The sequence below is a fragment of the Falco cherrug genome, chromosome 5 (assembly GCF_023634085.1).
Source record: "Falco cherrug isolate bFalChe1 chromosome 5, bFalChe1.pri, whole genome shotgun sequence".
Taxonomy (NCBI): Eukaryota; Metazoa; Chordata; class Aves; order Falconiformes; family Falconidae; genus Falco; species Falco cherrug.
The window spans coordinates 85,835,379-85,907,467 of NC_073701.1; the positions used below are offsets into that span (position 1 = coordinate 85,835,379).

The 72,089-nt window shown below is 39.4% G+C and overlaps 1 protein-coding gene across 3 annotated transcripts; it reads left to right on the forward strand.

Moving 5' to 3' along the window:
• Positions 1 to 1,164: 1,164 nt before the first annotated feature.
• IL17REL (interleukin 17 receptor E like) lies at positions 1,165 to 49,983 on the forward strand. Of its 3 annotated transcripts, none has more exons than XM_027804573.2 (17): positions 1,165 to 2,001; positions 20,962 to 20,989; positions 26,738 to 26,887; positions 27,673 to 27,782; positions 29,228 to 29,342; positions 30,963 to 31,007; positions 31,837 to 31,976; positions 32,141 to 32,212; positions 34,418 to 34,472; positions 37,409 to 37,572; positions 39,873 to 39,920; positions 40,571 to 40,628; positions 40,971 to 41,116; positions 44,433 to 44,492; positions 45,557 to 45,614; positions 48,029 to 48,083; positions 49,028 to 49,983. In XM_027804573.2, the coding sequence occupies exons 1-17, from the start codon at positions 1,900 to 1,902 to the stop codon at positions 49,053 to 49,055; spliced, it is 1,434 nt and encodes a 477-aa protein (XP_027660374.1). In that variant the 5' UTR covers positions 1,165 to 1,899; the 3' UTR covers positions 49,056 to 49,983. The 3 variants fall into 3 exon arrangements, with proteins under 3 accessions (XP_027660374.1, XP_055568660.1, XP_055568661.1); XM_055712685.1 differs by having other exon boundaries at positions 1,166 to 2,001; positions 39,876 to 39,920; XM_055712686.1 differs by lacking the exon at positions 20,962 to 20,989 and having other exon boundaries at positions 1,851 to 2,001.
• The last annotated feature ends 22,106 nt before the right edge of the window (positions 49,984 to 72,089 follow it).

Below are 72,089 nucleotides of genomic sequence, written 5' to 3' on the forward strand. Positions count from 1 at the left end.
GCAAAACTACTAACTGGTGTGTGCTGAACTGGCTTGCTTGCAGTAGGCATACTGGTAAATGATACACTGACTGAGAGTCAAAATGGCTTTTTGGTAGAGGGACATCATGCTTCTGATTCTGTCAACATCGCTACGCTATTACGTAAAAGATCCGTGATCTGCTCACTCCTGAATATTGTGTGCAGGACCACCTATCTTAGAAAAGGTATGGTAAAAATGAAAACGCATATTCTTAATCTTAGAAAAAATAGGGGAGGTATGTTAGAAATCAATGAAATTGTGACTGTTTTGACAAAGGTAAGATGAGAATGGATATTCTCTGCTTTTTCTAAAGCAAGAACAAGGGGGAACCCAACTGAAGTATTTGGAAGCAGTTTTAAATTCAAAACAATGCAAATAAACATAGTTTAATTGTGTAACTCATTGCCACAGGAAGTTTTGAAAACCAAAAGGATGAATAGATGCAGAGTTGTTGTATAAATGCATGTAAGAAAGGCCCAGAAACAGCTGTTGAAAACAGTGAAGTGCGCATGGCTTTCAGTTCAGGAAATCCATAGGATCCAGGTCATTTGAATTCAGCAGCATATAGGTTAAAATCATCCATGGAAACATATTTAACTTCATTCTTATTTTTCTTAAGTGTCTGCTACAGATCCTGTTAGGCACAGGAGAGTGGACTCGACAGGTCTTTAATCTGGTCTATTTTTATGCATAGATGAAAAACTTTAATTGTTATTTTTTAACCAAAATATTAAATAACAATTTGTTTAGTACTGTGATTGACACTGCTCTTTATCTTCAGAAAATAAAGTCTTACTGTAAAACTGAAAAACTGGACTGCAATGAAAGTACCTAAAATGTCAGTATAGTAGATACATTGGTAGAATAGGCACTGCCTTTTACCTGTTCATTAAAAAAAAATGTTGGTAAAGCCAGATCCCAGCAGATGGTGTTAATTGTGTATTCCCTACTTTAACAGATGTAAAAGGTTTTGCAAGAGCCTGGCACTGTTGTACTGAAAGATATCTCTCTTCATTGGGAGCAAGCCCGCTCTATGCAAAAATAACTCCCACCTATGGGCATAACACACCACATATCGCCTCCATATGAACCAAAGAGTGTGTTTTTTGGAATACTTGTTCCTTGTGATGGGTAGTGGGACTGTGTAAGGTAGCACCCAAGAAGGCGTTCCTGGGCATTTTGTTGTGCTAACAGGTACCAGGGTATTGTGACTCACTGGCACAGTGCTTTCAGAGCTGGTGGGGGTGAGCTTTTGTGGCAAAGCATGCATACTTCCTGAGTGAGCTGAAAATCCAAAGGCTGGAGATAGGCTATAGAACAAGAGGCTTCTGTTGGTACAATTAAATAAGAGAAATAAGTTCAAGGCACATATTTCTAGGGTAAAAGAATCTGTTTTTCTTGCTGATGAAAACAAGAAATCAGTCTTACAAGACTACCCACCTCAGCAAAGCTGTTATTCTTTTTATTCAATGCATTAGAAAACCAGGAAAATAAGTAGACATGCATCTGGATTCCAGTGAACCTGCCTGGTACATCACTCTAGAAATAAAATTCCCATTTATACATAGAATTTACAGGACAGAAATTTGCTAAAACTGATCTAAAGCTGACATGATGAAATCCAGAAGGAAAAGGTTTTACTGTGATTGACAGAAGTTAATGTTGCCTATTTTTTCACTATGGAACATAAGAAATGAGTTGAACATGTTTTATATTTCCCAGAACTAGCAATTTTCTGTCCTTGGAAAGTTTTAGAGGGAGGAGCTCAGAGGTGCTGTGGGAGGGACTAAAATTCATATTAAAGTTTTGGCATGAGAGGGAGAATTGTCAGAGTGGAAGGTTTCTTCTGAGGTTTTGCTTTTTTAGTTCCAATTTAGGATGATAAGTATTCATGTTCAGATTCTTCTAGTAATTCTTCTTTGGAATTCTGATTGTCAGATTATTCCCAGGATTGAAGAATGTGGACTTTCATGTTCTCAGGTAATCTCTTACTTGTTCCTATTTACTATCTATTAATATAGTAGTTGTATGCTGCCAAAATAATTGTAAGAAAAGCAAGAAAGCAAAAATGGAAGAATATTTAAGCTGTCCTGAACATTCACTTTAAATTCTTGTCATTCTAAGTATCCAATGTAGGAAAGATGACTGTTAGGAAGGGAGTAAGAAAATGCATCTTATGCTATTTCCAATTGCTGTTGTTAGTATCTTTTTTAATACGTCTTTTGTATTTGAAAAAAATATTTAATTCATATGAATTAATTTGGAGCGTCAGTTTTTACAACAACAATGGTGCCAAAGAGATGAGGGATGCAGGAATGGGAGGTTTCAGAAATTGCTGATTATGTTAGGTATATCCAAAACACTGAATTTCCTGTGAAGAAATGAATTAAGCTTGAGAAAGAGCAAACCCTGTTTTTCATTTTTTGGGATGAATGTAACTGCAGTATTAAATTTAATGGCTTATGTATGTGAATAAAAGTGTAGTATGCACCATACTGTCTCTTAAATAGCTTTGAATTTTGTGTGTTTCCAAATATTCCCACAAAGGGGCAGTATGGAGATATTCTGCTTCTGTTGGCATTCTGAAACTGCAAGAATAGAGTAAATACAAAGATTTAAAAAAAAGGATAGAATAATAGGGAATCTGACTTTCAGTTTTAGTGGAGGATGATAACTATGTACTTTCAACAGAGAAGTGGAATTGATGGCATGAAAGAGTATGGCTGTACAGACTTCTGCTTGAAGATGTCAGTGTTTAGGACAGGCAATGGGACATACTAAATATTGTCTAAATGTGGTGGTACTACTCAAATACTAAGTTAGTACATGTTACAGCAATTTATTCTATGTTTTAGATGTGTATCCTAGAAAATGTCAGGCAAACGTGCTTATCAAATACTAGACTGAGGGAAACCTCCTTCTCTATATTTAAAGTTGTTTAATATTCCCCCATTCAAATTCTGTAGTCTTTATTCATGTAAGTGTTTTAGAATAATAAACAATAGTCATAAGAGATTAATCTCTAGATGTACCTCAGCACTTGTCAAGAATTTTTATGTACTTAAGTATATGAATGCAAACACACACGTGTGTTAAATATTTTAAGCTCCTTGGTTTGCCGCAATGAGAGTTTAAAATAGAAATAATTTACTATTCTAATTTATCCCTCCAAAGAGTGTATATGAGTATCGGACTCAGCATGTAAAAAACAATAGCAACCTTTTTTTGGTGGGATTCAGTCTAGGGGATAGGACTTACCTGTGGGACCTTTAAAGGGCATCTTTCTCTGTCATATCTTAGGTATGTATGTTAAGAAGACTGATTCACTAGATGCCTAAGGTACAGACACAACCCTGAGGTCTAGTAGAGTGGATCCCTTTCTTTGCCTTCAGGAGTTTTTTGTACAATTTTTCCAATATTGAATGTTGGATAAGTGAGAAGGCTGTGTTTTTTTTAATTTATAGGGGAAATACATTGTTTCCAGTATAATGGAATCGATCAACCATTTGCGATGTTAAAGATAGGGTTCGGTTCATGTTCTCTATGCTATGTTTCTGCTAGTTGTATTCAGTAGAATCTTGAATGCATTAATGAGTTTTTCAGACAAAAATGTTTTCTCACTGGGAACAATAATGATCTCAACAGGACAAATTACTGCCAGCATAGCATTTTCAGTCTAGTGCAAAGCATTTTAGCTACATGAACTTTAAAGTATCATGACTAGCTTGTTAGAGAAAAATCCTTCTTCCTTTTCCTTTGGAAGTAACTTCAATTTCCCCACATAACCGACCACAATTTGTTTTGAGTTACTTTAAAAGGCAGCAGTTTATCTTCTCCATAGTTTATAACTCAATGGTCTTTACAGGGGCCCTAACCAGGGGTTATAATTTGTCTCTGTGTATGTGAAATATATGTGTGCTGCCTTCTGCTATAGCACATCAGATCACAAAGAAGAGAATCAATGGCATTTTTTATAGCAATTTGCTTAATGTGATGATGAGATAGTTTTAAAATTACATTATCAGAAGTTTTCTGTAGCTGCTATTGCTACAAGTGAGTATTCTAGATAATTGGTTTTTTCTTTATGAAGTTTTCCCATAGGTTTGTGTAGTGGTTTTCTCTTCTGCAGTGTCAGCTCTGAGGTTGTGTGGTTCTTCATAAAGCATTAGGGGAATGAAAAGCAATTGATTTGCATTTTTCTGCATTTTTCAAACTGTGGATATTGTCAGAAAGTTGTGAGCAGGTTTAATAACTGAAACTGTTGAGTTTGACCAACAGACTAGATTATAGGGTAGCTATCTCCCTTGAATATTTGTAAGCAGTTTTGATTTCCTTGGGTACTCCTAATCAGAATAAAGCATTGGTTATACTTAAGAGGGAAATAGTGTCATAACTGTTTTGACATATATGACTTAAAACCCCTTCACTATGAATTTTTTAGATTTTGAATCCTATTGCAACTTCATGAATCATTATTAATTTGCTACGAATATTCAGCAAGATATCCTTGCATTGGCTTGTATAAGGCAATATCCAGGTTTCATTACTATACCACAAACTGTACGTCTTTTCAGTACAGGAAAGGAAAAACCAAAAGAACATCAGATGTTTATGCAAGTATTACATGAAAATTTAAACAGCATGAAAATATGCAACTGTGGGTTGATTGGTGGCAAAGGAACAGCAAAGCTTTTATTATGTGTTATGATTTATTTTTCCTTCCTTGTTTTAGTGGCTTGGCTTTAGAGCCCAAATGATATTCTGATATGCAAAGGTTAAACACAATGGGCTTGGTCTCCATGCCTCACCCAGTAGCAAACACAGTTATCAACCAAGTTTCCTTGTAAAAGCATAGGGGAATCCCAGCCTGCAATTGAAATTGGGTTTGTGCCCTACTCACTTTACAATCCACATTGTTTGCAGGCTGTACACAAAGAAAGGCTTAGGCCAAATTTGACTCAGCAGCTAGTAAAGATTGAGAGCACTATATTTTTTTTTAAAAAAAAGATCTCCAGAAAACTATGAAATAGTTATTTGCATTGTCTGCCATTAAATGTAGTAACATTTCCAAAGTCCACGGATAGAGAAGGAAACCCTAAACTGAATCTGGGATTTCTTTGCAGTTATAAAGATTATAGGCAGCAAATTCTTGATATAGCTGCTGCCTGTTCCTGCTATTTATACGTGGTGTTTCTTTACTGGATATTTACGCCATGGATCAGTCCGTTCTTGCTGAATACTACAAACTGCAAAACCAGTGATTATAATACAGGCCTTAGGCCACTAACAGCTGAAATAAATTGGCATTCTTCGTTCATTACTAAGGTAAGCAATTAATGTTTTAAAAGTAATCCCAAGCCTCTAAAAACCAAACATGATAATCTAGGTGACATAATTAAGTTGTTCTCTAAAATCTGTTTGAAAAACTGATTTTAGACATGGAATGTCTAAAGTGTCTACAGAGCCTGATCAGAGAGACCTGGCTTCCTCAGAGTGAGTGAGAGAGGTACATACAGTGTGAAGTCCCAGTCTAGGAAGATGATTCACCCCAGACTTTTTTGCCTATGCGTTGATGTACCTGATTGGAGGAGATGCATAAAAATATAGAACATGTCCTCTGCTAGTATTTGCTGAGATGCAGCACAATCCACCAGAGCATGCCCTAGATAGAAAGCCCGAGTTTTTCATCCCTGCCTGTCACTGACTCATTTATGTGGCCCTATTCAAGTGATTTCCTTTCTCCAGTGTTCACAAGTACAAAACAGTGCTGACCTTCCTGTGTGATGTGTCTTAATTATGTGTTTTAATTAAGTGCTTTCAATACTATAATTAAATGTTAAGTACTTGTTAGTCAAAGCAGTCATACTTAAGAGGCTCATTCATATTGAGTCACTGTATCAGAGTGATATTAACCCATTTGCTTAGATATCCCTGCTTGCCTTCTGTGCTGGTAGCCAGGAGAGCTGCAGTTTAGCAAGTTTAGGTGACTTATCTCTTGGACTGTGTTTAACATTTGCTCTTAAGGTTATAAATAGCTTGGCAATGACACTTAGTTTCTATGTTTCCTGCTGTATCCTATGCAACTGGTTGGGTACCATCCCATTTCCTGACCTCCTGAGAAGAAAAAAGCCAGTGACAGATACAAGTGGGGACTTCCAAAACTTTATAGCGTACGTCATTATTAGAGCATCTACCAGCACTTACTTCAGGAGAGGTGGAGATGGAGAAAGCTCTGTAATTCAGAACTTGAAAAAAAATGCAACAGTAGCTTTTGGGTTTTTTTCTTTCTCGCTTCTTCCTCAAGAGCTCTGGAAAAAAGGTTACAAGGTCTGGAAAGAGATAAGCCACTGGAGCGGCAAGAATGGAGGCACTACAGATAATCATGAAAGTTGGGGGCAGAAGATTAACAGATATTGGTACAGGACATGACAAGGTGTCCTGAAACTGAAACACAAGGCAGTACTAGAAGCTTCACCACTGTGAGATATCAACATAAGTATGTGCAATCAGTACCTATAGCAGGAGGAAGATATTAAAAAAGTCAAGGGGTATATAAGTAAGCTCAGCAGGAGATGGAAGCAGCTGACCTTTGGCAGTGAACTTCAGCTCACAAATCTCTAGGGAGGGAATATATCCTTCCTCCATTTGGACCCAAAACTCAATGTTGAATACTGAGCTTTGGGAACAGGTGCTTTCTACAGCTGTAGAATATTGCTGGCTGACTGATGGATTTGCAATTGGAAAGCTACTTGTAATTTGATCAAATCTAGGCAGTAAGGTCTAGGATTAGCTTAATTTGTACATTTGCTGGAGCTGGCAATGCTGTACTTGTTGCTTTGCCATGTTTGTTTATACTGTCCCGTTTTCCCTCTCTTGCCAGAATGCCTGTGCAGGGGAGAGAACCAGGGACAATCAAAAATGAGAAGGACCAATAAGAGGTTTTAGAAGACTTCTTTCTAAGCATAGCTTTGGGTGCTCTCCTGGCTTTTTGGCTCAGCATTGAGAAGCTAGGCTTCACTCCTAGATAGGCAGGTAATTTGGACCTAAGAATGGAATTTCTTCTTATATCTGACCAAAAATCATTTGATTTCTGGGAGCCATGAATGTCCATGTTCTGTGCTGTGGCTACCAGACTGTTCAAACCAGGAATCCACATTTGAAGTGCTACACCTTGCTTTACCATCATCCATCTGGCACAGATGTTTTCATAGCAGTTTTCATATTTTCAGGAAAATATTTTTTCTTGTAATTTTTTTTGTTGTTAACATTTATTGTCTGCTTTTTGAAAACCAGGAAATAATTTGCCATCTTAAAAACACAAAACAGAAAATATGCTCTGAAGAGCAGCGTGTTGCTAAGGAAGTTCCAGACCAGCTCTGAACTACTTGGCTAGGAATGACTGCAGAACCGGTAAATTCACATATACTCAGATATGATACAGATGCATCACAGCCCTGACCCTGCCTTCACAACTGCCAGAATTTTCTGAGGTCAAGAATAAACTGGAAAGTCACAGTAACTAATGATGCTGAGCACTGGAATAGGTTGCCAGCGGAGCTTATAGAGATCTCCATACATGCTAAGAAAATATCTCATACATGTCTCAGATAAAGGTTATTCTTCCTAAGGCAGAAATGTAGAGTAGATGGCATCTTGAGTTCTTTTCTAACCCTATCATCTCTGTTTACATTCATCATTTTCTTTTTTGTTGGAACTAAAGGTGGTCTTTCAAGTCTTATTTAACTTATTCCTTTGGAACAGTCAACAGAGCCAAAGACCTGTCTTGCTGTATTGTATATCCTGCCCTTTCAGCATGCAAAATATGGGACTCACTGTGAAAACTGTATGGGACATACCATCCAATTCAGAAAGTGTCTATATAGAAATGAAGAAAATGTTTTACTTTGAAAATTATCTGTGGCTCTTTCTCTTGCAAGAAAATATTTCAACTTAGTTGCTTTGAATATGTGTGGTAAATTTCAATCATTTCTGGAAAACTGGCTGTCCTGGAGTTGCCCCTACTTGCCTGCATATTTTCAGAAAGATGAATCACATAAACAACATTGTACAGTACTAGATGTGTGTTCATTGTCTTTTCTTGGAAAAACTTTGAGGAAATAGAATTTATTGCAGTTAATACATTTCACTGTCTCCAGTTTTGTTTTTCCCTTTCACCCCTACATATGCAAACTTCCTTGATCTTTTTCCCACTTCCTCATCTCCCTGACCTGCTGGTCCTTCTTCCATTACTGCAATGACAGTTTTCTCCATTACTTTTCGAAGTTTGATTATTTTGTATTATAATGTTTCCCCATTTGTGGTTTGTGGGGTTTTAAATTAATTTTTGCAATTTTCGTTATAGTATCATGCTTCATGCTTAGTTTTGGCCAGTGGTATGTGTTCTTGTATTCCCTCCCCTCCCCCCCCCCCCCCCCCCCCATTATATTTTATTTATATATGATAGAATAATTTTTGGAGCATGGTCATATCTGTGTTACCTTACATTCTGCCTTTGTAGCTTATTTTCTCTTCCACTTAGGGGTAAAAATACACATACACTTTTTAGGTGAATGTGTGGCATAGGTGGTTTTCAGTGAGTAAGGGCTATCATTAAAAATGAGACATAGGGTGAAGCAACATATGAAAGTACTGAACACTTGATGGGTTTATTAAGCTGAGGCCATGCCCAGGAATTATTGCTGCCTCTAGGGACAACAGCATGATCAGGAGAGTCAGGTGAAACAATGCTGCTGTTGTAACGTTGGTAGAATCCTGTTTCTTTGGAAGCCTTACTTTTGGACGTCTGCCTCCTTTAATTGGACTGTGCTAACTTTAGCAACTACAGTATGTGGAAGTTACCCAAGATAAAGTCAAACTATATGATCATTCCATAGTTTTTCTCCCCCCTCAACCCCTCCCAAAATTATGAGCGAATAGTAAAAAGAGAAATAGACTATGTAATGACTTTTTTGAGTAATTATTTTTGACTTTGCATTTTATATGATCTATTCTTCCTTAGCATTTGCAAATCTATTCATAACAAGCTTCTATTATCAATTATCTCAAAATGCAAATGTTTCAGCTGGAATACACAGAATAGATGCTTTCAGTAGGTCTTTTCTACATGGCAGATTTTGAATGTTTTTTGATTTTTCACACTGCTAGTTCTTTCAGAGAAAGGTGTTTTTGGCTTTTGTTGCTCTTGATAGGAGTAGAAAGGCGTGTATGCAGGGATTCTCTCTTGATAGGAGAGGAAAAGCATGTATGCATGGATTATGGTTTAAGATTTCTGATGTAGGATTAAGACTTTTGGATGCCATAATAATACAAATATGAATAGTTAGGAAATAATCCTCTCTGTCAAAAAATTTCAACTATACAGCTGTGAAAAAAAGTTTTTAATGTACATGTACTAAGAAGATTTTCCTCATTTTGCTGTGGCTAGAGTGTTTCTGTAAGTCAAGCAAGCATAATTAGAGATAGCCAGGCATCTTTAAGGCTTAACATCATTCCATCTTTAATGGAAGCAGTTTCTTAACTGATACTGTGGCACCAGGAAGGATGCAGTGGCCTCTCAGGACTGCCATCCAAGACTACCACTGCTTCTAGCATGGCCTGAGGGATCATTTGTATGGCCTTACATTCTTACACAACAACATAACAAGCTTAGGCTAGAATAAAACCAAATTCAACATTTAAGAATATTTCTCAGCAGGAAGAGCTATAATCAGGGGTAATTCCAAGTTTGTTTAGGTTTGAAATTTTTCTCTGTCTAAGAAGAGGGAGAAACACCATTTTTATGGGAGCTACAAAAACCAGAAGCATGTGCTCCTGCATTTCTCTCCATGGCTTTGAAGGGTGTCTCAGCCCTGACACGTAGCCTCCAAAGTCTTGGAACTGTTAGAAGAAATTATTGTCAAGTGCATTTTGCTGTTCTAAATTTTATTATGACTTTGTGATCCATGCTGGCAGGGTTGGGATTAGCAAATTCATTTTTCTTTTGAAGCCCCTCCACCCCCAACATTTCAGGATAGTTTCTGTGCAACATTCACCTATTCTATGACCCTGCTCCTTTCCTATGATTCCAGGTTATTAAATACAGATTAAATGGAGATCATGAGAAAGCATTAGCAACTTGTCAGGGCAGTGTGAGAAACCTGCATATTCAGCATTGTGCTGCCTCAAGTTAGGCAAGGGAAAAAGTTAAGCATCAGGTTAGTCTGATCTCCACTCTCTAGAGCCCAGGCACCTGAGTTATGAGCCAGTTTGATGTTCTTTATTAGAGTAGCTGTGGAGAGCCACTCTTCCAAAGTTTCAGTTTCTGAGTTTCTGGTGTTTTGGTTTTTTTTTTTTTTTTTTTTTTTTTTTCTGATAACTGCTTAAAATAAAATCTAAGTAGCCTTTGAAGTAGGAAACAGATCTCCCATTTGAATGTCGAAAGCACTTAGCTTTAAAAACTACACTGCATCTTGCCTGTCCTTCTCTCAGACCACTGTACTTTCATTTCCTCTCTATACAGTATCACTGCTTTGACAGTAGGCCTGGGAAACCCTCTCATTTACTGGGCAGCATGGTGAACAGACAATTTAGGGTTAGAACTGCTTCAGATTAAGGAAGATGTTGAAGCTGGTGGTCCCTTGAGCTAAGGTCTTGAAAAATGGCATATAAAAGCTGGAATATGCCCATATTCTGCTTTCATCTTCTAATATTTCCAGTCTGAAAGAAGCTAAGCTTGAGTTTTTTTCATTTAACCTCTGTTACTATTAAATATCCTCCAGCTACCTGCTATGCTGGGCGATGTGCATGTTTTACAAGAGCATGTATGCTATCCCAAAGACCTTTGGCATGAGCTGGATGTCATTTACAGTTTCATTCTGGTCATGAACTAAACAGCAAACTACATGCATCCAGGAAGCTTTCAAATCAGAAAGGAAGGTGCCTGATAAGCTTACGTGCCCCTGTTAGGTGGCAATTATTAGGGTGTCATGGATCATGTTGTTTGGCTGAGATTACTACAGTTTGCTTAAATCATGTTTCAGGTACCTAAATCCTCTTTTAGATTTGGCTGACGCAATCTTACTTTGCAAATGACTGCAAATTTTGGCTTCATTTTAATACCAGAAGTAATGCAGAATCCATACAGAGAAAGTGCCTTACTTGGAAATTATGTGACCCTTTTCTCATGGGCAAAGCTGAAGTTTGTGTAGGTGTATTGGGTTTGTGTGGTAAGGTTGTGGTGGTTGGGGGCTTCTGTGAGAAGCTGCTAAAAGTTTCCCCTATGTCTGATGGAGTCAATGTGAGCTAGCTCCAAGACAGATCCACCATTGGCCATGGCCCATCGATGATGGTGGTAGCACCTCAGTGATAACGTATTTAAGAAGGGGAAAAAGTTGCGATGCAACAGCAACTGCAACCAGAAGAGGGGAGTGTGAATACGTAAGAGAAACAACTCTGCAGACCCAAGGTCATTGAAGGAGGAGGGGGAGGAGGTGCTCCAGGTACTGGAGCAGAGATTCCCTTGTAGCCCATGGTGAAGACCACGATGAGGCAGGCTGTGCCTGCAGCCCATGGAGGTTGACAGTGGAGCAGACATCTGCCTGCAGCCTGTTGAGGACCCCATGCTGGACTGGGGGATGACGGAAGGAGGCTGTGACCCTGTGGGAAGCCCGTGCTAGAGCAGGCTGCTGTCAGGACCTGTGGAGAGAGGAACCCACACTGGAACAATTTTGCTGGCAGGACTTGTGACCCCATGGGGGAACCAATGCTGGAGCAGTCTGTAACTGAAGGACGGCACTGCATGGAAGGGACCCGTGCTGCAGTGTTTGTGAAGAACTGCAGCCCATGGGAAGGACTCGTGGGAGAAGTTCATGGAGAACTGTCTCCTGTGGGAAGGACCTCATGCTGGAGCAGGGGAAGAGTGTGAGGAGTCCTCCCTGTGAGGAGGAAGGAATAGCAGAGACAGTGTGTGATGAAGTGACCACACCCCCTGTTCCCCATCTTCCTACGCCAAGTGGCAGGAGGAGGTAGAGAAAATCGGGGGTAAAGCTGAGCCTGGGGTAAAGGGAGGGGATGGGGGACAGCGTTTTAAGATTTAGCTTTTATTTTTTCATTATCTTGCTCTGATTTAATTGGTAATAAATTAAATAAATTTCCCCAAGCCGAGTCTGTTTTGCCCATGATGGTACTTGGTGAGTGATCTCCCTGCCCGTATCTTGATTGATGAACCTTTTGTTACATTTTCTTTCCCCTGCCCAGTTGAGGAGGGGAGTGGTAGATTGGCTTTGGTGGGCACCTGGCATCCAGCGAGGGTCAACGCACCACAACAGGCAAAAAGTTTTTTTCTGACTTGGATCTGATTCAAAGTTCATTCAAATCATTGGAAAGAGTTTCACTCAACCATAGTCCTACACAATTTGTGAATGTGAGCACTATGGCATTTATTATAAAGGTCAAAGTGTACAGCAGAGCACTGTTCTGCTCCTGGGACTGACTCTAAACTTAAGCAAAGCGAGGAATTGCCTAGAGCAAAACATCGAGGACTTTGCTGTGTATGCCAGAGCACTGGAAAGCCAGGCCTGCAATGTGTTCCCTCTTTGCTGAGCAGTGGTGTTAGGATGTATAAGATGACAGTAACTGGAATAGAAAAAGATCTTCAGGCCAAAAGAAAAGTAAGTATTTCCAAAAGAATTAATCACCGCCTCCAGCAGCAGCAGGAAGAGTAATTCTATCCTGGAGGGTCTCTTCTCATAATTTTCACTTCGGTTCTGGCTTTTCTTTTTTTCTTTTACCTTTTCTGTGGCAATCTCATTGCCTCCAGGTTCCAGGCACCTCTGAGGCTGTAAGTCTCAGTGCTGTCAGCGCTGCTGAGGGATCTTGACTAAGTTTTTCTTGTAGGCTCTTCTGGGCTACAGAGATTGTTCCACCATCCTAACCTCAAAGCATGAACAATCCATAGTTGTCTGGAGAGCTTGTGGAATCTATGTCCTCCAGTTTTTCAAGAAATGGCCAAAGTAATGACTGACTTGAAGTGGTGTTGGTGATAGTACTGCTTCTAGCAGAAGGCTGGACTTGGTGACCTCCAGAGACTTCTTCCACCCTGAATTTCTTTGATTCCTTTTTATCATCCTCTGTATGAGATCGCCAGTCATTCATTGAAATAACCGTTAATGCTGTGCTAGAGTGTCCCCGTCTCATTGTTAGATTAGAAGTGCTGATTTGGTAGATTAGTTGTCCTTTCAAGTAGCTGAGTGGTCTGAAATTTTTGACACTCTGTGTGTGGGATGGTGCTGATTTACACCAGCTGAGGGTATGGCATTCAAAGTGCATTTTAATTTTACTTTGTCTATTGTATGTAATTCTGTTGGTTAACAACTTGTATTAAAATTTTATGAAACATGACATCAAAATGATTGACAATTTTTTTTGTTTTGTTTTTTATTTCTTAAAAAAAGAAGCTAGAGCATATTTTTGCTTCAAGCAAATTCTGTTTCTAGTCCTAGAGTTGAAGCATACAATAGAACAGGCAGCTTTTATTTCTGACTGTCATAGCTCCCTTTGGTCCAGTAAATTTAAAAGCAAGTGGTTTCTGTGTAGGTCCTTTTTGTATCACAACATTATTTTTAAATACAATTCACTTAAAAAAAATACAAGGGGGGAGTATTCTTCCCAGTTGTGAGACCTCATAGCAATGTTGTTTTGACAGGACATTCACTTATAGGATAAATGCATGTCACTGCAAACAGTTCCCAGAAATATAATTACTGTGCTGCCAACTCTTTCACTTGTTCTGCTCTGTAAAAAAGATAAAGCCATGTAGCCACAGTAATGGTCAGAAGACATTATATGCCACATGCAGTCCAGCTAAAATATGGGACAGTCCAGTTAAAATATGGGAACAGGATTCCTCTACATCAGTACAGTGCAGAAAGATATGCATGCTGTGAAGACAGAACTCTCTGTTGTACCTGTATACTAGCAGGCAAACAGAAGGGCAAAAATCTGAAGGGCCTGAGGGTCTTGTGTTAGTCATGTGCTCCTGCATTACTCAAGTACTGCTAGACTTTGTGTAAAGGAAGCGTTGGCCGTGTGACAAAGAGCAGGTTTTAGAGGACAGAGTCTGTACATTTGCATATATGTATGAAGTGGCAAATAGTGCAGGAAACAAAGATTGGTAAAAGGCTATGCTTTAGACCACTGTGAAGCCTTGCTGAAGACTGGCCAATAATCTTCAATAAAACTAGTAATCCCTTCCCTGTTTTTTCATTGTCAGTTCACTATTTAGTTGAGAGCACATCAATATCGTGTTAACACAGGCAAGACATTACCTTGCTCTGTTGGATGGGCACAAGCCAGGTATCATCCAAAAAGTGTGTGACATTGTTAGCACTGTACTGACCCTGAGCTTAATATCCCACTTCTCAGCAGCACTTATCTTCTCAGGTTCAGCACTGCACTAATGTGCTGGAATGGTTCTTGTTCAGCTTGGGACGCATGCAGAGAGACTCAGGGCTGCATAATGCGTAGGCAGGACTCAGCTGTTTTGTTTTTAGCATTCTGTAAAAAAATCGAGCATCATCCAGGTGCTATTGTAGAAGCAGTAGTTTAAAGTAGTCAAAAGTAATGCTTTTCCGTAAGTTCAGGTGCCTATTCCTTTTCTGCATGGATAACAGGCCAAATGTTTCCTCTTATGATTACTTAACTGATCCCTGTTCACATGTATCTGATCACCACAGTGTCAATAAAAATTGAAGAACAACCTTGTGGTCTGGCAAAAATTAAAAAGGATCATCAGTAAGATAGTTTTACCTTGGCAATGAATGCAATTACACATGACATCAAAACAAATACAGATGCTCCTTTTGAGAAAAAGCCTTTTGGGGACACTATCAGCAGTACGACCTATGAATTTTAAACAGTTCTAAATATTCATATTATGTGTATTAATCAGTATAATTCCTCTAGTTCTCAGTAAATATAACTACAATTTAATAAAATTGCCAAGTGTGTTCCATAGGCCCATTATTTTTCTTTTTCACTCATTTCCAATAACGTGCTTTTTTGTGTAAATAATTGTCCATGATATAGTTAAGAATTTTTCTAGTGGGATGGGAATCATTGTGTTATCCCTGTGCTTCCTCTTACTGTAAAGAATTCTGTTTCCTTATATTTGGTAAGATAAATACAGGGGTAGCCTTTATAGGACTAGAATGAGAAAAGTCCATTGAGGTTCCAATCTCCACCAGCATCAAGGACATGTGAAGTGCAAAGCTGTTATCTATTTTGCCTGTGAAAACAGCTCTGGAAAAAGCTAAAGCATACTCAGTTGTTTTCATTTGTGAAGTTCTCCCTAGATATTATCTGGGGTCGAAGGTCTCTATGAAGGAAATTGCAGTCATTTGTTGATAGTCTGAGGAGCTTATGTTACAGCTTTGAATCCTCTCTGTTTCCATCCAAAGTTCAAATCATATAGATCCACATCACTTTGAGTGTGGCTGTCCATTGCTCAAAAATCTTTTTCTTCATGGAGGCGATCACATTAGCATTGCCAGTTTTTTCACTAGAGGCCATGAGAATCATTTACGACTCTTATGGCGTAGCATCTGTAGGCTCTTCCCTCCGTGAACTGAATGAGGTGAGCAGATGGAGAAGGGAAGGCTGCTGCTGGATTGTTTGCATAGAAGAGGGTAAGTACCTCCCTCTCTGTACTGGAGTATAACTACTGATATGACATAGTTGTGGTGCTCCCAACTGAGAAAAAGAATATTGCGAAGGCACCAAATTTACAAGGCACCAAATACATCCTAAAGGGAAACTGTATTCAGAACTGTGTGTGGTTCTGGTCACTCCGTTTGGACATTTACATTAAAGTAGAAACGGCTGCAGAGAAGGGTAATGGTAGAAGGAAATCTTGTTTTATTAGAGAGGAATAAGAGTTTGGCTTCTATACTCTTGCAAAAAAAGCTGAGAAAAGGTGTATTACTGGTTGTAGATAACTGGAAAGTATATTCCAGGGTGGAAAGCACCCATTAGGAAAATATTCTTCACTAGGAGGGTGGTCAATCAATGGAACAGGCTCCCCAGGGAAGTGGTCACAGCACCAAGCCTGTCAGAATTCAAGGAGCATCTGGATGATGCTCTTAGTCATACGGTTTAGTTTTAGGTAGTCCTGTGAGGAGCAGGGAGTTGTACTTGATGATCCTTATGGGTCATTTCCAACCTGAGATATTCTATGATTCATGATTTTATTTAAGTGAAAAGATAATGGGCTCAATCAAAAGTCAATACAAGATAACTATTATTGTGCTTACATTAGAAATTAAAAGTTTTGGTGCTGGCAAAGAACAGGGCTTATAGAGCAGCCTTGGCTACTGGATCAGTGCAAGTCTGACTGATTTTAACATTAAGCTTCACCAGTTTTTGAAAGAGATTAGATGATGTGGTACCTGTGGTTTTCAGGGTATTAGGCCCAGATCTGGAACATCCTTTCTAATTGCGTGCAGAATAAGTTGGATTTGTGCAGAGCATCCCCTCTCAACTAGAAATCAAAAAAACTACATTGTTAATCGTCTTTATCAGCCTTTTGGCTACAAATTCAGCATCAGTTATTGCAAGACCATACTTTCCGCGTGTTGTAAAAACACATGAAGTCCTATGCTTACTTCTAATGGTGGTCAAAGAGCAGAAACTGCTGGAACAGATGGAAACATCAGAATATGGTCATGTTCCTTTTTTTCTGCCCTCTCAGACAATAGAACCTAAAGTAGAAATGTAGGTAACAGCTTTGCCACTGAGGAGCTCTCAAAAGGGGGAAAAACTGTTCACTCTGCATTCACTGACTTTGAAATAGGCACCTTAATGACTGAGTGTTAAGTGTCTGACAACCTGGTTCCAGTTAAAGAATACATTTTAAGGCATTTTCAGAGATATTACTATTACTCACAGAGTTGTGGAAGAGCTGCCGCCACCTCTTCTATGAACAAACTAACAGACTGCAGAACCAAATTTGCCTCAGTCTTTCCTGCATGACAGGACATTTCTACAATTCTGTGCTTGATTCAGTGCCTGGCAATGTAAGAGGAAATGGGAAGCAGGTCTAATCTTTGTTCCTTTTCCTTGGCAATTTTAATTCATGAAAATACTCTCTGTGTCCCCAAATCCAAGTCTACCTCTGCTGATCTCACTTTCTTCTCTACAGTCTTTAAACAAAGCAATGTGATACTACAATTAGCTTAGATAGAAGAGAAGTTGCTGTGCTAGCTAAAAAGTTGGCACCACACCTTCTATTCAGAATGCTGCACGTTGGTGGTGTCTGTTCAGATAACCTCTAGCTATAGTTGAGTAATACCACAAATGGGGAAAACCCTAGAGAAATAGGAAAATCCCTAACTGTTTGTGCATTGTGTAAGTATATTTTGCTTAGGCTCTTTGCCAAAGCAGATATGAATCAAAGATGCTCTCTGTATGAGAGTAAAAAGTACTATCATGTTCAGGATCTTATTTTTGCATAAAAGACACCCACGGCATTTGTGAAAGGGGAAGAAAATTTCCATTCTGGTTTTAGTGTATTATGTCTTTCTATTGTATTCGTAGCTGAAAATTCCTGAAAACAAAAGATATAGAAAGTGGGAGAGGAACTTGGTTTATTTATTTGAGTTCTTCTTTGAGACAAATGGCCTCTTTTGACTATTTTGCAAAATGATTATAAAAGAATATGCCACCCTCAACCCCCCTTGGTCTTGTACAATAAAAAGAAACAGTTATTAAAAATAGGGAATTGAGCTGTGACCAAATGCTTGCTGTAACTGGCAAGTGTTTGTGCAAATGTTTGATTATTTATGTAAACCTTCCCAACAACTCCTCACCCAGAACAAAACCAAGTGCCAAAGAATGACAAAACATCTCCCTACTAGAACAAAAATCACTGATGGATATGTTTATTTTTTCCTGTGGAGACGATAAAAAAATAAATGCAGGATGGTCCTGGGAAGTGCTCAGATGATAGGATTCATCGGAGCAACAGTGAAAAACAATAATTAATTGGATAGACTAGAAGATTTAGGAGGATTTCTGCATCGTCCCACAGCCCCACAGAAGTGGGTGAGGTTTTTTTCTTCGTATTTGTAACTGAAGATAATCTATTTACAGACGATTTGCAGTTTTCAGGTGTCATAACAGGGGCTCCAAAGCACTGCCCTTCTTTGAGTAAAAGGCTGAATCCTGTGAGTTTTGTGAGATCTTTGTTGTTTACTTCAATGGGACCTTGATTTTTTTCTTAATGTATTTTTGCACCATTATTGTAACCAGAAAGAACTGTTAGAGATGTTAGTTTAAAGATGATATTCTGAGAAATTTTGACTGGCAGTTGGGAATTCTCTCAAGCCACCTAACCAAAATATTTTCAATAGTCTGGCTGCAAAATGGGAAGTTAAAATTACGGAAGTAATTTGCTAAATTATCAACTTTATGAGAGATTAATTTCTTCCAGTAAGCAGTGGCTCAGCAATTAGTTGATCCAACAGTTAGGTTTTCTCACCAAGAAAGCTCCCTAACTCACTAGATTTTTTGCAGTCATTTTGTATATTTGTCTAATCCACTCCCTAAGGCCATGGAGAACCTCAAGAAAAGAAACTGAATTCAAATTGTCCTTCTGCACAGTCCTGCAGTGTTTGATTAGAAGTAATTCAAAATTATGGTTTTGAAACAGCAGTTAAAATTCCAGTAGTTTTATATGAGCTGGCATGTTCCACTTTTATTTGTTTAGTGTTGCACTGAATTATTCAGAAAGTTACAGTCTTTCTATTGATGAATGTGCATTGGGAGAATCAGCAGACTACAAATGATTCTTTTTCTTTTGAGGAGGGCAGAAAAAATTCATAAATGACAAACATTTATATGAACACATTACAGCAGAAATGAGGTCATATCAGTTACATTTTTCTATCCTTCAGGGGGATTTGAGGAATTTGTAAAACCACCGAAATAGAAGTACTCCAGTTTTAGTACATTTATGTAAAGAAGTTTGATTTCCTTTATAGAATCATAGAACAGTTTGGGTTGGAAGGAACCTGTAAAGGTCATCTAGTCCAACCCCCGTGCAGTGAGTAGTGACATCTTCAACTAGATCAGGTTGCTCAGAGCCCACTCCAACCTGACCTTGAATGTTTCCAGGGAAGGGGCATCTACCACCTCTCTGGGCAACCTCTTCCAGTGTCTCACCACCCTCATTGAAAAAATGTCTTCCTTAGGTCCAATCTAGATCTACCCTTTCTTAGTTTAAGAGCATTACCCCTTGTCGTACTGCAACAGGCCCTACTTCTCTGAGTGTTGTAGTATTGTGTAGAAGCAGCCAAAGTAGTATCTTTAACAATGTCAAAAATAATTTTTATAATCTTCAGTCTATGAAAGTATATGACAATCTCTGTCTTACTATAAAAAGTAGTTTAAAATGCCACCTTTTATGCATCTGCACTTTTATGAGTCGTAGTGACAAACTGCCAATCGTAAAAGATGACAACTTACCTCCAGAAGTGATTATTAAAAATAAAAGTGCCAAAAGGACAAAGGAATGAGAACTAGTACAGGTTAGGTACTGGTCACTGGCTTTCTAAAGGCCTTATTTAGCAAGCTTATCTAGCGAAAAAGGCAGCAATGAAAGACAGAAAACGCCCTTCCCAGGTACTGTAGGCAGCTGCCACAGCGTAGCTAACATGCTGTCGCTTCTCATCTGCAGAAATAATACGATTTCGCTTTACAGCTGTGTTTATGATGAGGACAGAAATGTGGACAAAAGCCTCATGGAAGACCAAGCTGTAGCTATTTTGTGATGTGCTAATGCTTACCCAGGCTGCAGTCTCGTTTGTCTGCTACTTGAGAACTTCCAAATGTCCACTGAGAGGCTTTTGCTGACTCTAAGACTCACAGGCTTACTGGCAAGATCCTAAAATGTTTTGATAGGACTGGGAGCTCCAGTCCATTTGACAACAGAGGAGATAAAGTGTGCCTGCTTATTTTGTGGGTGTGACAAAAGTGTCTCTGTGGATGAGACACTGATTTTAAAGGAAAGCTGAGGGGAACATATATGCCCTATACAAAGGAATACTGGTATAAATGCGATGTCAGAAACATGAATCCCAGCACAGCGGAAAAGAGTATTTGCTGGCTAAGTAATAGCCTTTTTTTAGAAGTTATGCATAGTAGTCAAAATAAGATTTGTTATTTTTATACTCTAAAGAATTTTAGCGTGTGGCTAAGTGTTTATTTTACTGGGAAAAAGGATGTGGTCTGTTTGAAAGATAGCTGTAAACTTGTTGAAAACTGTGTCAGGTTCACTTTGCCTCTTACAAAAACACTTTCACGCTTGAACATGGTAAGTATTGTGCCTGAGTAATTTCATTTTCAGGATTCTGAGCCAGATAGTTCTCAGAAATAAAAAGGCAAGTCTTATTTCTGAACTTAATTTGCAGTTACTGTAATACTTCCTTCCATTGGTCTAGTATGATCTTCTAAAAATCATATACTATTCAATAGTGTTCTAGATCTGTTCCATTAAGAAATTGCTTGGTTTCTTTGCCCTGGTATGAAGCAGTCCATTGTAAAGTTTGGCAAAACAATAAATAAGCTTTTGGTCAGTGTAAATGGCAGTACCTGCTAAAATGATGTCTGTATTTGATGGAACTGTTATACTTGTTACAAAAATTGCACCTCAGTCAAAATAATGAAAATAAGGATAATGCTGATCTTATGTCCCTGTATATATCAGGCTGTCATATGCAGTAGTGATGTGCATTTTCACTGTTTTTGAAAACCTTTTTTTTAACTCAAAAAGTATTTTGTTGTGGACTGTGAATATGTTTATTTGTTTAAGGTATGTTTATTTGTGTACAATGATAATAATTTTTTTTGTAACCTCAGCTTTTATAATATTTTTGTTTCTGTTTGCAGGGGATTCATTGTAAAAGCAAACCTTCCAGTGAGTATACATAATTAATATTTTTACTGCGTATGTTTTTGAAGGATAATTTATTGCAGATAATAAATCCATTTCCCTGGTGACATACAGTTCACTCTGACAGGGTATTTGCCACCAGTTTCCTTCTACAAAACATCGGAAATTCATAGACTTTGATTAATATTATGTTAATAATGGCTATGCACTATTGTTTTATGGTTTTCCTTGCCACAGTTGGTCACTGGGAGAATTTGCTTAGTCATTTCACGTATTTTTATTGCTCCTACTTACTATTATTGCCTACAGTAATAATACAGGCTCTTAAATTACCTGAACTCTGAAGCCTCCATCAATCACTCCTCCTGCGCACACAGTCACTTGACAGGGAAGTAGGAGGAAGCTGCCGTGCAGGCAGTCCCCTCTAAGAGGACAGTCTTAGCTGGAGGCCCAGCTCTGAGCACCGCTTTTCTCCCTGGTGCCTTTCCTGGATCTGTGTGGCAGAGACTCCACAGACAAGGAGAAGCTGTGATGCTGAGCCACACGCATGTGAGATGCTGGTGCTATCTCAGTGGGGTGTGAGCCAAACATCAGCTGTCACGAGTCTTCCTCTGAAAGCATGGCATTTATGGGACACATGTTGAGGTGGAGAGAAAGAACATAGCTGTGGAAGGGGTGCATTTAAAAGTCCTACCTGAAAAAGTCTCTAGCCTTCTGCCGGTGTGCAAAGTGAACCGTTGGTGGCTGGGTCAAGGATTGTGAATGAATCTTTTTAGGATTAGGCAGTTGACGTGCTAGTTACACAAACTATGTGGAAGGTAGAAGAAAAAAACAGGGATGTTGACCTTTGCTCTGCCTAGCAGAAGCATGCCTTCATACCCTCGGGCAGCACAGGCTGAGGAAACCAAACCCTTCAACCCTGGTCTCAAAGAGAAGAACTTGGTTATGAATCTGTGCTGGGTATTACACAAATACAAATCTAGATAGTGGAGACTTACTACAGGTACCACGAGGTGGTGATTCATTCCACCCATCTTAGGACAAAGTGATTTATATGCTGGGAGGGAGATGAGAGAGGTTCTCCTTTTCTGTTGACTGCCAGAGGTGTTTAGATGATGCACATAAGCTAAAACTAGATGTTTAGCTCTTAGCTGGATGTAGACTTTGGGCACTGAAGAGTTTGTAAACTAAAGATCCTTATCTTTCAAGATGATGTGCGTGAAGCTGATTGTAGGTTTTCAGTGTTGCCTGAAAATGACTTATCAACTATCTTTAACACAAGAAACATGTAGGATGACTCAGCCTTACAGGGATGATGAAAAAACAGTTTTTAGTTTTCACCTTAATTCACTTGCGCAACTGTGGGTGTATACTTATTTCCATACTTCCTTTTCTACAGTCATTCTTTTTATTATATATTATTTGAGGGAAAATTACCTTAAAAGACCTTAACTGTATAATAGAGCACCTTTACAGTAGTCATTGCTTTTAGCTGCAACAAAAAGATGAGTTTATTTCCTAAAATTTGCAACTATCAGCTCAGTAGTATTTGGCAAACATAACTTTGACTCTGCCTTCTCCCTTCTGCTCTTCTAGGCTATTAGTAGTACATAAGGACTACGGTGGTATTTGAAATTCACTGTAATATATCCAGACATTGACATCAATATATCAACGATTTGAAGAGCATTACATTCTCAGAAAATGTATTTGGCTATTTCACGTACGGCTGTGAAACCCTTGTAATTTACTGTGCATTGAAATCTGTTGTGAAAGAGAGGTGGTCAGTCTGATATTTAATCAATTTCATAATAGCTGTAAGTACCTTTAACTGGCCAATTTTGGTATTTATTAACTGAAGTGCACCATGTGGTTATCTTAGGAGAGCATATCTAGTTTGTTTATGAATTTTGTTGAATCATCCTAATGCACAGATGCAGCAGATACTGTGGTAAATCATATGCAAATAGGTTTGAAATGTTACTGTAATTTATAGTCATGGAATGATGCTCCAGTGAAGCAATTTTAGCATGCTTTAGTTATGCTCGTAGATTTAGCACTGTCAGTATCCCAAGTAGTTCAGATTCTTACAGTTTTTGTAGGGAAGAGATAGACAAAAAACCAGTTAGCATTTTCTATTGGGTGTTGGCCTGGACCTCTTATTAATGGGTTTCCCCTGGATTTTTTTTTGCTGTTCTCCAATTTCATCTTCTTGCCTGAGGCTTCAAATTATCCATCTAATCATTTCTATTGCGTATTCATTGCTCAGCTCTGGCTTCTGTACATAAGTGTATATAAGGTGTGTTTTGCTGTTGTGACAGTTCTAGGTTGATTGCTGCATGATCAGATAAAAAAATAATCTGCTGTGGTTGAGCTGATGGTGGAAGTACAAGGAAAGTGTCTACATGCTGAATAATAAGCCTTGACTTCTTTATGCCTGGGCTTATATGTGTCCATAATTAAGGAATCTTTTATTACAGCAACAATCCCTATCTCATGTAGGGCTAATTACAGCTGTAATTCATAAACATAAAATTTAGGCAAGATTTACTCGGCAGATGGTTTGTGTAGCAAGATGTATCTTCATGTCTTCTGGGGTGTAGATCAAACTACTCGTGAGAAAAGGGAAGAGGAGTGTATTCCAGAGGAAGCTATCTAAGGGGGGGATTAAAAGATGATAAGGTAAGAGTTTACTAAAGAATTAGTCAGAAATGAGTCTCATACTGTGATGACTTATAGGATGAAAATTATTTTCTGTCAGCTCTTCCATGTATTATATATTTATTGTGATCCAAAGCTAATATCCTCATGCATGATATGATTCCTTTAGATTATTATTAATGAGTTTTGAAGCATCTTTTGCAATTCTCAAAATGTATCATAAAATTAATGGAAAAAACCCAAAGTGGAAGAGTAATTTCATTTTATCTAGTGTATTACTTATTTATTCTCATTTTGAAGGAAGAAGCTGGGATCAAGGAGGATACTGTCATTGCTTATGGACAGACAGTGGTCCCTAAAACTGTGTGTGTGTGTGTGTGTGTGTGTGCATCTGCCTGGTACTGATCCAATGTCACTAATGCACCCGGGTATGACTTAGGATTCTCCTGATATAATTCCAAGCCTGTGACATCTGATAGCACCATACCTCAGGCAGTAATAACTAAGGACCAAATTCAAGTAAGTCATGATAGTCTTTCCTAAAAGTGAGTAAGGTCAGATGACAAATTCAAGTAAGTCATGATAGTCTTTCCTAAAAGTGAGTAAGGTCAGATGATACAGTCAAATTTACCCAAACAGAATACTTTGTAAAGAACTGTCAGCTTTGGCAATGTACGTACATACGTACACACGTACACACACACACACACACACACACACACTGCTCTTCCCTTCAATAATTTCTACACAGACATAGGAATGGCCAAGATTATAGGTCTGGATCAAGAAATTTACACCAACAACCAAGAAATTAAGTAGAAACACTTGCTTCTGGATACCATTTGGTATCCACAACTGTATGCCATACGATGCAGTCAAGAAAATATCTTTTGAGCAAAGAGACAGAGCTAAAACTAATCACTTATCACATTATTAGTAATAATTATCAGGCAGTTCTGCAATATAATAACCTCCCAATTAACTGTGGGTGGATTGATTGGGTGTTGTACAATAACTCAGTCCTGAGATACTTTCAGAATTATTACACCACCCATTCTTGGAACATGGGATACAATGTTCACATCTGGCTGCTGTGCACTGTACTTCTTAAAGTTGCCTCATCTCTGTGGAAACACATTTGCAAATTCTTCAGAAGTCAATGTACTTCACTGCTCTTAAAGGCTGATTTGTGTATTTTGAATGATCTGTGGTTTTTCTTTGGTTTGCACAAGTTGTCTTCTCTCATTGCCAATGATACCTTGGATAATTGACAGTTGACTCTGCTGTCAGTTGAGGTAAGGTGTCCTTGTTTTCCATTCTTTCCACTTAGTTCATATCAGCATATCCTGTTGCTTCCAAAAGGTGCTTTATGGCACAAACACAGGATAATGGAGTGGAGATTCAGGTGTGAAGCGTTTGCCTTTTCCTTTTTTTGATATGTATCATGCAGGACTTATTTCTCCTGATACCAAGTGTGAGTCACCTTAAGGCCTGACAGATTCAAGCCAAGGTACCACATTTATGTCAGCCTGTCTTCATGTCCTGCATGTATCAGTATCTGATCCTTGACAATGTGTTTCAGCTGCAACTGGACACTGTGAAAGTGAGGATGTCGTAATATAGAAAGAGGTCCTGTACAAGTTAACACACTTTCAGTCTTTAAATTTAGAGCACTTCAATGAAGGGCTAAGTAAGGGTAAGCTTTGCCCTTCCTTCTCCTCCGCATCCTACCTTTCTTCTGTGAGAACTGTGGGTATGTCTTCTGTGTGAGTCAATGGGCATCCACACTTCACAACAATTCTTGGGTAGACATTGAGGGATGCATCCTTTCCCTACGATTTGAGTTAAGAGTGTTGTATTTTATGGCAAGCACAGTATTGTGGCACTGCTGTTTCATACTATTCTCTTTGCCGTAGCAGTTGAACTCCTTCGAGGAGTATGTTAAGACGTATGACTAATAAGAGTCAAATGGTTTTTTTTGTTTTTCGAGCCTCTCCCCAGGGGGAGTAGAATACTTCATTTTACTTGGGTGTCTTTTAACTTTCATGCTATGTACCAAAGTGAGAAGGGTAAGAAATATTTCACAGAAATTACTGTGGTGTAGTTACAGATAAAATGAGGTGTGCTGCATTGTATACCACAAAGCCAAGGGACAAAACTCTTGCTATTTATTCTGATAGTTTCTTAGACTCTTTAATTTTTGGGACTACAAACAATGTATGTAAGGTAGAGAAGCCCAAGGAATACATTGGGGATTAAATCCACTGTACCAGCATAAATTCATAAATAAAGAACTGATTTCTGTGCAGGGCTGCCTGAGAAGTAGAAAGAATTGAAATATGGCTAACTGGTGAGACTTGGGGCCTTAAGACTGGGTTTTTTTTTTTTTTCTTTTACATTAGCCTACAGAAGGCAGCTTGCAAACTGATGTCCTAAGGCTTTGGGATGACTAAATTTCCATAGGAAAATAAGATGAGACAGAGACATAGTAGCTGTGTTCTGTGCCTACTGTTCACACCTTAAAGAAGGCCTGGATAGTATTTATTCTGGTTTTGTTGTTCTAGTGTAAAGCAGAAGGAAATCCTGAGGGACTTTTCCATGACTAGGAATGCAATGGTGCCCTCTTGTGTGAAAGTGTTATTTTAGCCAGCCGTTGAGACCATCAGCCAATCCTAAAAATAAAATACTATGAGAGTGCTCACAGTATACAGGTAATGGTTTTGAAAAAGAGTTTAAATGAACTATTAATCTAGCCACAATCTAGCAGATCTGATTATTTAAAACCACTGTTGGTCTAGGTGTGCTCTGCTAGCCTGAATTGTTAAAGTGTGATTGCTTCCTCTTGTGGGTTAAGACTTCCCCAAGCCAGCAAATTTATTATCAAAACCCATCTGCAATGCAGTTCTTTCCGCCCCCCTGCATTACTAGTGAAGCCAACTGGTTATGTTGGCCATGTGGAAGTGTTAGGTAAAGTACTGGTTTTGCTGAAGTCAATGGTGACTTTCCTACTGATTTCAGTAGAGGTGAAGCTTTACCTTTCTTTGGTGCTTTCTCTCCCCTAGATATCTTGTACACAATGAGATTTTTCTGTCTTTGTATTTGTATTTGCAGGTGGCATTTTTAACAGCTTCTGCCACGATGCCCCTGCATCTTTATCTTCTATGGTACTGAAAAGCATGAAGATCTCAACAGTGATGAAATGTGTCCAAGGAAGCCCATGCTCTCTTCATTTAAACATTAAAGGAACTCTGAGTCTGGATGGTAGGAAGCAGATTTGCTACTGAATCATTTCTGTTTACTTTTTGCTTATAGCTGTTCAGCCAAATTTTGTTCCATATTGCAATATTTGTGTCCAAGCTGTTTTCATGTAGTTATATCAGAAAGACATTTTTTGTGAAACTATTTTACTACAAAGCAGGATAAAGCCATGGCCCTTCTCAAGGGGATGAGAGCTGCAGTAATGAATTCAAGACAACTGGATTTTTACTTCCAGCATAATACATTTAACTTGTCCTCTACCGGTGCCCCAAGCATACTGCTGCCCTTTTTTTCTTGCTCTGACATGCATGCATGCATACACACACACACACAGAGACACACACAGTGAGAATTCTGTCTGCCCTGGTGACTCAGACATGAGTGACTTCCCCAACAGAAGGAGAAACACTTTTGGCGTCTGAAGTTACAATTCTGCACTAAACCAAAATGAAAGCACTCAAGCTTTGCCATAGTCTATTTTTACTACCACCTTGCCATTATCTGCTTAGTGTGTTACCATTTAGAGATTTCCTGCTGTGCTTCACTCAGCCTTAATTTATTTTTTAAATTTGCGTAATTAAAGCTTTATTTTTTAGCAATCTGTATGAAATCCTTGCGTCTACCCCCATGTGTGTGTTATATATAATGCCTCTTTTTTAACAGAGACAAAATACATGTGCCTTTCACTTAGAAGGAAAGATTATGATACAGTATATTTTAATTTATTTTTTCTTTTTCTTAAAGATGCTCAGATTAGATTTTTGATATTTATTCCTAACTCATTTCAGAGAATATCCGTGGGCTGGAAATATGTTCTCTTTCACTGGACACACAGCAATCTCAGTGCACAAATGTGAGATTTGCTAGGAAAAAAAGCATGATGCTTAATGGAAAGAAGGTAGACTCTTTTTTTGGGTTGTTTTTCATTTAAATGTTTATGAGTCTTTGACAGAAATACTTTTTGTATCTCTCTCATATTGACTTTGTGGAAAACTGAAATGAAATGTATGCTTCAGCATTGTCAAACGAAACACCATAACAAATTGTCCTTTTATAACACATAAATTAAGATCTCCACCGGTTTTGTACTTATTCCACTTAACTTTTTGCAAAACAAGCTGCCTCTGCAAAGCCTAATTTTCATATCAGCCTTGTTAGCTTTTTTTCAGTGCCTGCAAAATTGTGGGAAGCTTTTGTAACTCCAATTGCTAGGAGGCACCGTGCCTCAGGGATTTTAAGTGCATACGTATCATTTATTTAAGTCCAACCATATCAATGGAATTTACACATCTAGAAGATAGCCAAGTGCCTAAGCACTTGTGCACATCTGTCCTAAACTTATGGTAATAATTGCAACAGCAGAGTACAATTCTTTACTAAACTAAACTCAGAAGTATTTGTTATTAAAATTTGCAACTGGGGAAAAAACAAAACAAAACCCATCCTTGACCAACAGTTTAAAAAAGACACGATTTTTTGCTTTCAGTTACTGGTGGATAACTGTTATTAATTCTATACAAAATGTGTAACTTCATGTGCTTTGTGAATGTTATATTGATTGCACATGTGAAATGAAGTTCTTCTCCCAGTCCGCAACTGCAGTTTATGCTCTGTATGACTTGATCAGACATCCCTACAGGCAATGCAGGGCCAGCAGTGAACAACTGGTAGCTTTTGGAGTAAGGTAAGTTTATAGGCAAGACTCAACAAACATATGTAATGGAATTTTCTTAGTGTCAGTTCAGTGACTAGAATGTGTCTTTTACCCTCCAAACGCCTTGTACCAAATAGGAGTATATCCAACATGAAAACCAATATGGAATTTAGTAGTTACTGTTACCAGTGAGGGAATGACCTGCTATATGAACTTTAGTCTCCTAAATTGCTTTGTCTTTCACAGACTGTTACTAGAATGGATAAGTTTGCTGAAGTTGCCATTAAACATTTAAACAGAATTTTTTTTCCTATTCTCCAAGTGTTTATGCTTGTAAAATGCCTACAAATTGGGACTTTTGGTAGTATGAAAAGCGTGTTGGTTTTGAAGTTCAATACGCATTAGGTATTGTATTTCTATGCTTTTAAGATTATTTGATAGCTTCTAGAAATGTGGATTTCTGGAAGTGAAGAAGATAGGAACATCATGGATAAGAAGTAATGATAACTCTTTGAAATCCTTTCATTAAGTGGATCTGCGTCTTTTACATTGTTAATGCTACCTTAATGCTCTTTGTAAAGATAAATAAATCTGAACAAAGAATATTGCTTGCTTAACTCTGATAACGAGGGGTTTTCATGTATTCTGGAAGTAACACGCAAACTTGATTTTATAAATGTTTTGAACAGGTGCAGGTACAATTCAATTGCATTGAAGTCAATGTAGCACAACACATCTATGTGACCATGAAAACGGTACCAAATTACTGTGAAGTCAAGCTGAGTCAGGAATACTATGTTGAAGGTAGGAAAACATCTTAAACCAGATGTTTTTCAAGAAACATCTTTTCAAAGACAAAACCAAACCAAACTAAAAAGCACCAAATGCAAAGCCAAATCACATTCTGGGATGCACTGATCTAACTGGTGGTAGATCAGGTATGCCAGGACCACTCTTATTCTACATTTTGATGATTAATTTTGTGCACATAAATGTCTGACTTGCTATAAAAAACAGAGACCAGAGTTTATATCTAAAAGAATACAGAAAACTGAACTACACTATGCATTTGTCCTAATTGGCCTTCTTGTGATTGGCATGTACTCTTTCTCTGCCTGCAGGCTCAGTCCTGTGCGCTCTCTGTGCATAAGATGAAGCCTCTGCTTCTCTTCACTGTTAGGCCACAGGTGGTTTCAGAGGCTGAGGAAAGCTTAATAGGAAACTGTGAAGAAATTTCTTTTTATTTTCATTAGCTAGCTGTTCTATAGCTAGCTGTTTTCATGTAACTGGATAAGATAAGGTAGCTTTTTTTCGCTTTTTGGGGGGTAAGGTGCCTACTATGTGTGTATAAAAATAGGTTCAATACTGTGGTCCAACCAAGTCCAACCACAGTGTGGCTAGTGGAGGCAAGTGCACCAAATAGTGGTGCAAAAAGTTAACTGATACTCCTCATTCGATCCAGTGCCCAGGATTGTCCTGTCTTCCCATTTCCAGAGTGTGTGGGTAGGTGGCTCTTGCCCTTGCCCCTTGGTACAGAATCATCCTTTGCACACAGTATGAGACCTGTTGTGAATGTTTCAGGCTTTCATAGAAAGAAAGCCTTTTTATATTTAAAAAGCCTTTCATTTTCTTCATAAAACCCAATTCACTATTGAAGTAGATATGTCCTTTTTGAATAAAGGGTATGTGTGTGTGGGGGGGAAATAACGTTTTATAAAGCCCCTTTTTAAGACACTTTACAAGGCTAAGGAAGCAAAAATAGGAAATATTTCTCTGGGGAAAAGAACTGAGTGGGGAAATGAGAGCAAAATGCTGCTCTAATACAGAGTTAAGCAAGGAGAGGTGAAACCAGTAGGCAACACATTACGAACTGATTTAGTGTTCTTAAATCAAGATTTAAGTTTTGGAGATACAAAGATATTAGTTCTGAAAGTGGGACTGCCCTCTAATTCTGGGAGCTAAATAAGATGTTTCTCTCTAAGCCTGGAGTAGATTCAGAATAGTAAAAATACACAGTTTATAACAGAGGAATAAACCTGGTGAACAACAGGAGTAGCTTTCAATGAAAGAATAACCGAAATAATAATAATAAATTGTTACTACTACTACTACTACAATTATTGTTAGGTACTTGGTAAAGAAATGCAGCTGTATATCCTAGGCTGCCACTTTAAACTGCTGGTGAGGTTTTCCAGCAGAAACCCCATACTGGTGAGACAGCTCCTTAAGGCAAGTTGTGATATAGTCTTTATGTATGGTAAGGGTACTTTTTTGTTGTTTATCTAGAAGTGGATGTAAATCTGCCTTTAAAAAGGCGTATAAAATAGGTTTCCTGTTGGGAAGCTATTGGATAATTTGGCAGTTTATTTACACAGTGATATAAATGAAGTAGTACTGAAGAAAACTCTGGCTTCTGTTTTGCAGATTGCAGGAACAGTGATGTGGGAAAATATATTCCAGCTTGTTTGGGTGAGCTGATCTTCTACACAACTTAAAGCTGTGAGATACATCTGGTGACCTATGCAATATGTTTACATAGCTGAATAAGCAGAGCAAAAAATGATTTACAACTACCACTGCTGATAATTACTATGTAGTTGATAGGTAATGCCATGGAAAATGTGTTTCCTTGTATTGACTTGGAAATGCATGATAGCAGATAAAGGTACGGACAACCTATTTAATACTTAAACTTTTGGAAACAGGTTTGTGTTCTTTTGATGCACTTCAGATTGCTGCTTTTATATTTTGTCTATAGATAGACCTTATAGATAGACTGAAAAGAATTTGCCAAAAGCCATCTTGATTTTGGCATAGCCATGAATACAAAAATAATGAGAACATCCCTCCACATATTGTATTTGTCTAACATAATTGCACATATTCTCTATGTAATGAAATTGAAACCTTGGGATAATCAGCTTTTGTTGTAGTATTAGTGTGTATATTTCAAGTATTTGTACATGAACTACGTAAGATTTCAAGTACTAAGTTTGAGGTACAATTGGTAGGTGCCCTGGCCTCTCAGTATTGCCAGTGCAAATTTAAACCTGAATAATACTGAAATTTATTCTCATGAAAATTATTATATATAATAAAATAAGAATACCTTTAAGAATATCAGCATATAAAAATAATTAATTCAAACATCCTAGGTAAGAATCTATAGAAGTTGAATTTAATTTCCATGAAGTCATGAAATAAAATCTGAACGTTTTATAAAGAAATAACAAAAAGAATTAATAAAGTAATAAAGAAACAGATGTGATAATTTCATGCTTGAATTTTCTTTTTTTAGCTGGAAAGTTTGATTATAATGTAGACAGGGCAAGGAAAATTATATCAGTGAATGTATCCAACTTTCTTCGGGATCAAGATTATTACGTTCGCCTGTGCCACAAATGGTTTACCTGTGAAGATGTAGGGGCATTTGCTGTGGTGAGTTGAAGTTCAAAGCAGTTTGTTTAACTGGTGGGGAGTGACTTGTAAATGGAAATGCTCAATTGAGGTCATAGTTACAGGAAATGTCCTTTTATATCTTTATTTATCTTCATTAAAAGTCATTTACTGTCCTGGATTCATGACCATCTTTTTCATTTCAGATCAAAGGGAAGGAATCTTTAAAATCAGTTTCTCTGAAATATTCTCAGCTACTCCCTTGTCTTTGCATTGAGGTAACACAGTCTGGAATTTGGTATATACTTGTGTTTCTGATGGAAGAAATTTTATCTGGGAGTTGTGCTAAGGAAGGTGGAAAAATCTGTAGAAAAAGCCTCTAGACCTAAGTTTTTGACTAAGGCTTGTCTGACCTTATGATTATGCAAATGTAGAAGAGATTTTTTAGGAAACACTAATTAAAACATGGAGATAAGAAAATGGGATACAATTTACATTCATTTATGGAAGGTATTGTGTAAGATTAATTTGACTGATTTTTTATGAGCAATGAAAAGACAGCAAATTTAATCTGACTGAATTTCAGCGTAGCAGTTGATATAGTGTTGCATGAGAAACTAAAAGAGGAATTCAGGAAGCTAGGAGTGAGAACAAGATTTGTATGGTAGATAATACCTAGCTGGAGGGCTAACTTGAGTATTGTTGAATGGGGCCGTGCTAGCAGGAAGGTTATTTAAGGACCACACTTAGAGCAGTTCTTATATAAATGTTTTCATCCATGACATGGACACAGAAGATAGGAACATGTTAATGAGATTTGCTGATAATACAGTTGAGAGGTGTAATCAAAATGGAAGAGGGTCAGGATAATTGTGAGAGACTAGAGAGCTTCATATGTGAAATAATTAAAGGAGCATGCAGTGTAATGCATGAAGTGCAAGTTCATGCACTCACTCTAATAAAAGGAATTATTGCTGTAAGATGAGAGTCCTCATTTAGAAATAACAGTGGAGGGAAAAAACATCTGGATGATTAAACTAACGTGCTTAAATGATGTAAACTTTAACAAAGGTCTATTGGGTTGGATTATTGCAAGCTAACAGGAAAGTATGGGCGAGGCCTTCTTTGAAATAGTAGGCAATTCCTGTATCCACGTTCAAGAAGGATTCATTCAAATGGAAGGTGTACATAAAAAATCTAGGATGGCTGAGGAATGGAGAAGCTGTCTTATACAGAAAATTCAAAGAACATGTTTTCAGTAGCCTGGTAAAACACATGCAAATAGAAAACGTTTGTTAAGTACAGATTAGAAGGGTCACTTACAAGGAAAAAGACCAGATTTTTTAAGCTAAAGCCATTCTTGCCACAAGAATGAAAGGGGGATAAACTTAATTCCATTAATATCTTCAGGATAGATACAGATTTTTTTCTGATAATCTGAGAAGTGAGATTCTGGAATATCTTTCATAAAAAGGAATAAAAAGTCACCAAACCAATTTAAAATTATCTTGATAAGATATAAAGATACTATGTGAACCTAGTTTCTCAGTGAATTTTGGGGGTAGAATTTACCTTGTGGATTAAGATACCTAAATATAGATGTCCAGATGTAGATATCTACGTTTTAATTAGATGTCCAAACTCTTAGAGTCAGTGGAGATCTAGTTAATGCAGTTGGTTACTCAGCTGACCAAATGTAGATGGCTATTTTGGGATGTGCTAGATAGCACTGCAGACTCCACTGGCTGCATTGGCTAGATCTTCATATGGCTACTATAGTAGTAATTTGGGCACTTTAGTTGCACTGAGATGTGTAAATTGTAGGCATCTAAAATCACATACCTCAATATGCAAGTTGTGACCACAAGGTTTCTTCCAAGCCTAAGAATTATTTTTATTGCACTCTGAAAGCTATGAGGTAACTGGAAAGATGTTATTCCACTCACTGTATGCACAGAGAATTCCACAATATGATTGCTGAGCAAACAGATGGGAACTGTAATAGAAACATTTGAACATTAATCTAAATAATTAGGGTATAGTAACAGCCATGCACATATACTTGCAGATTCGATTGTTAGTCCTCAGATTTTAAGGATATATCCTTTAGCACTGCAAAGGCCAGGAGATCAGATGTTGTCATTCTTGAATGTCTTTTGATACCCCTAGAAAGTAATGACACTGTAAGAAACTTAACGGAAATCAAATCAGAAGACTTTGTAAATGAAACTGGGCTAAATATATGACTCAGTAGGAATAAGGTGTTAGAAGGGATCACCTTAGTTCATCAGCTCCAATCCCCCTAATGATGCACAATAAAATACATATCTAGTGCAAAACTTAATTTAAAAAAAGAACTTCCAAAGCTTTCTAATAAAGTATCTTTATCTTTGGTGGAAAGGTCTTCTGTCACATTCTGTCTGTAATGTTAAAAACTGGTGTATTTGAGAATCTTTAGCTAATGGCCACTTTTTGGTTTGTAGGGTTGGCTGGCAGTTCCAGATGCAAGGAGGATACAACTTTGCCCCTTCGAAAATGGCAAGTACTGCGTGATTGCCCTTTCTATGAGTGATTTTCAGCAGCTCCAGTAGTATGTCATCATTTGAGATTAATCTAAGTTGAAAAACATACATTGCAAAACTTCAAGGAAATCATCATATTGGTTTGTTATACTGTGGGTAGCTGAAGTAACTTACTTTCAGACCAAATTGTTCACCAAGTTTATGCCAATATAAACACTAAGTAACTTTCTAGTCATTTCCCACATTTGCTTAAGTCATATGCAAACTGGCCAGAGGGAAGCAAAGCCAATGAGGTCAGCTTTGAAATGCTGGTGTGAGAATAGGGCTTCAAGAAGAAGGTGCCTGACACCCAGCTTAAAGGAGGGAGCAGGGGGTTGAAGAACAAGACAGTTAACTGCATGTGGGAGCTCCCATACTTCGTGGGAAACCATTGACACATAATGTTCCAGAAAAGTCAGAGTTTGGTCTGAGGTAACAGCTGAAAAAGAAAGGGATTTTTTTTTCTATTTATGCAATAGGGAGCACTTACAGGAATGCTCCAGCTCTGTCTGTAGCTATGTCTATGTCATTTAGTCAGAGCTGGCTTCAAGGTCATCAAGGCAAAGCCAGTTGGCCATCTGCAGTATGAAGTCCTCTATTCTTAGTAGCTGTTCAGCTTCTGGCTGGGTCTCATGGGGCACAGGTTGTTTTCTTCCAAATTTTCTCGTATCTCTAGGTATTTCCTGTACTTGGAGTGGTTATGCTTTGCAAGTGCGGGAAATTGGGTTCATCAATCCCATGATTTCTTCCTTCCTTCTAAATTTGCTTCTTTTTCTTCCCCTTCTGCTGCACTCATTCTCCTCTCTGATGCCAGTGAATCAGAAGTATGGGGATAGCTGGAGCACAGGTTACAAAGCTTTATTAGTCAGAGGAAGGGTAGTAGGTGCTTTGGCACACTGAGCCTCTTAAAGCTTATTTCTGTCCATTTAGGAAGTTCCAATGGACAATTACAATTGAAAACTTAACTTATAGCTTTGGTACGGAAGTGAATATGGGAAATACTATTTTACAGCTATCTTTTTTGTTTACTCAGCTATCCTCTTTGCAGGAATCTCAAGCAATTTTTCAGACTAGCACGCAGCTGTTTGAGTATTTAAGTATATAAGGAATTCCAGCTTTTGAGCCACGTATCTTTCTTTTTCCTAACTGACAGCTCTGTTTGCTGGAATATCTAAAGTAGACTGGGTTTTTTGACTCATTTATCATTGATGTAATAAAGTTGGGATTATAGAGTTAGTTCTCTGGTAGGAGGTAATTAACAGTTGTGTATCAGAAAGAAGCTTCTCTGTGTAATAACTGTTTGGGGTTAATGTAACTAAGAGAAGAAAAGGAAAAAAGAATGTCTATTGGTTACTAAGCCATGTAATTATATGAGACTGAAGATGAATGAGCATCTTTATTATCATGTAAATAAGTAGATGCCACAAAGGAATAAAAGAGAAGGGAAGTCTGGTAATAAGTCAATGAGCAGGCCTGGAAACAAACCTGACAAGTCTTAACTGTGGTACTATTCTCTTAAGTATTAGGATTACACTTACATTATATCTACATTCTTACAGACTGTTACATTTAAAATGTAGCTGTGAAAACTGTCAGAAATGTTGGGACTCAGGACTTTGCAGTCAGGTTAAATATTTTCTAAACATTAGCTTTATAGTAATGTCCATTTATTAAAAATGGCATTTTAAAAAAAGAATCAAAATTTCCAGCAGTTTTTTTAAAAATGGCATTAAAATTTTCACTTCCTAGAAAGTTCCAGTATTTTGATGTATACGCATTGGGACACAAAGTTAAGATGGAAAGAGGCTTGGCAGAATCTGGAAAGTTTCTATTAGAAAATGTCCAAAGGTTTTATTTCAGGACATTTCTGAGAGAAGTAGTACCAATAGGAATGTTATACGTGGTGGGAATTGAATTTGGACAGCTGGTGTTTCCACCCTAATGTAGATTGTGCTTCACTTTGCTGCGTTTTCTAGTCACACGTATTGTTCACTTCTCTTGAACATACAACTGGCCATGTTTCCAAGTTTTTGCTTCACAAATGGTTTCAGAAATACATTTTTCTCCTACTTCTGACAATTAGAGAGATGCAAAACTTTCCAAATTACTTCTTTAAGAGCTGAAATATCAGTTTGAAATTCATACTGGAAATCCTCTCATCCACGTGCAGCTAAATGGCAGAGAAAGTCATAGGAAGTGACTAATTTCACCAATCAGATAAATAAGACAGCTTTTATTTTATAACAGTGCCTATTTAAGGTATCCCCAAATAGATTTTGACTAGGTCTGAAATTATGATGTTCCTAGTATACATACAAATAAGATTTATATAAATCCTGTGGAAAAATTATTTACTGTGAATTACTTGCATAGCTTTGTTTACTATTGGAGCTCTTGATATTCAGCTAAAGGCTTGAATTTATCTTCTTACGTATACATTGTGTACATGTAAGTCCTACACAAGATGCACAGAAAACTGTCTCCAATACCATGACCTCTGATCATTAATGTATGGGTTAATTCCAGTTTACCATATGCAGTTAGGTGAAGGTCTTTGGTTAGGAATTTACTTGTGTAACACTCCCCCCTGTGAGTGATGGGCAGAGGACGCACTCCTAGGAGCTTATGCAGCCTACTTCAGAGTCCTGGTGATGCCTGCCTGGTCACTCTAGTGGGAGACTGGTAAGACTAAGCTCTCAGGTTGAGTATCTCTGGTAAACGCCAACACTATGGTGGGATGAATTCAAGTTTTACAGTGCTACAGCGTGAAACACAGCAGAACTGATTGGTGAAAATGACAAGGAAATGGAAAAGCAATGCTTTTGGGTTTAAGCACATGTATAGGTACCAGATTTATGAACAGTTTTGATTCGTTTTTAGACAACTTGAATAACGTTTCCACTCTGTGCACAGATACGAAGGCGCTATGGGATAACATCGTTTATAACCCAGCGACACAAACCCTAGCTTGGGAGCCAGCCTGTCCTGTGCTTGTCATGGTTAACCTATGCAGGTTAATGAAGTCTGATGACCACTGTGAAGATATACAAAACTCTTCCAAAAATTCTCCTGAGAAAGTAAGAGCTTATGCAGATTTAGTCAAACTGCGAGATTGAAGGCCATCATCAAAGGCATAATGTGAAGAGCTAGACTTTGGAACAGGAGCAGTTGCAAATTCCTCTCCTCTTCTCTGACACTTAAAATTATTCATGATCACAGTCTGTTCTTTCACACTAACCACATGATTTATTCAAAATGCTCACTGACTCACTATTAAGAATAAAAAGTGGAGATGACTGTGAAGCTAGTAATGTTTGCTAAAGTTTTTTGGGTAAATATGGTCTGCTTTTCATTTATAGTAAAAGCATGATTCATCTGCCCTGCCTTTGTTGTCTAAAAGGTGTTCAAGTCTACACTGTTCAAGTCAGATTCCCTTTAAAGTAAGCAAAACAGACATATTGAGAGGACAACTCATCTGAAGATAGGTGTTTGAGAAAGATGAAGGGATTTCTCCCTGGAGGTACCTCTTTCTTTTCACTGACTATCACAAGAGTTTATTGTGATTAGATCAGATTTGGATATATGACGTTTTGACACCTAAAATCTAAGCCAGATGAAACTAAATCTCTTTAAATCTTATTGGAGACATGATGGTACTTTGGTAGGGCACGATTGTTTTGTACTCTATAAAAATCTCTCTGATTCATCAACCTGGTCCAATGTATTGAAATTGTGGGTGTTGAAATTATGGACTGTTGAGTCCTTCAGTTCTTCCAGCACTGATGTTCTAAAGTTGAAAAGGATTTATATTGCATGTGTCTTGAACTGCTTAATACTTCAATCTGAAGTCTCCCAATGCTGAATGCACTGGATCTATGAGGTTGGTTAGAATTCTGGCTTTCATCTTGAAAAGTAGTTTCAGGCTTTCCTGATTGTAGAGAGAAGCCAGTAAACCCGAGGTAACAACTGAAAAGGCAAATAAAATAAAAAATCTTAATTTTTGAAACTTTACAAGGATTATTCTGATGACATGATTCCTAGGGGGCTGACTCAAGATTGTTGAATGCTTTTTTGACTAGGAGCTCTTGGCCAAATGTTTAGCGATTGTCCAGATTCACCATTTTTTCAGTTTCAACGAAGCTTTAATCTTGCAAACCCAAATATATTTAATTTTACACATGTGAGTGGTCCTTGTGGGATACATCTGCTGACGAGTACAAATCATTGCTTGCAGGAGAGAAAAAAAGCCTAAAATGAGGTTTGGCTGGTAATGGTCATATCTATTACCCAGAACAGAATCCAGGGTTAGTTTATTCCAGACAATGAGTGTTTTCCTGTATCTACTCATTGCATTTAATGGCTGAATATTAGTATTCACCGACACAATTAATTTTCCCTTTTTTTCTAATTAATCCAAAAAGGTTTGGTATTGAATTTAGTCCATTTATTGTACTGTAACCCCAAAACCATCTCTATAGTGTGCTGGAGACTACTGCAGAGATTCCTCAGATAGTGCCAGCTCCCCCAGTAAAGCCACACAGTGCCACACACTCTAGTACCATGCACATGTACTGACTTAGGCCCAAAGCAATACTTCTCTCCAATTAGGCTCTCGACTTTCTCTGTCGATGGCAATGCTGTCTCCATATCTGAGCAGACTCTTACAGAACTGTCTTCTGGGACCCTATTGTAGACATACCCAAGAACGTCCATTATGTTCTTCTCAAAAAAGCTACAGGAAAGAGGTGTTTGATCACGATGCCAGATGTTGTGCTTAGTCACTTGAGAAATGATGTTCATTTAAGTAAGATCACTTATATAGGTAGTAATTGTTTATATGAGACAAGGCTTTTTATGGTGAAGCCCTTGGTGGGTAAATAGTTGTTAATCAAGAAAGTAACATTCTGTAGGTCCCTTAAGTGGATATCTAGAATTCAGTCTATGTTTAAGACTTTTTCTGGGAAAGGGATGTGGAAAATAGAAGTATTTATGAACTGAAGGTTGAACAAAATTTTTGGGTGTATGTTTAAATGTTCTGCTGATTTGTTCATGAGTGGTAAATAAGGGACTGAAACAAGATGACTGTGTAATCAGAATTTTGCACATGAGCCACCACAGAATCAATTAATTTAGCTCTAATGGGCCAGACAGACTATAAAAAATGCTACATGTTACAGTTAAAAAGAAGCAAATTATTCAGTAATCCAAAATAGTGGTTGTTTCTGGTTTTACTATTTTATGTGATTAACTTCCTGAGATGTTTATAAAGTAAAGAAACCAGTTCCTTTCTCAGTAGTCAAACCATGAAAATATTGATTAATTGATGTTGTGAAACTAGTTAATGAAACTAGCTAATGCTGAGTGCTTTCTTTTCAAGCAGGTTAAATATTCTCGTGTGGACACTCACCCAAGACTTTGCATGAAGGTAAAGGGATTTCTTTGGAAAACATCTATTAACTCCCCTCTTTCTGTCAGCTCTAGAAACCGTAAGTTGCTAACATTCTTTAGGATCAGTATTTTTATCTCATAGCTTATTTCATAGCTCTGATGAATGGGAAGTAAGAATGAGGGAAATGTGAAAGATCAGATTAAAAGGAGGCTCTTTGGAAGTGCAGCAGCAATGATAGGACAGAGGTCAGGTTGTGCCCTCTTTGCTTAAGAAAAGCAGTGAAAATGTTTGAGGTCAATGCAAACTCTGAAGCATGCACTAAACGTATAAAGTTTTCTGTTTTAAATATTTGATAATAAAAATGATAATACATTACATTTACTAGAGTACCTTTTATTATTTTAGTTGAGAAAAAATTGCCACATAGTTAATATAGGCATGTGTTATCTTTTAGATTACTTTTAAGTCAATGGAACTACACATTTCTGTGAATTAAGCATGTGTATAAATACCTGAAGAATTGGGGAAACTAATTTAAATCAAGAGTTGGAAGATATCGTAGAGCCGGAAAGCTGTGCATTGACCTTCTGCAACTTTCTGGAATGCACTGATCATTTCTAGTTGAATCTGTAGCCATAGATTGAAATTGAAAATTCAGTTTTCCTAACAGATTTCTCTGCTTTCAGTTTACAACCAAGCAAGGCTCTTGGATTAAATGTCCGTTTGCTCATGGAGAGTTTCCAGGTACACATATTTTTTTTAATTACAAAATATTAAATTGTGAGAGCTATTTAAATCAGTCACTAGATATAAGCCTTCTCCAGTATGCAGGTGAGAAATTTTCACAACACTGTAGCTTGTAAATTACGGCAAAGAGATTTGACATCTTGTTACTTCTGTGTATCCCCAGTAGATCAAGTGTTTATCAGTATAAAAAGTAACTTGTGGGAATCAAAATAATTACTTGCATATCATTTGGTGGAAAATTTAACTAATTAGAAAGGCTTTTATTTTAGATACAACAATTTAGAATATAATATATTTCTCCTTGTACATCTAAAAATAAGTCTTTTCCCCTAATATCAGCTTGGAAAATGAGAACTGCTGCAGCTGCAGAACAGATAAAAGTTTTCTTCACATCCCAAACCAAGGCACAATTCTCAGTGCTTGTGTGTAACAGGACGCAGCTGGCCTCATGTGAATCTCTTGGGATGCACCATTCAATCTCTGTGGTTTGTATATATTATTTCTTAATCGTTGTAAAACTTTGAAACATATCTAACTGCATTCATTTGTTATGCCATTTATCTGCAGCTTGAAAGCATTAATAAACCCGTGCATATACATATTGGAACAATTACTGGAACATTTTAAAGCATGTAGTTCTAAATCTGATCTCACACTGAACTAAAAAATAAATAAAGAACCTGAAGTCAAATGAGTCACATCAAAGGGAGTGACTATTGCACAGAACCTTAATATTCTTTTAACATAATTTTTGTGGTGTAATATTTGTATTATGTATATAGTAAATTAAATACTGTTAGTATTGCATATATGGGTCACTGATACAGCTGACCTGGCAGATCTCACATCATGAAATGTAAGACTTGAGGCATAAATCCATGGTGATCTTGAACCACTCTAAATCTCACGGCTGCCAAAACAAATTCAACACACAAAATAGGTAAGTTTTTAGCCAAATTAGCTTTTTGAGCCAGCTGACTGTGACTAAACAAATGCTTCTTCCAGCAAAGCAAAGGGAGAGAGGAAAATGATTATGGGAGGGTGAGATTTCTGGTTCAGGCAGCAGCTCATCATGAAATGGGAGCTTCATTCTTCTTTTGCAACTTAGCCTATATCTCATACATTTTCACCACAGCTCTGTGGCTTGCCTTTGCCCTTCAACCCTGCCTACCAGTTACCTTGTTGGCCCGACCTGTGATCTACTGAGGGGTACATCTGGAAAGTGGGGTCAGAAGAGCTGAAGAGTGGCCATAGCATTATTTTTCAAATAGGAGAATATTAGCAGAATAGGTCCCAGGAGCTACTAGGAACACCATGCTGAAAGGCATCCTGATGGTTCAGCTGCCAGCTCCTCAGTAGTCTTTTGTCCACCCCTAAATCTATCATAGAATCATAGAACGGCTTGGGTTTGAAGAGACCTTAAAAATCATCTTGTTCCAACACCCTGCCATGGGCAGGGACACCTTCCACTAGACCAGGTTGCTCAAAGCCCCATCCAACCTGGCCTTGAACACTTCCAGGGATGCATCGACAACTTCTCTGAGCAACCTGTTCCAGTGTCTCACCACAGTCATAAGGACAAATTTCTTCCTTATATCGAATCTAGATCTGTCCTGTTTGAGCTTAAAGCCATTACCCCTTGTCATATCGCTACATGCCCTTGTCAGAAGTCCCTCTCCAGCTTTCTTGTAGGCCCCCTTTAGGTACTGGAAGGCTGCTATAAGGTCTTCCCAGAGCCTTCTCTTCTCCAGGCTGAACAACCTCAGCTCTCTGAGCCTGATCATCTTCATGGCCATCCCCTGGATTCAGTCGAACAGGTCCACGTCCTTCTTGTGTTGGGGGCCCCAGAGCTGAAGGCAGTACTCCAGGGAGGGTCTCATGACAGTGGAGTAGAGGGGGAGAATTGCCTCCCTCAGCCTGCTGGCCATGGTTCTTTTGAGGCAGCCCAGGCTATGGTTGGCTTTCTGGGCTGCCGGTGCACATTGCTGGGCCCTGTTGAGCTTCTCATCCACCAGCACCCCCAAGTCCTTCTCCTTAGGGCTGCTCTTAGTCCGTTCTCTGCCCAGCCTGTATTTGCGCTTGGGATTGCCCGACCCACACGCAGGACTTTGCAAAGTGAGCTCCTGCTGTCTGCTCAGCTGACCGGGTATATGAGATGTCATACAGCAGATTTTGAGAAAGTTGAGAAATATCCAGATGTGATTTCTACTTTTACTCTTGACTCTGCCCATTACTTCACTCTGCTGTAGGGGGACGTGCTTTAGAAGACAAAAGCATGTTATAGCTCCTACACCTGTCCTCTTTCTAGAATATATTCCAGCTGTGCTTCTTTCTTTGCCACTGTATGCAGGTATAAGCTGGAACTATGACTTTTTCAAGTACCTCTGATGCTTTCAGTGTACAGGGTGCACATACCAGCGGGTAGCTGAGAAGCAGGCAGCTATGAAGAAGGGCTTCTTAAACTCAAAGGGGTGGACACTGAAAGCTGAATTTTTTTTCTAATGAGTCAGTTTAGGTCTTTATTACATCTCTGGTGCTGAATTTAACAGAGCAGCTGTAAAAGCAGAGTTTCCCAAGTCATCTTTGCTGCTCAAGCTGAGGACGTCCTTAAGTGGAACACAATAACTGCAGGAGACCCCAGACCTGAGTAATCATGGGGAAAAGCTGGGAAAAACCAGCTATTCTAATCAACACAAATTACAGAGGGCACTGGTGGTGCTAGCAAGGGTCTGTCCTAATGGGGCAAGGTATCTGGGGAAATGTATAACTGACAAAGATGGAGATCTGTGTGGTAGAAGAGCTGTCAACACTATGTTCAGTGAACACTTACAGTGGCACTTCCCTTCAGCTGGCTTGTTTCACGTGAAACCTGTGGAGTTTAGACTTTCTGGTTTTAAAGCTTCCCTGTGTGAATTGCTAAGTGAGAAGGGTAACGGTGGAGCACCAATACATCACAGCTAGGTATTGAAGTGTATGTCTCCTGAAGGACTCATGCATTTAAAAACACTATTTTCTTCTCTCTGGTACAAAGCTGTTATGTCCTCTGCTACTGTGACAGAATGGGAGCCCGCGTGAATTACATACAGTTCCTGTCTCAACACCATGAGCAATATACGCAAAGTTTACATCAAGACAGCTCTGTGTTCCCAGAAAACAATGTTCATTCTCTACCTAGTATTCCTTGTTCAGTTGTTCTTGAAAAAGAACACATTCACCTAATTTGCCCCAAATTATTTTTGGAGTTTGCCACACTAAAGAAGGCGGTGTAGGATTCATAGCTATTGATGGAGTAACTAACATTGTTTTGAGGACAAACCATAAATGATTAAACATCAAGTGTCAGAACAGTCATACAGGACGATTTTACCCTAAGGCTGAACTTGTTCTCAGTGTACAATGTAATGGGAAATCCAGAACTATAAGGAAAGGGTTATTGCTTCAACTCATGTACACCAGGGAAAAGAAGTGAAGATGATCATTGACTAACACAGTGTAAGCAGCCGTGGCAGGGAGAGTGTCCTGCTTTATGATGCTTCGTAAAGCGCAGGAATATTAGCCCTCTTCCTGTGCTGCCCAGACTGTGCTTGGCAAAATTACACCAGCTGCTTATGGTCATTGAGGTCCAGGGATATCTCTGAAAGTAAATAACCTTCTATAACAAATATATATTTTATTAATTTCCTGACACAGTACTACCTGTAACATTATTGGCAAACCAACCAGAGAACTGGAGAGACACGATACATTTTCATTGTTCCGGGGTCTGGAAAATAATAGTTTTCATTTTTTTCTTTTCATTAGGGAGATTCTGTATCAATCACTATGTCACGGGAAATGTGTGGGTCAACAATTTGCATTCAGGTATGTGTCTTGATTTTGCCACATACTCTGTACAAAATAAACAAATCATCAAAACCTCCCCCAAAACAACAACAACAACAAAAAAGCCCAGCAGGCATCTCTCTGCTTTCTTCCCCCAGCCAAATCTGATTATTCTGTGAACGGAGTTGGCAAAGAGCATTATTTATAGCTTGATGTGCCTCCACCACCTCTTGTTGATGTGACATTAATTAACAGAGAAGTTGCTCTCCATGATCTTGCTCCTTGTCAGTGGCAGATAAAGGGATATCATGAGGAAATTGCTTATCCTCTCTTTATATATTCCTTTGTAATAAAAAGTTCCACAGTATCAAAAGATCCAACTGAGTCATAGATGAATTTTTCAAAAATAGACATTAGCTGGAAAAGGTTAGGCTATAGCAAACAGCATAGTAAGTGCACAGTATGCTAGAATTAGCACACCTGAAAGCAGAGCTGAGCAAATAATTTCTGACATTTTTGCACACTATTTTTGTAGCTGAACTTTATTAAGACAATGTTAATAGAAAATGAGCGTGGGGCGGATAGGTTTATTCCTCTCTGGAGTTAATGTTTTCAGAGGACACTGGGAGAACAGAGACTGACAGCTGGAGCTGCAAGGCTCCAGCGGCTGCCCTGGAAGGCCCTTGTCATCTTCACTTTTGACTGCTGGGAGGAAAGGGGCAAGATGAAAGTGAGATTGGCAAGAGCCTCTGGGTAATGGGAGTTGTTCTTCGTTCCCTAGTGACAAATCAGATTTGGTGGTAAAATGGTTATTTTCCTGTGTAAATTATTTATTTTGTAAATAAAACATTATCTGTCAGAATAGAGTTCTCCACCCTCCAAAAAGAAATCAGATTAGCTTTATTATTTAGAAACCTAAAAGTGATTGCAACTCACTAAATATATACTAGACCAGCCATCTTCACATGCATTTATTTAAAAACAGATTAAAAAATGCAGTCACTTGAGTAAACTAATAAAACAATCTCATTTTGTCAACACAAGTGTTTAGTAACCGTTCTGCTGAAAGGGGGGGAATAAGCCTCAATTCTTTCTTTTAAAAGGGCTGGAGGACAGATGTAGATTACTCAGTTCCACTGCAGACCTGTGATATTCACTGTGGTAAGTATGAATGATAACAAAAGAATTAGGTCCTGCCTGTATGGAAGATGGCATCGCAGGTGTTTTCATTGGGAACCTGAGGTGGCATTCACCTGACTGAATGTAGACGTCTGCAAGCGAGCTAGATATGCTCAGCTTCCCTTATGGACAATGGACTCGCATACCTCAACTAGCTTTTAATTAGCTAGTGCAAGGGCAACTTGTGTGGCTGGCTGTTTTCTCTGCTTCCTGGGTGAATTTTCCATCCTGTGCCAAGTTCTGCATGGCACACCTCTGTTTACCTTGCTGTCAGTACATGAGGTAACTAGTTCAAAACAGTCCTTGGCGAGTAGGCACGCAGTGCTGTCATTTGTACTGATTGCAGCACAGCCCTGCTGTTATCTGCAAATGGGACAGTAGTGCTTCCCTCCGCTGCAGAAGTACAGTGAGGATTTTATTATTTGAGATACGCTCAGATACGCTCACGGAGTCAGAATATTCTGAAAACTCCCAAGGCCTGAAAGTAAGGCGTTGTAGAAGTTGGTGAGTTCAGAGTGGACTAAGGCTGTGAAGTTCGCGGTGAAGGGCGCAGGAGTGGATTGACTAGTTTAGAACTAAAAAGTCTAAAATTGAGAAGGCTCAGTCTGAGCATTTCCAAAAACACCTCCCCAGACCTGCCCAAAAAAGCAACCTCCCCTCCCAGTTCACTGTACACATAGTGATTCCTATGACAGATTTTCTCTGTTTAAAAATACCTGTCAGTTAACTATAGCTTCAGGTTTGGAAGCACGATACTAAAAAGGAGGGGGCTTGAATCTGTGATATAAATGTAGTTCTCTGTGGAAGCACTTGCATAACGTTAGTTCAGGTTTCTTCTCCACTTAAAAACTCATAACAAGCCCACTCAAGATGAGTAAATTAAATTATCAGAGTGTTGTGATTCATGTAGTCTGGATGCATTTTTCTTATTCGTATTTTCCTTTTAACAAATATGAAGGGTATGATGAAAGCATGTAAAATAATGGAAGGCCTCAGAGATGGCAGTCTGGGAATTCCCCTCTACCTTGCAGTAGGAGAGAATGGGTCTGTGTATTAAATGAAAATAGTGGAACACTGAAAACTGACTAAAGAACTTCTTGAGCACAGTATTTGATTTAAATGTGAAACGTCACAATTTTTTTGTTCTAATTAGGAATTTGTGGAGATTCAGAAAAAAATATGAGAAACTGTGCATATCAAGAATATCAGGACTGTAATACATGATCACTATGTTTGTTGTGAAGTGGATATTAACCTCATGCCTCATGGATTCTGCCATACTTTATATATGATGGAATAATGTGATCCACGTTAGTGGGTGGATAATTCCATCTCTGTCAGCTGACTAGGAGGGTGTTCCCAAAACCTCCCTCTAAAGCTTATGGTACAAGTCAGTGTCAGAGATGGGACACTGAACTGGGTGGGTACAACTCATTGCTATAATTCTGTATTCTTAATGACTTCTCAGGAGCCTTCAACTGCTTGTCATATGTAAGATTTTTAATGCAACAGTAATAGCATTGCTACTAAAGGACTTTTGTATTCTTAAATGCTTATTTTCTCTGACAAAGATATTTTCTCCAGCACTAGATTTTTAAAATAGGGAGAAAATGAAAATTTCTTAAAGATGATGTCACTGAGGGTGATAATTCTTTCACTGGGGTGCTGTTGTGTTTGAACCTGAGATGTTCAGGAAAACAATCCACATGAATGCGAAGGGAACATTAAACCTAAGATATGACCATAATTTGCCACAATTTGGATTAAACAAAATGTCAAAGTAAATGAGAAATAATCTCATAATGGCATAATGAAAATAGTGAAAATATTTACTGCATACATCTTTGTAAAACAGATTTACGTTAAGTATCAGTGTTAAAGATACCAAGCAGTGTCAGCGTGTCCAAAAGAGTCATGACGTTATTCTTAAATCTTAAAACCAAGATTCCAGCGATGACAGTATCTATTTAAAAAAATGAGTGTAGCTAACCATCATGAAGGCTACTCTCTTTCCAGCTGCAAGAAGAGTTCTCTGCCATGTAGGATGCATTATACTGCAGTGCATTGCATTTTTCTATCAGTAGTTGTGCTTTGGCATTAGAGTAGCTTAGCTTATTTGCTCTACAGAGGATGGAAATGGGATTTTTTTTTTTTCATTTAATAGCATTGACTTAGAAGCAAAATTTTGTGGTTTTTTAAAAATTTTATTTCTTTTTTGGCCACTTTTCTGGATTCTGTTTAATGTAACCAAACATTTTGAGACATTATTCCACCAGTTAAAAAAGAAACGTATTTATTCTGAATGAAACAGTAACTCACATCACTTAATGTGAGAATAAAAATGTGAATCATAATGAAAACAAATTGGTAACCTACATTTGAACTTGTTTCTTCAGGTTTCCATGGTCAGATGTACGGTGATGGAAATGCAGCAAAGGCCATGACAAACAGGTATCCATCCAATGTGTAGTTGTTTTAAACTATCAACTTTTAAACTGTTTTAAACTGGGTTTAAAATCAAGTTTTAAACTGTTCTCAAGTATCTTTGAGAGTTGATAGAGTTGCTAATCATGAAAACATATCATTGGCCTCCCTAAGGAACAGAAGCAATATCTGAGTGAATTTTGCACTAGCCAGCAGGAACATCAGGTTCCTATCTCTCCCCTTGCTTTGTCCCCCCTGAAGACATCTCTTGCTCCTGTGCTTTCTCTCCTCTTGCAACAGAGACAATTTGCAGAGTACTAAGATAACCTTCAAGAGCCCTGGAACAATCTCGGATCTGCTGAGCATGACATTCACATTATTAGCACCTGTCACCTGCTTTCTCCCTACATTTGCAAGCAGATCAGTTCCCTCTGTGCTCTCACTCATTAGACATGTCTGCTCATCTGTTGCAGTGCTTCTTTTCATTCCCACAGCCCTTTGCAATACACATCTTCCTAAGCTGTAAACAAATAAATAATGAATGCTGCCCATGGATGTATGATTTGGTAGACCCTGAAATCTTAAAAATGCTCTTCCTTTAAGGATACTCTTACAGAGGCAACATAGAATAGTGAAAGCAGCCTAGAACTCCAGAGGGAGTAGAGATGCTCTGAAAAGCTCTTTTTCAAAGACAGGAAAAAGATGCAGCTCATATAACTGAGAAGGGGCTACCATCTTTGAGGTAGTCTTTGGCTTTTCCCTTGCCAGAAGATACCATTCAGAATAGAGTACCTTAGTTTTGTTCATTTGTTCATGTGAGTGCTGTTTGCACTGTGACAGTCAAGCCCACAAGCTGTAGGCAAATGGTTAGATTTATTTAACTCCAGCGATGTATGAATGCAGTGAACTCTCTTATACTTCAGAGAAAAAAAGCAAATCTTCTTTCCTCTTCTTTTTTTTTTTCCCCCTAGAGTGAAGATTGTGCATTCCTTGCACTGAATTTAACAACACATTTTCAAGGTCGTTAGTATCTTCTCAACACTCAGTTGTATTTTGGTGTAACTTGCGAGTCTTGTCTAACCGGTCATCTTTCATGGTAGCAGTTTCTGCTAATTACTGTGAGATTATTCTCATGAGTGAAAAACTGAGAAAATTAAGCCTATTCTAACATGACCAAAAGAAGCTGGATTATAATTCCTCATTTCCCAGTATTTTAAAAAAATGTCTTAGATGACTTAAAAAATCACGTTCATGTTTTCCTTCTAAATTAATATTTTATATACAATAAGCTATAAATGAGTATTTTCCTAGTACCCTGTGTACCTACAGAACAAGTATTTCAGATTTTCTTCTTTGTAACATTTGTTTTTAAACCATAACAAAATGCTTTTGAGAAATGAAGAATGGAAGAAGTTTTCTCAGCTTTGTTACATTATTCCTTGTAATTTCCTTTGTTTCATTGTGATGATCTCACCGTGCGAGACCATATTCCTTTAAATATATCTAACAACTAATTTCTGTATTTGCATTTGTATTTGACTTGGAGATAACTTTCCTCTTCATATGAGGAGGTGCACATCTTTGGTCTGATAGCTATTTAAAACTGTGATGTTAAAATCCAGCCTAGAAGGAAACCGTTCAGTGGGAAGAACTGAAGTATTTTTCTTTCCCCATTATATCAGTATTTATACTCAATTGTTGGGAATAGTATTACACACTGTACTGATTATCAAACATTTGGCCTTTATTTCACTGAATACCCCTGTCAAACATCCTTATTTCCTGTTGTGTAACAAGGAAATAAGGTCAACTAAAAGATGATTAATAACAAATCCTGAAACCATGTGGAATTGCTCATGTGGGATTTGGAATATGGGTGGGGAGCGAGGGTCTGGAACAAGAAGCTGATCAATAAAAAAAATATTTTCCATCCATTTCAATGTGTTTTTTTGTTTCCAGACTTTCAAAGAGTAATTTACAGGAGACAAATCTGGTGTAAGAGACGTATCTGCTGTGTTAAAACACAAGGTTTTGTGAGGTGCCCTGGAGAGGACAAATTCTGCTTGGCTCTGTTGATATCAAAGCTTCATTGTGTAGACTGCACATCTATTAGAGATATTCTTATTCTGAGCAGGGCTACAGCTCCAAAAGCAAAGGCAGCAAGGCAGCTTTCCTAAAGCATTTAGTTACTTGCTTTGGCTGTGAAATAGCAGCACTGATCTACTCAGACATCTGCTTTTCCATTAATACCCTCCAGACTGCAGCCAGAAACAAGACGTTCAGCCCTTCAATGGAGAGAGCATCATAACATCACTCCTTTCCTCTAGTGGAAAAGGCTTTTCTGCGGGAAAGGTCGATTTGTACAGTGTGCTTTTCATTGCAGCGAAGTCTTAAGATCAACTTTTTGAATATGTCCTCAGACTGAAAATGAATTAAAATTATACAGGTGTGGCAGGATCTGAAAACCTAATAGCTAAGACAAACCACCACCTCCAATGACAAGCTCTCATGAGGTTCTGAAGCAACAGTAGCTGTGCTGAAGCCGGGTGCTTTCAATGATAAGATCCTGTTTCAGCTGCACAGACAGTAAATTTCTTGCAGTATATCTTCTCTTATCAGCTGCAGTGACAGAAATACCAAAGAGAATGTGACCAGCCATGGTCCCGATCACTTTGGTGTTGTTTTACACGAAAGCTGGAATGGTGAATATAGCTGATGTCTCTTAAATTAACTGTGTGAAAGTAAAGTGTTCATTCAAAGGTGGTAGTCTAGGTTCCCATGACGGCCACTGCAGAGAGACAGGTGCTTCCCAAGCATATTTCATTCTGCTTGGATACTTGTTTTAGAGGGAGTCTAGACAAGTTAGCCTAAATGCTTGCCATTAAGACATCCCTGCTTATGGCAATGTTTGCAAATAATCCCTAATAGTATTTCCATGCTTCGGCTCAGGTCTGTCTTTCTGCATTTATCTAGTGAGAAAATTGCTGGTAGCTTTTCTGATTGACTCCTAAGCTGATCTTTAAAGAGTCCCGTTTCTAATACACTACTTCAGGTAAACATTGTCTCTTCTGAATACAAAATTCCTGCTTCAACTGAGACAAGCTCTTCCTGTTCTCTCAAACAGTAACCGGACCACCCTATACATGTAGTGCACTGGAAGGAGTTCCACTCAAGCGGTGCCTTTTCTAGAGAAGTTAGTCCTGCATTACTAAGCTACCAGACACTACTGTCCTTGTGACATTATAGCTGCAAAAATAAAGTGGTTTTTGGCTTTTTCACAAGGCATTTTGAACATTGGTAGGTCAATCCTGAAAGAAGAAAGTACGAGAATCTTTCCCAACTCTAAAAGTACTCATTTCACTCTGCTGACCCCTGAAATGTTTTCTTTTTCTCACCCAAACTATGCAACGATGTTGCAATATTAACCAGTGCATAAGTAAATGTGCTGTAATAACCGCCAAATGCAAACATCCCCTATGTGATTGTCTGTAGACTTGGCTAATTGTGTAGAGCCTCCATTCTTTTGTTAAAGGAAATTCCTTTAACTGACTGGGCTCAGTCCAGTCACCCTGTTTGGAGACAACCTGCAGTTATTTGATTTTCATTTCATAAGTACATTCTTACTATTATCACAGAGCATCATTGTCCCAGTTCTTCTAAGCTATTAGCATATATCGGAAAATCACTGAGGTATAGCAAAAGCACTAATAGATGCTTTGTAGTAGTTTCTTCAAAAGGCATTGTGTCTAGTGCATTGCACAAACCTGAAATTAATATTTAAAGTTACCACATAAATTAAAGCAGTTTTCCTCCACTCGTTTAACGACGTATTTTCACTTGCCACACCCACACTGGGTCTGGTGTGGGAAACCAGACTGATGCTGCTGAGTATTTTGGGTGCCTTTATCTGCACTAGTGGATACATTGTCTTGGTAGCAAGTTATAGTTGGGTGGCATGCTTGAATTGTCACATCCTAATGGGTAGCTGTGTATTCACCAAGCCGTAATAACCGCCACAGCATATCTAGCCCAGTGCTCTGCAGGCTGTGTTCCTGACCTGTCTTTTTTCTGGACTTCTGGTAAAACTACTTCAGAGAGATAAATGGGGAGAGAAATAATGTCTACTTTTGTAAGGTTACTTTATTACTGATTTCACTCCCTGAACTAATGAAGTCAGGCATATGTGAGCCAGCAGAAGGGAAGCAGTCCCGCTCCAGGGAAGTAAAAACAGTGCTGCTCTTATTAGTTCTTTAGATAGCAGATCGCCTGGACTGTAATGTAACACTGCAACCTGGCCACATAACCTGTGCTTAGCAAACAGAAGAAAATGTATTTTCTTCAATTTACTGTGAAAATTTGCAAGGAGCAAGTTCCTCTTGCTTACATCCTGTAACAGCTGCCTTAAAAAATGGTGACTTTATCTTATATTTCATACCCCCTGTAAGCTTTTTACTGTACACAGAAATACCTTTCCTGAATTAAGAGAACAATTTCTCTCTTAGCCAGAAAGCAGATCTTTCAGAGCTTTGCTCTTGTAGCTTATATGCATTCCAAAGATGGGTTTTGCTTGGCCAGTAGTTCACAGGCAAGATTCTCTGACGGGATGTTTCTAAAAGAAGAAAGGATGAAAGGCGGAGAAGGCCCAGAGATAGGATGACTAGATAAAAGATGGGGAGAATGTACTTTGAGCCATCTATGGGCACAGGTAGGGAGCACTCAGTAGGAAACGCTGTATATGAGGCCTGCAGAGGGAACCCCATAAAGGGTGAGGGATGAAGTGGATATGCAGAAATGGAGGCAAGGATGATTGGAGGTGGGGCAGGGGAGATGGACTGGAGCGGGCAAGGAGTGTGAGGCAGGAGAGGGAAGAGGAAGGCAAAGCCAGCCAGCTCAGGTGAGATCCACATTGCTGGCTCAGATCCACTCCTCACACAGAACCTTCAGGTAAAATGGGAATGTGGGTGGAAACTAACCAGGCACGTACTGCTCTGCAGCATACACTTGCTTTACCGAGTTGCTTCTCACCTTCATCCCTGTCCGATCTATCTTGTCCCCTTTTTCGTGGAGCGTAATGTCATGGTCAGTGGGAGGCAACCAAACACAGAACCTCCTTGTATGACAGGGAGTCCTCTTCAGTGTGCCTATGGGCTTCTTACCTGTAGAGCTTCACGGTTTGTTGAGTCCTTAGCAAGCCATTTTATGCCTCAGCTTCTAAGTGCAGAGCATGAGTTAGGAGTGTGGAAACAGCCTGTCATTTTTTTCTTTTTTCTTCTATTTCAATGATAACAGTCCTAACAGTGGGGAGAGAAAACAAAGATGTGATTTAAATGAGTGGAGAAATGACAAGTTATACAACAACCACATATCTTTGATAGTCCTTTCATTACCATTTTCCCCCTTAAAAGTACTGGAACTTGACAGCTGTTTCTTTAATTTTTTGCCTGACTCTCAGTTTCCATTTTTTTTTAGAAGTAGAACTTTCACTTTATTTAGTTAATATTACAATGAATCTCTTCTTGACTTGTAGTGTTGGACTTCCATGGCAGTCATTGCTTCCTCTCTGGTGGCTCTTTCTCTTCTGTTCTCTATTCACATTCTTCATGAAACCCAGAATATCTTCCTATACTTGTAGTTTCTACTCATTTATATTTTTATTTGCAAGACCTTGGCCAGCTAAGTGACTTCAGACTGGGCTTTTGCCAGCTCACCCTTGAAGACACGGTTCTCTGTACATCTGCAGATACATAATAACCCTTAAATGTTCTGCTTGTTCCGTTGACGTGTTCTTTCTTATCTGTTCCCTACCCAGGTTACACTGATGAACTTACAACCATGGGTGTCTGAATATATCAGAATATTTCTAGACCATCTAAAAATGGTCTAGACCAAGCTTTTTCCGTCTGTGCTCTAAGATAGCTGTGTATCAGGGTCCTGGAAGTCACTTAACTGTATTTGTGTGGGAATGTGCCTAAACTAGTAAGATTTATTGAAAAGCAGGACAGATCATTTTGACCACAACACCAATGTGGTTTCTGATTGAGGCTAACTTGCTCTGACCAAGTCAGAGCACAGACAGCAATCTGGTATCTGTCCTCACCTTGCTATATAAACAAAACTTCAGCCTTTTTTCTGGATGTATGTTCTGTAGTGTTATTTGAACTGTGTTTCCCGAATTCGCTCTTTCTGTCTTGGCTTATTTAAGGTATGAAACTGAGCTGAGCCAAATGAGCTACCTTATGCGGTGTCCCTTCCTTCAGAGCCTGTGGAGGTTTTTTTATGATTCAAGATGAGACATCCTTCCTATGTTCCTTTAAGTTTCTGTGAGTTAATGATGAACAGAAAACTGTCACAAATATCTAGCCTGACTCAAATCCTTTGGCCTGTTTTCAAGCAGCTGACTTCTGTGGTGTTTTGTGACCCTGAAGTTTCTTTCTGGAGGCATGTTTCTAGTTCTTTAAGGGTATGTTACGGATCACTTTTATTTGTAAGCTCCAAGGTGATCAGACTTCAGCTGCTTCTACTAACCAGGAGAATCATCACCAAATAGCTAGTTGTTGCTGGCCAGCTCACCAGACAGTATCTCCACTTCCAAAAAGAAGTGCTGCAGCCCAGCTTCCCAGTCTGTCAGTAAAAACTGCAGTAAAATCCAGTCATCATTTTTCTTCTGCTTAACTGCATGCCCTTCAACTGTTCCTGCAAAATGGTCAGATGCCATCGTATTGCAATGTTTTTTTAATTTTGTCTGCTAATTTTCATTCCTGGGAGCTGCTCCACTGCAGCTCCATCTGGCCTCCACATGAAAATGAGCTCACATGTTCTTGAATTGGATACCTCGCGGGGGATTTAGGCCTCTGTGGCATACCCAAAGTCCAACACAGGCCAGGGGCAAATCAAGAACCTCTGCCTTCACAGCTGAAGCATGTGTTAGTTCTTCACTGACAAGCAATCTTCTGACTTTTCTTCTGTGAGCAGAACTTTTGAAGTTCAGAGTGAGAGCTTTGTTCTTCTGCCTTTCTGTAGTCCTGAAATGGCTTTGGATATCTTTGCTTGCATAAATGTAATTATTAATGAGTTTATCTCTTTCTCTGTTTTCCTCCTATTTTAACTTGTGTCCCATGAGGTCCAGTGCCTCCGAGGAGGCATCTCTTTCAAGCACAGCCAGCTGGAATTAACTTAAAGGAATACTTCAGAGAGACAAACACCAACAGGATGCTGAGGTAAATGTGGTCCGGTTGCTACAAAGGTCTTATAAGGCATTTGTATGTGATACAGGGCCAACTTTCAGGAAGCTGGGTCTGAAGAGGTATTGTGAAATGACCCTCGGTCTTTGGGGAATAAAACCCTCTCTGATAAATGGTTATTTTCTTTGACTAAGAAGTATTTTGTCATCCCTAGGGTGAAACTTTATTGTTCCAGTTTATTTCAGGGTTCTGATCATCCACATTACATACATAGTGGTTCACTCCAGGGCTTTCACTTGGAGCAAACTAACTTTTCCAATCTGAGACAAAGCATGTGCATAGCTTGGGCTCCAGGGTTTTCTGCCTCCCTTTGTGGGATGTGGATATAGCCAGCCCACTCCTGAAAGAGCCCTGGAACAGTATATATACACAACCTAGTCTGCACAAGCTGATGTCGCAGACCAAGATTTACTCTATGGAAAAGATAACAAAGATAATGTAAGTGTGCTTGTGAGGGCTGTTTGTCACTTGTCATTATCTGCTTGGTGCAGAGACATTGGGTATCATGGGAAATAGCTGTACAAAAATTGCTGCCATTGTGTCACTGCCTCAGATGGAAGAGGACTCTGTGATTCCTGGTTGGATGCTCTACTGTACCCCAGTTTAGCAATACCCCAGCACTGTCATCATTACAAGAGAAAAGCAGTGACTGCGTTTGAAGAACATAACCCACCATCTGTGTTTCTGGTATTCTATGAGCCAAACACTACAGGCTAATGTGGTTTAGATTCTCACAAGTTTTCATTCTCTTTCTCCATTAAACCCACTTTTGGTTGCAGCTCACAGAAATGAAGAACCATTGAACCAAATCTTTCCTGGAGACAGGTTTGTGAAAGGCTCAGCATGCAGGGTAGCAGCATTCTGTATCTTAAGGTCTGTAAAGAAACTGCTTTTAAATGTAGTAGCCATTTTTGTGGAATTCTGAAAAACTCCAGCAAAGTGGGATGGTCACTTGAAGAATGTTCATTGTAATATAGTTCACAACCACAATTCCCATCCCATGGCTGGTCAGATGGCTGTGAATTTTTGTGAAGGGTGTGTGTATATGTTCATGTGTGTGAAGTGTGAGACAAAGGGAGGCGAAGAATTGACATCACGAGAAACTTTCTCTTGCCTATTATCTGCCCTGTGAACCACTGCTTCAGAGCAACAATCTCTATGCCTGCCAGAAACAACATTGTTCACTGCTCACTTAGTATTGTCACGAAGAAAACAGACTTTGTCCCACGCAAGGAAAGTACGCCTCTGATCTGTAAGTCATCTGTAGTAATTAGTAGTAAATTGCAGATGAATATGGATTCCATTTGTCTTTTGAGCTATTTTTTTTTTGCTTGGCAATATATGCACACTGTTGAGTTTCATTTCCCTGAAGCACAAAAGCTCTCAGTTCTCCTGTGAGGTCCAGTGATTAATTTCCAGGTAAGTAGAACAGGCTATGAGACATACAGAACAGCTTTTGAACTGTGTGCAATTACATGTTTTGTTCAGAGGATACAATGGTATATATGGTATAGAAGCATGAGAAATCAAAGTCTGTTCCACACTAGGCAAATTTTGATGTGCTGTGGATCAGGATATTATGAGTTTCCACGCTTCTGCTGTCATCATGCAAGTTCCCATAAAGGCTTGACTTTCGGTCGTCATTGATAAAAGTCAGGGCAGGATGCAATCCTGGTATTTTGTGTGGGTAGCTACTTTTTCACAGTTGCCAGGACTGTGTTTTATGACAAAGATGGTCCTACTTCAACCATGTTATATCATATGATGAGCCAAGCCCCTTCCCTTTATACCGTCTCCAAATCAAGTCCATTCTGGGGGAGGATTGTAGGGCCAGAGCTAGAGGCACACATTCCCTTTTTGTCATACAGCACTGCATGTTCTCTCCTGTTCTTGGAGCCCAGCTGGATGGCATCTGGGGAAGTGGGGCTGAGGAGCCGGAACAAGTAAAAATTCCTGTCTGGGCAATATAGGGAATCAGACAGAGGCAGGAAAAGTTACATCTTTTTCTCTGTAAATCCCATCCTTCCTTACCTGTAGCAGAGCACTCCAAAGACAATCTTGACAAGTTAGCTAGGATTTCAACGCATATTGTCAGCAGAGCTTCTCTGCACCATTACCCTTCTCACATTTCTGTCCAGTCACCTCAGGCTTCCCTGACTTTGTAGAAGGACATATGAGACTTGGTATTGAGTCAAATCAAAGGTTCATCTAACTTGTACTCTGTCTTCAACAAGTACCTCTGCAGATAGTCAGGACAAGCATAGCGCAGTTTCAGTGCCCATTTCTTAAGAATTTGGTGAATGAATTTTTTTGTGTGTGTTTAATATCTCTGGAAGGGTTTTTCTTATACAAATTTACCTAACTTTTTTTGAACTCATGTAAACTTCTTAAATTTCCTATTTCTCACGGCGAGGGACTCCAGAGTTTAAGCAGGTGATGTGTGAAGCATCTGTCTTTGCTTTAAACCTGTCACCAGCCACTATGCCATTCACCTAGCTCTAGCTGTTCTCTAGCTCTTATGTTGAAAGGGACAATGAAGAGTTTCTCTGTATAGATTTTCTCACTCTTTATGCTTTATTGACCTCTACATTATCTTCTCCTGATCTGTCAGTTTGAAGAATTCCGGTCTATTTAATTGTTCTTTATATGGAAATAACTTGAATTGTATACAGTATTCAAACTAGGAGTGCTTCATGAGTTTATACAGTGGTGTAGTGATGTTCTGTCCTGTTCTCTGTTCCCTACCTAATAATGCTGGCAGCTACATGCCTTTTTTGAATAAGTACTACTAAGTGCTGAACTGTTGGCAACATGAAACTGTTAGAAGTCTGAGATGTCATTCCTTAATGCTCATGGCTAAACCAGAGTTTAGCACTATATTACAAAAAAAATGCAGCTTTATGCTCTGTGCGGATGCTGCATCTTATAGACTGGACACAAGAGAGAATGGCCTCATTTTTTCTTCTTTAACTCAGCAAAATCAGAAGGAAAAAAAAGACAACTGCTGGCACTTCCCTTGTCTTAGTTTTTGCTAACACTTCCAGGCATGTTAATATGCCCTTGTGCCAATCTGCAGGGAAGACCCAGCCAGAGGATGTTCACTCCTTACCTGGACATTTGTATGGTAAGTAAGCTGTCATATACGGTGGCACTTATGCACTGTATGCACTGTTACAGCTCTGTGCTCTTTATATAGTCAGGTTTTAAGAGGAAATATTCCTGATTCTCCAGTCCAAATCACTTCTGTCTAGAGCAGGCTGTATGTGACTTGTATCATATATGGACTATAATATTTTTCTGCAAGATCGGTAGCTTTAGAAAAGTCTGGCAATCTCATTATAGTAGCTTTTTCTTCCCCCACCCCCCCCACCCCCCCACCCCCTGCCAAGGTCTATCATTTTACTGTGAGCCAGCCCAGGATACATTCTGCATGTAGTTCTGCATGTAGTTAAGGTTTCACAGTAGGGGTGGTGACAGTGGTGTTTTCTGTAGCTGTGAAGTTAGGATTGTTCTCCCCCGCCCCATCACTTGATTTATCAGCAATGAATATCACCTACTGCTTTATCACTAGCTGCTCGCTGTTGTGAAACCCATTTGTAATTTGTCGTACTCAGCTTGAATACCTTAGGATCTTTGGCAAATATTTTATATCGGTACCTAGATAATTTACGAGAATGTTAAATGGTTGAGAAACCAAGATGTGCTCCCTCTACATCAGTAAAAAATCATATCAATATTTCTTCTTCAATTGCTGGATACCTTTTCCAAACTCTCTCATCTCTCTCATCCTCAGTTCTTTGTCACTAGAAGACTTTGTCTTCAGATAGATTGCTTAATAGCACAGCTAGGGCCAAAAATGAAAACTGTGGGATGGCATTGGAGTGACTTGCCATTAGCCGTGGAGTGCTCCAAAGCGAAGTGCTCTGCAGTGAATAGTATGTCTCCCTGTATTTATTTCTTAATTTATGCAAAGTACTGCTTGCTTCAGATTAGTCATTCTCCTTCATCTTCTCAGCTGTGATTTTTATCAAGTGTTTCATAACAGCTATGTAGGTTTAACATTTATTTGATTAACTGTGAAAAACTGAACAGAGAATTCAAATCGTAATGACTAGCAAGGAAAGAAGAGACTACCTGTTGGGCCTAGGCTCAAGTCTTGCTGCATTTGGGAGTCTGGTAGGGGGAATTTCAACCTGTGTTGAAATGTACTTCCACAATTGCATGGTTCTTCTGAAAATGCACAGCAAAATTTTCCATGCAATATCCAGGACACTTAATTATCTGCTTGTTTGTTTTTTTCATTCATTTGTTTGTTTATTAATTTCTTGACATCTGTCAGTCTCTCTCTGCTTTTCAAGACAGACCATTTGGAAAACTCTCTCGACACTCTCTGTGTGTTTTCAAGGCCCAGTGGGACCCCTGAGCAGCAACTCAGCCTCTCTTTCCTCTTAAAAGTGACAGAAGAAGAAACAGAGGCATCCCTCTTTTGATGCACTTGCATGCTGAAGGTTACAGTATGATGGTTTGGAAATTACCCTATCCAGTAGTTTATTCAGTAGGATGTGAAGCCAGGTGATTTGCTAATGCCATCTGAGTCTGAGTGCTGCTATTGACGTTTTGTTCTGCCCCATCTCCAGAATTTGGGAATTGCACGCATCACCTTTTGGGTCTGACAGAAAATAGGAGGGGGAAGAGCGACTCCCATCCACCTATGCACTAATAAATGCAAAATAGAGGCTTGAGGTGCGGTGAGGAGAGCAAACAAGGCTGGAAATTCCCTCTGGGGACTGATGAGACTGAACCGCAATGCAAACTTGTTATGACCAACACCCCAACACTGGTGTGCCTCTGAGCGGCCCTTGCCTGCATCTCAGTAACTCGTGGGAAGGAACAGGAGTCCCTTGGCCAGAGCTGTGCCGTGATGTCTGTAAAGGCCAAACTGCAGCTTTGGTGGGAGTGAGTCTGGGGCAGGTGGAGTGTGCAACACCTTTGCTGAGTGTGCTGAAAATAGGCTGCAAAACCTGAGGCCTGGGCCAGCCTGCAGGCCGAGAGAGGCTACTGTGTGCCAGGAAAATGTCCCCGAAGCATTTATTTGGAAAGAGGATAGATAATAGGTACATGAAATGCTCTGTCTTCCTGTTCTAACATGCATTTCATAAAGCAAACACATACACATGCAATCTCAATTAACAGATGAGGCACAGGGAGCAGGCCCAGGTGAGGCTCTGTCTGGGCTGCTGCTCTTTCCAGAGGAGAGCTCTTCATCCCCAGGTGGAGGGATTACGCTGGGGGTGACTTCCCTGCTGCTTCCCTGGAAAAGAGATATGGGCTCATAAAAGCAAATGAAAGCTAATTACAGATTAATCTGTTATATTGTGGTGCTTAATGTTAACACTTACTGTGAATTATTTTCCTCATGAAAGGCAGTGGTGCTTTGCCATGGTGGCTGTGGGGCCTGGTTTCACTCCCCGTAGATGTGGATCCTCTTTCCTAAGAGTTACTCCACATAGAGCTTTGAGAGGAAAAATGGGCGCATGGTCCTGAATTGAAGTTTTTGCAAGCTTGAAATCCACAGTTCCCTAATAATTTTCTGTCAAGGCAGCTAAGTAAATTTTTCAGATCCCTTTTGTTTTTCATCTCTCTTCAGATACCCATTGCCTACACGCTGTCTACTATAGGTCACCCTCTGCAGTTTCCTCTTCATGATGCTTGTTTCAGCTCCAGGGTTTCTAAAACATTCTCCTGAACAAGAAACCATGCTCAGAACTGCAAACACTGCCATTTTTACCTCACAGCTTTTTAACTCTTAATTAATTTTTGACTAACTTTACTTATTAATATAGCAACATCAGACTCTGTGGAAGGTCCTTCCACTTTGCAAAGACAAGAATGGGGAATTGAATGCAAGTTTACAAATGCTTTTATTTTTCCCCTATAAAAATCTCAATTCCACTTAGATGCAAGGGGAACAAAAGGAGAAAAATGCTAAAAAATTATATATAAGAGAAGAATGTGCATGAGAGGAAGGTGCAACCTATGACTCATGCTGTACCTTTTGAAAGAAAATGCAAAGGAGGTATCTGCTGTCACGTCATCCCTTCCTATGAGGTAATGACTGAGGTATGAATTGCAGAGACAAGTGTTCAGAGACCACACATGCACACACTAAGATGTAATTTCTAAGGAGGGGGAATTGCTTGACTCTGAATCCTGAATTTGAAAGTGACTTGGTTTTACTGCCTTGATTTTCCTTATTAAAGAGGCATCAGTTTGTATTAATACTTCTCCCAGTATTGCACAAAGAATTATCTCCCAGTGTGTTCATAACGTTGTTGGATTGAGCCATGCAGACCAAGGACTGGCTTCCACCTCTGCACTCTTTCTAGACCTTCTGTTCTCTTAGCTTCCATTGGGGGAAATTGTGACGACAAACTTTTTTTCCTACTTTATTTTGCCAGAGGTTTTCAAATGTTTATTTTGCTCTGCCCGTTCCCTGTGGTGAGAAGCTGGCTTCAGGAGTAGTTTCTGTGTTTTCTTATCAGTTCTCTATTGTACTTCAGTAATTTGTTCTCTGTTTTACTTCAGTCATTTGCATTCTCCAACTGTTTATGTGGAAAGGCTTAATTTGTCATTGGGTAGGAAGAGGGGCATAGTATCAGTGTTTGTCTTTCAGGTGAATTTTACTTTATACAAAGTTGTCTTTCAGAACGGCTTCACTATCAGGCAGAAATCTAAAAGCTGAAGCCAGTCATGTTTTCTTATCTCTTTAACTATCTTATTCCTTATTTATTTTTTGCTAGTCCTCTGTGGTGGTGTCTCCCGCTCCATCCTGATGCTTATTTCCTGTCACCCTGCTCAAGTGACAGCCATCAGTGGCGGTCCTAATGGATGCATCTGGTCATGATGGCTGCATTCCGCTCAAAGTGAGTTTGGGGGAGACAGGTAACAGCACAGTAGCTGAGGGATAATTTGAACAAAGCTCCCACCTAACCACAGCGCTGGTCAAGATCCTACTCAAACTAAGTTTGACAGAAACTAACTTCTGTAGTCAGTATGCAAATATAAGTCAATTCTCTTACTCCATAAACAGTGGACAGCCCAGGACCCGTTGAGCAGGCTGCACACCAGGATCTCCCCTTGAGCAGGGACGCCTCTCAGGGTTATTCCTCAAGGCTGAGAGATTCCTTGCTGCAACATATTCTTGGTAAGTGATCCATAGTATGCTAAACTTTGAAATCCTAGTTAGGTGATATAAGGGATGAATTGTGCACATATAATCCTTTAGATATAAACTGTTGATCATGTCTGAGACTAAGTCTGGATCTAGCCACACCTAAACTCCCCTCTGAGAAGGAGTTTAGAACACAAGAGGGTCTTTTCCAAATCTCATGACTCAATGGGAGGGTCCCCCTGACAGTCTTCTCTGACCCTGTCCTTTGTGCGGTAAATAATCAAGTGTACCTTGCCATCGAATATCGTTAAACCACTGTTGCATTTACTGTGAAACTTTGTTATATCGCTGTTCCATACCAATAAACATACTGCTGCTTCTCCCTTATGAGTGAAGTGTGTCACTCCATCCACAGCAGCCTTCCTGAAAATTGTTCCAGTCCCTACATTGTTCCAGTCAAACTGTTAACTTCAGACTGAATTCAGGGACTGATTTTTAACTGGGGCTTCACCACCAATAACAACCATTTCAATGTAAATTCTCATTCCACAATTTGATTTTTTAGCTTCAGCTGATTGCATAAGAGGATGCTTTGAGGTGATTCCAGGTGCTCTTTGAAGCAGACTATTTGAGCAAGAGAATTATGCCAGAGATTTCAGAGGAAGAATTCGTGTAACCAGTTCCTGTGCCATGGTGGCTGCGCCACCACAGGGAACAGCCTGTTGCTACGTCCAGGTAATTAAGTTACTCCCTTGGCTCCAATGGCTGCATGCTATGTTGGGGAGTTGAGCCTTGGCACGGAAACAACAATAACCAAGGTTATGATCTGACATACAACCCATTACAAAACTGCTTATCCTTGGCTGCTTTCTAGTTACCATACAGCTTCTTTTCATTTGCAAAGGACGGTAACTCGGGGAAAGTAAACCAGCTAATTCTAAAAGCAGAACCTGTCCCCAGTTTCCTGTAAGGAAACTAGGCAACTATAACACAGACTGTAATCTGTATAAGTTTGTTCAAAGTTGGGGATTTCCACTTGACAAGCATTTCTGAAAACTGGTGCAATAATTATGAATGATGAATCTGGTGAAAAGTTACAACAGGAACAACAGTTTCCAGTAAGGCTGTCTTGATAAGACCAAGTCTGCTAGTGCTGGGAATCCTGGGCAGAACTAGAGAGCAACATGGTGTGACAAAGGGAGAAAGTACTAAATGCCATTAGTGTCAATCAAGTTTAATGCGGGTGTGTGAGGAAGTATGACTTCCTCTTTTCTGCTGGTTATGGGTTATTTCTGATGAGAAAACCCCTTGGAATCTGCATAGAGAACACTGAGCAAACTCTGGCTTTTGCAGGCTGGGATCTTTCTGTGCTCATGGACTGCTGCTGCTCATCAGAATGGTCCTGACAGGTCTGTTGTAGAACTGGGAAAAACCCACTGCACCTAAGGAGGGCACAGGTCAGTCAGGAAGGTCTAAGACACCGTTTTTTTGCCATGCCAACCAATCCAGTTCCCAGCCAGTTAGCAGCTACTCACATTGCAAGGTTAATGAACTTAAATTAGAAACCATTAAAACTCTCTACAGATTTTATTTTTCTTAATGCTATCCCGTGAAGTGAGCAAGATAAGGAACTTCAGAGGAGGTCAAGGACGTGGTGTCCCAACTCCCTGGATACCTGGAACATCTGGAAGAAGAGGAGGAGGTTCTAACTATAGCACTAATTAGCTTATACCTTCCTGTTGGAAACTAGTATCTTCCAGTAGGATGCTTTCTATAGGAGGTAGGCTGAAGGCTTTCCAGTGGCCAGGCTTATGGTTACCCATTTGCATTTTACACTGCTGGGATTTTGAATTGGAAATTTGGGGTTTGCCAGTGGATCAGCAACACATGGAGCTGTCACTCTTCAGCTGCAGCAGTCAGATGATACTGTAATAGTTCTGTTTTCCATAGAGCTCCAGGGGTCTCAGAGATCTGCGCTGGTGAGGACAGTCATGCTGAACACACTCCAAGCTGTGTGGTTTATCACTGCTCCTCTCCACGTGGGTGTTGAGGGAATTGAACCAGCATTTTCACTTTTAATGAGGCATATTAAGTACAAAGTTGAGGAAGAGATCAATCACAGGCTAGATATGCTCTGTTTGCTGTAGATGTTTGCTCTTTTGCAGGCTAGCTCATGCCAGATTGTTGGATGATGACACACCGATCTGGATTGTGGAAATACTTCTGGTATGTAGGATAATTCTGATACTACTGATATGTAGTAAGCCACAGGAGTGTAAGCAAATCAGAGGTGTTAAGAAATGGCTGTTTCCTCTTTTGCGTGAACTTCTCAGCTTTCACGTGTATGCTGAACTAATTATTCAGTCCTAGTCATTAAAATGTTATCCCTTGGCTAACATACTGTGTAATGACTCTTTGGGAAAAGAATTATCTATGACTACATCAATCTGATTAGACCTATCTAAAATATCAGTGACAAATTTATGCTAAACAGGAAAGGGTAGCAATTTTTTTCCACCTTTTGACTCATGACAGTGTTGATTGCAGGTATAATACACATTTCAGATTTGGTATAGAAAGGGAAAATAAGAATTATTTCCTAACTAAAAACTCATTTGGGGTGTACTTTCTAATCAGTCATTCTGGTCAGGAGTCCCCTCTGAGTCATAAAGATTTATTGTAGGTCTTTTCAAAAAAGAATTGTGCCCCTTAATGGAATTTGTTATATAGGGTTAAATAGGAAGGACTAAGTGTCTTGTGAGCTGCTTTTTCAAACAGGAGCAGATCCAGCTCAGCCGAAGAAGACTTTACAGTTTCTGTTCAGATATAAGCAGTGAAAAGTCCTCTGGGGACTGGTACATAGAGGGTAAGGAGTGTTGTGGTATAGATAGACGTGTCCATGAAGCGAGGAAACATGCCTCTCTGAAAAGGCTTCTATGAAGTGAACGTGGGTGTACAGAAGAGGGATAGGCAGGCACAGGCTTGGGGACCAGAGTGAGGGTATCACCACGCTGTCACCCTGGAGAACGTTCCCCTCTGGCAACACCAGCCATGTGCTGTCCATAGTTTTTTTAAGGGGTGGCCTCAGGCAGCCGGTTGTTTGATAAGTTATAACTGTGCTCTGTGTTCACCTGTCTCTCCATAGCTAGTTCCGGTAAGGAGCTGCCTCCTGCAGCTAACATTTTCTCACCAAATGATGGATTTATTTATGGAAATTCTTCCTTCTGCTCTCTCAGGAGCATAATGTCTCCATTTCTTTGTTTACTTTCACTCCCTTCCCTTCCATGGGACAAAAGGAAAGATGATCAATTTTTGCCTTCTGATAAGATCAAAAAACTGTTGCATTTTTTTTTTAAATGGGAAGCCCCAGCTTTATAAAAACAAACCAAAAAAAAAAAAAAAAAAAGAGAAAAACTATTTTAATTCTGAAAACTCTGAATTGCAGAAAAACATGAGACATTTCAAGCCATTCTAGTTTGTAACTGTGATTTAGTTTGAATAATAAGCAGAAGATATGTGGACTCGGGCATGATAAAACTGAATTACAGAGACACAGTCTTGTGGGATTGGTACAATGTTTGCATGTATGAGGATTATAGGGATGAGGAAGAGGTGAAGACAAGGTATTTACAACATGCTTGCTACCTATACAATATAATGTACAAATATTACAGCCTGTGTTTAGCCATACACCTCTCATATTTGCTTTCATGGTTGTTCCCATGCCAGGAAAGCTACATCCTAGTCAGTCACTGTCTTTTTTTATTAGCTTTTACAAAATGCCTAGACTCAACCCCTTTCCAGTAGCACTGGGATGGTCTAACCTACGAGCTCATTTGGGTGTCTGCTTTACCTTACAGTATTTTTGCAGTTTCACTTCTTCCTAGAAAACAAAGTACTTCTGTGTTACCTAATTCCTAGCATGAACTTTCCCAAGCTTGTTTTTGGTTGTATCATCAAGTCAGCGCACCTCCTGACACTTCTTTTGGTGTATTTCTGGTTGTCACCCTCTTTGCTGCACCACACTGACTGGAAAGGAGACCTTGAGGTTGAAACAGAGTGTAGCAACAGCGGCCAGTGTATGGCTAGTGGGTGCCCCGTTGGCTCTACAGCCCTGTGGCTCTGTACTTAGCCATCATATGACTTTGCTGATGAGTCTGGCAGATCTGGCAGCAGTTAAGGGATTTACAGTGGGGGACTACATGCGGGACTGGGACTAACCGTTGAGATATCTGGTGGTATGTGGGTGGTGGTGTCTGTGGTGCTGAGTGGAGCTGGCAGTAGGAGGACCCAGGATAAACAGGCATTTTGGGTGATGCATAAGAGAGGGTGATTCGCTGGTACACCCGGGGTTTTGGATGTAGGCTGAAGGTGCAGCTGTTGGGTATCGAAGCAATCTGGGGAAACAGGCTTGTTGCTGTATGTGAACATCTACGTGTGCCTGGCCTGGCAGGTAGAGTCCCTGCCCCACCACCTCCCAGCTCAGGGGACTGAGCTAGCTCCTGCTGTGCATGAAACCAAGAACTTTTTCATGTAATTAGCAGAAGATGCTATCACACAGACCTGAAATGATTTCACATTTACTACATTGTTTATTGCTATTGCTCTGGCACCATAGTTCTCTGTGAGGAGTCACCAGTCTGTCAGGCTAACCTTTAAACATAAAAGTGCATTAAAAAGAAGTGATTCCTTGGGGTATTTCCCAGTAGATTACAAACCTGTATCTACAAGATTTTGTATAGAGTCTTGGTTATAGTAATTAGTGTTTCTGCAAAGACAATGAAAATAACATGCTTGTACAGAGCTGGAATTTGGCTGTGAAACACCAGTCCATCTCACAGATTTATTGGTCCATAAAAATTACAGGCATAAAACCAGCCTTCTTTTGGGTTTTTATTAAATCTGTTAAAAAAATCTAACACTATAAAAATGTGATATAATTTGTGACATCCCTTAAGTTACCAAAAAAAGACTGAATCAGGGCAAACCAACTCAAATTTAAACATACTGTCTAGGATGCTGCCAGAAATATAAAATCATGCTTGAGTGCCACAGCCTCATTTTATAGCACATGCCTGAAGATAAATTTTATGGTTCAGATAAGGCCTTTTGAAAATAGACATTTATGAATCTTTTATTAAAGGGGACTCTTCACTGGGAACCACTGTAATAAAATCGTATCTCTGCAAAACAGATGATAGTGTCACTTTGTTACCATGCAACGAGCGTTGTTTCAATAGCCTGGCCACAAACCATACACAAAAATGCTCCAGTTTGGAACAGCAAAGGTTTATGTTCTCCTTTGTGCAGAAATTGCACATTCCCTCAAGTCCAGTTGTTCTAAAACTGAAAGTGAAATTTTAACATTTAAAAGTTTTGGCTTTAAAGAACCTGAGAGCTAAGCATGGTTTGACTCCAGAGTCCAGTTCTAAAGTCCACAGGGAGTTCCCAAAGGTGATGATGGGCCACCATCAGTCATTTTATTACAACCTGAAGGTGCTACTGCTGCTAAATGCGCAAGGGCAAAGGAGAGGGACTTTGATTATTCATTCTGTTTAGTTGCTGTTTCACTCCATGGCTCTGGTTTGGCCATCTCCTATCTGCTTCAGCGAGGACAAAGCCCAGGCATAGTTCTGGGGACAGTTCACTCCAGGCTCTTTTCCCAAAGGGTAGTGTGTATGGGACTACCCTGGCTTTGGCTCTCTTCCCCTGTAGAGTCTTTCCATGATGTATCAGCATTTTTTCCCCTCCCACTCACCTCCGCACGGTGCTAGAGCATGTCCCTGGTCACACAATGCACGCTCTACATTGCTTGCTACAAAAACATCCTGAAGGACTGCAAAACACCTCTTACGCTACTTTAAACACTTTGAACTGAAAGCAACAGACTGAGTAGTAGCAGTATCTTAGAACTGTCAGTGTACCACTGAGGCATGAGTAGATCTGTGCTGAAGGGAGCTAACCTCTAGTCGTGTGGGCATGAGCCAGCCTACGCTGCTTACTTTCATTTGTCAGTAGTAAACTAAAAACATACTGCAAAAGAGCTAAACAGGGCCAAGGCATTGGCTTGAGAAGTAGCATTTCTCATTTGTACAGTTTGGTGTTTCCTACCTCTCTGCCTGGACCAGTTTTGGTGCATGACCATCACGTAGCACTCCCTCAGATGATGGCCAGGGTTCACCCGAGGGATAACAGGAGGCCAGGGGCTGGTTGCAGTACGTATGGTGAAGGCCACCTTGTGGAAAAGGTCTAGCTATGCTGTTGCAAGAGAGCCAGGCTGTCCCATTTGTTTGCATGGTCAGAAGACACAACCCGGCTGTCCAGTTTACCAATACAGATGAAGCCAGTACTTCATAGCAATCAGCATCATGGTTTGCTACGGCAAATGTGAAAGGAAAACACTACAAAGCTGTTTACATATGGCAGGTTCTTCTTTGTTGTAATGTCCTTATGTAACTTTGTGACCTAATTGGCTGAATTTAGTATGTGTTTAGTGCTGTTAAACAGAACCCAGTTTCAATCCCAAGCAAAATTCCAGTATTTCGACATTTGTTTTTGTTACACATGAAGAAAAAACGTGAGCACATAGTTATTCAGAGAACAGATGTTCCCACAAAAGTTTAATTAAAAATCTAGACATTTTCCTGCTGTTTTTAAAATCTAAATGAAATGTTATCATAGTCCACAATCAAAAAAATCCACTTTGGTTTACTGAAGTGAACCCAAATTATTAATTTTCAGGTCTTCACCTCCCATCATACATCCAGCATAATGAAGTAATATGACTATGTAGAGTGATCAAAAGAAAACATGTATTCACGACGAAAAATGTAGGGATTGAGAAGCCTCTAATTAGCTGCTGGGGCAACAGTTTGGCTGACGGGATTCATCTGGTCAGGTGCAGACATCTACCGCTGAGCTGATTGTCTGCTCTCTTATCAGAGTCACTGGAAAGAAACAGGCACTGTTTGGAAAGTGAGCAAACTTCGGTTTCTGAATGTAACTTAACCACACAGACTGAGGTAATGATCTAATTCTAGGTAATTTTAATGGGTAGAAACAGGCCTTTTGGGGTGAAATCCTTTGCCAATATTTACTTCAGAGAGAGACAGAAAAGGACCCAGAGGCAGGCACAAAACATTTTTAACTTGCTCTTTGTATTTTATCATACTTTGGTAAATTGCTGTCACGTATTTTACCACCTGTATTGCCCGAGAGACAGACATTCTCTGCAAACTCCTCCAGCACTGGAGTCTGAAGCAGCCCAGAAAGCCCGTGAATGATCTCTGTAACATATCTCAGGATAATCAGTATAAGCTATGATAGACAATGACACTGAAGTGAGAAACAGAGCTCTACTGAATGCCAGGAGGTAATCAAGCGTTTGAACTCATGCATCTGGCATCAGATTACCCTGTGCTGCAGTTATTAGAACAGTCTGGTGGATAACTTAATCAGGCATGTCTTTAAACACCACAAGTGAACAGTCATAAATTCTGAACAACAAGGATTTTTTTTGTACTTACTGCAGGTTTGACTCCTTTACAGGACTAACCAAAAAGAAACTTAAATGTTTCCATTTCTGAAGAGCTCAGAGTTAGGAGTGCCTTGCTGGTGTCTCCTGGGCAATGGAGGAATCACTGTACGCTTGCTCTCAGCTCCTTCTGATTGCTACGGCTCTTTCCAAAATCAGAGGGGAATCCCATGGTGCCACACAACCTAAACATTCTGTTGTCACAGAGCGGAGGTGGGAGAAGCACCTCACCACCCATTGACCTAAAGCTAGATGGTCACTGTGATGTGAAAAATCTCTCTATAGTAATCTTTGCTACCTTAATTGTCATCATCAAAACCTTGACATACAGAATTACCAGGCTTTATGATGAGCTTTCCCATCTGAAAGAGACTATCTAAGTGTGTGACATACTTCAACTCTCCACCCCGAACTACTGTCTGGAGACATAAGAAGCGCTGAAGCAGCCTGTTCCTAAATTTGCTCATGCTATGTTAGCAGATACCCGCTACACTGTTTCTACCTGTACAAGGTATTTCTTAAAAATCCACTCTGCTGAAAGTGATTGCAAAATCTTTGTTAACCTAAAAATGTTCAACTATGTTCTTCCTCAGAGCTCACAAAACCCGTTTTAGAGGAATGAAGCTGGGTTAGTTAGCATTGGTAATATACAACTGTGGGTTAGTTTCAGGGGCGGCTTGGCTGATGTAGTGAAGTGGTTGAGAGTCAATGAAGAGAGAGCGGCCGAGGAAGAAGCAGAGGGAGGAAGAAGCAAAAGAAGGGAGAACACATGCTCTGGATGAGGTGAGGAGAAGGCAGCAGAGGCACTGGCATGAAGAGTATGCTGGTATGAGATGGTAAAAGACCTTGTTGCAGCTTGATAGTTTGGAGAGTGCTGCGACACCTCATGTAGGAATAGTTGCCTAAAATCTGGGTGCCAGACAGCATCCCATGCTTTGTCTTTTGGATCATGTATTTTGGCTGTCTCCTTGGGTGTTGCTATGGGAATGATGGAGGTGGAGGGTATGCCAAACTCCAGCCATTTAGGAGCTCTGGAGAAGGGTTGTAGGTTGGATAAACAGCTCTTACAAGATGGACTTAGTTGTGAATGTATTTTTAGCACTTTTAATGGACCAATTTCTGTTGACATTATGCTATTTACATTTTTTTCATGTGTAGGGAAACAGAGCATCAGAGATCTCAGCACTGTCTGTGAAAAAAAGACATTTGAATGAAAAAACTCTGTCTCTGGTAACACGTTAATTTACAGAAGCCTCTGGATTTAATAGCCAGCAAAGCACTCCTGTAATCACTGTTCTCCTTCACTTCTGCATATTAGGAGTTTGGGGTTGCCCACAGAAGGAAATCCCTCACAGGACTTCCCTTTTGAGGGATTTTCTCAAGGTAACTTATGTTACAGTAACTGGAATTTTTCAGACTGTGTTGCCTACTCTTATCTGGCTTGTTTTCCTCAGCAAGGGAACTGCTGTTATAGGCACAGGTTGTCCTTTGTGCCTCCATCAAGAAGCTTGAACCACCACAGAGTGCATGCCCGCAACGTATCTGTATAGGCAGGTATAAATATTCACACTCTTGTCTCTTGAACATACACAGCAAAGAGACTGCGGTGCCGAGTATGAGCACTACGGGTATGCCAAGAACCCATACGCAGTTCGACACACTCACAGCTCAAATGAGTTCTCACTACTAAAACTGCTTTCTATTCATAATCTCATTGCTGTCTTGCAGCCCAGGGTGATGGTAGCTCCGGTATCTTCGCTCACGTAACTTTTCTGCCAGGGATTGACTGGCAGAAAGGAAGGCAGTCTCTTGGCCAAGCTCAGCCCCTGGGGATCCCTAATAAATAAGCACAGCCACACACTGTTTTGCACTCCCATGCAGAACTGTGGGGAAATTAAATTAAATTGAGGAAATTAAACCAAGCTCTCCAGGCTTTGAAGAAAAGGGTTTTCCTCAGTCATAAGCAATCCACTGTACAAATGGGTGTAAACAAAGGGAACACAGGGGAGAGAAACAAAATACATGTCATGAATATCCCCAAAGGCAGACTACCACCCCCAGAATATACTACTGCCGGGCTAAATCCA

Bases quoted from the DNA above. Each gene is read 5' to 3' on its own strand.
- IL17REL (XM_027804573.2), top strand. From the start codon at position 1,900: ATGATAAGTATTCATGTTCAGATTCTTCTAGTAATTCTTCTTTGGAAT. The intron at 26,888-27,672 runs GTAGGAAGCAGA...AACTCATTTCAG, and splicing joins AGGAACTCTGAGTCTGGATG to AGAATATCCGTGGGCTGGAA. The intron at 39,921-40,570 runs GTAAAGGGATTT...CTCTGCTTTCAG, and splicing joins ACCCAAGACTTTGCATGAAG to TTTACAACCAAGCAAGGCTC.